We start from the raw sequence: 60,180 nt of genomic DNA, 5'->3' as shown, positions 1-60,180 counted from the left end.
TTAATGAAGGGATTAGAACAGACAGCCTGTGAAGTGTCTTCCTATCTTAAAAAACTTTTTCCTTTTCTACACTCTCTAATCTTTTGGCTCCCTTCTTATGACATGGCATCCCTAGCCACCATTTCCAAATTCTCTTCCTTCTTCCAGCCTCTCCCCTACCTATTGAGAAAGTAAGCAATAGGATGCTTTTAATTCATGTGGTCATGCAAAACACAGCTCCAACATCTTGTATCCTCCAACATCTAAAACTCAATGTCCTGTAGACATCTTAAATACATGTCCAAAACTGAACTTCTCTTTTCCCCTGAACCAGGAGTGGGGAACTTGCGGCCTCAAGTCCACTTATGGCCCTCTCGGTCCTCAGGTGCAACCCTTTGACTGAATCCAAACTTCACAGAACAAATCCTCTTATTAAAAAGATTTGTTCTGTAAACTTGGACTCAAGTTAAAAGGCCGCACCCACGTACCTAGAGGGCCAAAAACAAAATCCTCTGGCCTTGAAACCTTTCCTAGCTAACCATTCTTTTTACTTTAGTCATCTCCACAGTACATTCCTACTACACAAGCCTTTTTGCCGGTCTTCAGACATGACTCCCCACTCCTGCTTGGAATTCTGGCTTTCTTGGCTTCCTTCAAGTCTCAGCTACAATCCCACCTTCCTACTGGGGTCCTTTTTGGTCCCTTTTCCTCCTCTGCTAACTTTAGTGGCTTTCCTCTGAGATCACCTCCCATTTACACTGTTTATATCTTCTATGTACCTAGTTATTTAGAGGCTGTCTCCCCAGTTAAAACATGAGGTTTGGGGTTTTTTTGAGGACAGGAACCGTGTTTTTGCCTTTCTTGGTATCCCCCCAGGGTTGAGTGCTTAATAAATGCTTTTTCACTATTCCTCTAACTTTATATCTCTGAGCCTATTTATGACCTTCGGCAAATCACTTTGGCCTCATTTCCTCCTCTGTAAAATGAGAAGATTGGACTAAATGGCCTCAGTTTCCCTTCCAGCTCTAAATCTATTTCTCATGGATGGGAAGATACTACCGCATTGGAAAAAATACCGTTTGTATTTTTGTCCCCCATTTACCAGGGGGAAATTTTGCTTCATTGTCTGTCTGATTTTTGGATCTCCTAAGGGCTCAGGAGAATCAGAGGTGATTAAAAAGATTTTGGGACATCTCTAAAGATCCGGCGTATGACTGCGGACATTTTAAAAGGAAGGTGACTGTAATCTAATATGAGGGACTTCCGGAGGACTGGGAGTGGAAAGACTTCCGGTCGAGGGGGTGGGGGTGGGGGTAGGGAATGGAAGGGCTGGGAGGAAGGGGGTTGGACAGCAACCACTAGGAGCTAGAGGAGGAGAAACGGGCAGGCCAGGCCCTGCTGGAGGAGGAAGGAGGAGTTGTTGTGGGGAGGAGGAGGGGACTACCACAATCAGCAGCAGTAGGCCAGAGCTTCCTAGAAACAACTAGGAGCTCGGGTGAATACTGCCTAGTGATTGGCTAGTTTAGTGAGCCAAAGAGGCTTGGCTCCTCTGTCCTTCTTTGTCCTTGAGGAACACTGCCAGCATCCTCCCCACCCCCTCCTCAGCTAAGCTAGGCCTGCGTGGCAGTTCCCCAGCACAAAATGGCTGATTTTACAGACTCAGGAAATACCTCGTTTGAGTGGCAGGCTAGGGACCAAATTACCCAAGCTATATGTCTCAGAGCCCCTCTGTTCCCCAGCGAAGGGGCATGCCATCCCTGGCAGGACCCACTGAGAGCTGGGTACCCTGGCCAAGGTACACAGTTCCTCCAGACAGTCCACATTCCTTCTCCTGGCCAAGATCCGGAGCAGGGGGAAAAATCATAGCAACAGCTCAACTGAATGGGTTGCAAAAAATGAGCCCAGGGAATCTTGATTCCTTTCCCTTCTTCCTGGTCTTTGGAGCATTGCCCTTTGGGTCACCACAGGGGTCTTTAAAAGCTGCCTGACCACATACCAGTGATAGTCCAATGGCCAGATTGGACACATGCAGGCAACATGAGTGTAGGAGCCCATATGCTGTGGGAGGCCACAGGCATTGGAGCGAAAACATCCAGTCCCCATTAAAGGACAACTTTCTCCCTTTTCTATCACCTAGGTATTTGACCCCAAAAAGGCCCCTCTGCCCCAGTTTTATTCCCCCTGCCCATTTCTCACCATGGAAAATGAGATCTTTTATTCTCTTATGAGCTCAGGGAGCTTCTCAAAGAATTATATCAGATTAATCTGTGAGGGAAGGGCTCTCATTTAGGATTTTCTACAATGGCCCAAATACCTAACACAGTAAAAGCCCATGAGTGGCTGCTGTACTTCCCAGAGAATCTCTGTCCCGACTCCAGTGATAAAAGACCTTGTCACCTGAGGGGAGGGGAAAGCCACCAAGGCTTTTTGACAACTGATTTTGCTGGGCAATCTGGAAGAGGGGCATCTGAGATTAGAAGTGCCGTACCATGGAAGTCACATTAAGGAGTTCAGATAAAGGATATAGACAAACGGCAAAGGCTTCAGATCACCTATCTAGCCCTTGTTTTCAACCTGGTCTATCTGCTCCCTGGAATTTGGGTGGACCAGGCAATAACAATAATGATGATAACAACAACAACAACATTTATATAATACTTTGAGGATTGCAAAGTGCTTTATATAATATCTCATTTGATCCTCATAACCCAATGAAGTAAATGCTATTCTCATCCCTATTTTACAGTGAAGAAACTGAAGCAGACAGAGGTTGAGTGATTTGCCCAGGATTACAAAGCTACTAAGTATTTGAGACAGGATTTATTTTTTGGTCTTCCTGACTACATGTGCTTCATTTTATCCACTGTACCACCTACCTGCCTGAGGGATGGGCAGGAATGGTTCTAGGAGGAAGATCTAATTTCCAAGTGATATAAGCACAGCTGGGGGTTTGTGGGAAATGTTCTAGGCATCCTTTCAATCAAGCAACAAAACATGAATTAATCACCTCCTATCATCATGGTACTTATGCTAGGTGCTAGGGATACAAATGCAAAAAATGAAACAATCCCTGCTCTCCAGGAGAGCTAGAGGAGACAAATGTGTGTGTGTGTGTGTGTGTGTGTGTGTGTGTGTGTGTAGAATAAATACAAAGAAATCCCAGGTACTTTAAATACAAGGTAGTATGGGGGGGGTGAGGGACAGGGTTCAGGAAAGGCTTCAGGGAAAAAGTGCTTGAGCAGCTGCTTGAAAGAAGGGAGGGATTTTATGAAGTAGACATGAAAAGAGAGTAAATTCTAGGCGAAGGTTCAGAGATGGGAAAAAAGAGCTCTACTTGAGAAGAGGGAGAGGGCTAATTTAGCTGTATTGTGGAGCAGAAAGGCAAATAATGTAAAATGAGGTTGGAAATACGAGTTAGGAATAGATTATGAAAGGCTTTAAAAGATAAACAGGGAGGTCTCTATTTTAACCTAGGGTCAGTGGGGAACCACTAACGTTTATTGAATGGGAGAGGACAGGGTCCATCAGCAGGATGGGAGGCCCTGTTTATAGAGAGACAGAAAATCTCTCAGATTGGGCTAGTAAAGGCCTGATTGTGAAGGGAGGAAGCTAAGGAATGAGTAGCCATGATAGTGGCAGAGGAAATTCTAATAGATTAGGCTAAAGAGCTAACTCATCTGTGTGACCCTGGGCAAGTCACTTAACCCCAATTACCTAAAAAAAAAAAAAGAGCTAACTCACCAAGTGTCTTCCACAAGAAAATATAACTTGCAATGACAAATTACCTAGTTGTACCTCTTAGACTTTGCCTACAGACTCCACAATGCACTGCAAGCTCAAGACCACCATCCTCTAGGATTTCAGAGAGGCTTGGTACTGTGTGTGGTTTGAAGCATCCCACATGTTCACAGTCTGGATGCTGGACCTCTGAATACCTAAGGTGGGAAATGGTCCTCAATTAACCTGGTTAGATCTGGGAATAGTGCCCTAGTGTGTGTATCCATCACAGATCACCTGTGAATGATTAGGAACCAACCTCCTCAACAGCGGAAGAAGCTGAGCATTGTGGCCCAAGAGGCTACTAGGGGTGGGGAACCTACAGCCTCCGGGCCACACGTGGCCTTCTAGGTCCTTGGGTGTGGCCTTTTGACTGAGTCCAAGTTTTACAGAACAAATCTTTTTATTAAGGGAATTTGTTCTGTGAAGTTTGGATTCAGTCGGAGGGCTGCACCCGTGGACCTAGAGGGCCACATGTGGCCTCGACGCTACAGGTTCCCCACCCTTAGGCTACACAGTAATGATTAGACTGGAATATCATTATAACCTCTTTCCGGTTGGTAGTGAATCCTGGGTTGGCAGTTGATGAAGGGAGCAGTCAAGCTTCAAGGAGTACCTAGGTCAAGCTAAGTGACTCAGTGAACCACTTGCTTTCCCCAGTTACAGGGGCCTCATATAGGTTAACATTATAAGTTGGGAGGGGTAAAGAAGGACCTGGAAGATGGGGCTCACTGTAAGAGTGGGTTATTTGACTCCTTAGCAATCCTGAATTCTCTAGTGATCCTAAGTGCTTTCCCCAGTTGTGGGAACGTAATCAAAGGAGTATTCTAAGTTGGGAAGGCTATATAAGTACCCGGAAGGTGGGACTCACTGTCCCAGAAGGGACGAATTGCTTACCTCACCTTCTTAGCAGCTTTGAATTCTTTCCTTTTGATCATGAGAGTGTTATTCCCCAGCATAGTATTATGTGTCTGGAAAACTGTATAGGTCCCTGGGGAAATGGGGCTCACCAGAGAGGGAAGATGGATTGTCTTGACTGTTTCTGGACTTGGGTATGAGTAGATTGCATTTTTCTGATGGATTAAATAAAAGCTTTCCCATATGTGATGCCCTGTAACCCTAAGTGCTTCTAAGGGAACCAAGAGCCCTTTTCTTTTTGATAAAGAGATACAGGAAAGAGTCCAATTTTGACATTCCTAGTGCAAACCCAGGTCACAGGAACAAGCCAAATAGCATGATTAGTGAGAAGGCTCCCAAAATGAAACTAGTCCATGTTTACAGAGCTTCAGCTCTGGGTGTAGGTTACAGTTAGTGATACAACTGTGTAGATGCAGTGTTGGTGTTAGGCTGTGATTACTGGTAGGAGAGAAAAAGAGTGATTAGGAGTTGAGAACTCATTCAAAGAACTGGGAATGTAGACTGTGGAGAAGAGGTAGGAGGAAATAGGCCATCATCAAGTATTTTTAACATCTGTCAAGTGGAAAAGGAATTAAATTTGTTCACAGAAGGGAGAACTTGGAACAACAAGTAGCAGTTGTAAAAAGCAAATTTAGTTTTGAAGTCAAGAAAATCAGTTACTGGATTCTGATTCAATGATTCTGTGAGTTGCTGAACAGGAAGGCACCCTAGCAATATTCCTGATACATTCTCTGTGCTTTGTTTTGGATTGCACTAAAGGCCTTGGTATTCCTATTATTTTTCATTCACTGCTAGAAGGGGCAGGTAGCTTGTCCAAGAGGGAGTGGGATGTATCCGCACAGGTTCCAGTGGTTCTATCTATATATGTCACCAGTCACAGGGTAGAATGCTGATGGCAGGGCAGGCTCCTCCCCTCCCCTTCTTCTTCCCTCTTCCACGAGGTAAAGGTGGAGGGGGCAAGAAGGGGAGAAATGGGAAGTGTCAGCAGGAGCAGCCAACTGTGATTGGGGAAGTCACACAGTGCAGCCATATGGCACGGAGGATAACATGCCAGTCCTAATGTGCCTTTTCTCATGCCCTATAAGTATATGGGAAGGTTCATGTGCCTGCAGATGCCAGAATTTCTCCACCTGTGATTGGTACCTTTTGATAGCAGTACCATATTTTCTTCTTTTACTTATTAAGTATAAAATAATGGGAAGTTCTAGCAATCATGGTCCACTTGGTAGTTCTAGCAATCGTGGTCCACTTGGTAGTTCTAGCAATCGTGGTCCACTTGGTAGTTCTAGCAATCGTGGTCCACTTGAGTCCAGCCTGCAACTATCAGCAGTGTTGGTTGCTTCTAGAATGTATGCTTTTTCATTTGTTAGGAGCAGAAGAAGAGATCTGGGACCCAGCGTGAAAGTTAGCAGTTATGGAGGCATCTATGGGACAGCTATGTGGTGTAGCAGATAGAGCACTAGCCCTGAAGTAAGGAGGAGGACCTGAGTTCAAATTTGACCTCAGTCACTTAAGTTACAAATTTTCAAGTCACTTGACCCTTATTGCCTTCCCCCTTGCAAAAAAAAAAAAAGGAAAGTAATCAGCTAATCAATCAATTAACATTTACTAAGTGCTTACCCAGCCTATTGTCCAAATTATGACATGCAGTTCGATGGCTAGTTCATTGAGTTGGTAAATCAGTGTGTATACTCAAAACATGTGCTACAGATGTACAATGATTTAGGTACAGGGTTAAATAGGGAGAAGAGAGTAGATTAGGTTGTGTTTGAAAGTTGAAATGATCCCAAACTCCTGCCCAGAGCAAAAGGGCATCTTTTTGACAAAAAGATGGTTGCGAATTTTGGGAAACCATGATCTCCAAAGAATCAAAGTTCTGGGCAACCTAAAAGGTAATGGAGAGATCCATGATGGGCACAAGTAGCCTGAAATATATTTCAGGAAGTCACATAAGGCATATCACTGAGGAAACATGACTAGAAAGGAAAGCTGGCTAATCGTGCTTTGAAAACAAGGGACAACAGATGAATAGTCTGAGTGCTACACTAGTGCCAGTGAAATTTGGAGGGTTTATGGGACAGCAAGGAAGAAATTTGCAAAGGATGAAAAGTCATGGGTTGTGATCTGCTCTTCACTCAGATTCATTGAAGTATTACAGCATCCAGAATCAGGAAGGTGATGGTCTCACTGTCTTCCGCCCTGGTCAGACCACAACTGGAATCTTCTGTTCAATTCTGGAAACTACCGTTTAGGAAGGTCATTGTTAGAGATGAAGAGAATCAGCCAGAGTGGATAAGAGACTTGAGATCATCAGACAGCATTGATGGAAGGAAATTGGCATGTCTAGCCTGGGGTAGCTAGGTGGCACAGTGGATCAAGTGCCAGGCCTGGAGTCAGGAAGACTCATCTTTCTGAGTTCAAATCTGGCCTCAGACACTTACTAGCTGTGTGACCCTCAGCAAGTCACTTCACCCTGTTTACCTCAGTTTCCTCATCTGTAAAATGAACTGGAGAAGGAAATGGCAAACCATTCCAGTATCTTTGCCAAGAAAACCCTAAATGTAGTCACAAAGAGTCAGGCATGACTGAACAACAAGCCTGGAGAAGAGACAATTTGTCAAGGGGATGGGAGAGTGGGGCACACAAGATTGCTGCATTCAAATATTGAAGGGCTGTCAATTGACATATAGATTAGATGTTCTATGCTTGTCCCCATTAGAAACAATGGGTGAAAGTTATGGGGAGGCAGATTTAGGCTGGATATAAGGGAGAGCTTCCTAACTACTAAAGGTATCCAAAAATGGAATGGGCCCTCTGGAGATCAGGGATGCCCCTACCTTGTAGGTCTTCAATTGAAGGCTGGATGATCATTTGTTGAGGATGTTGTATAATCCTGGTCAATATGAATGACAGCTGATAGTTTCTGAGAATTGTGAAAACCCACATACATATTAACATCTATAAGCATATCTGTCTGTTGCCTATGTAGTCTATTCATTGACTACTGTAACCACCAAAAACAAACCACAGTCAATTTTCTCTTTCACTACACCATTTAATGGGTAGCACCTTACATCTGAAGAATTACAGTGATAATTGTCACCTTTTTTTTCCCTCTCATTTCTCTGCATTACTCATCACTATACTATCTAATGTACATTCCCTTATCTCTCTCCATCTGCTTCTTTCCTTTTTATTTTCTTAATTTTCATCTTATAACCTTAGGCCTCACTCACACGTGATCCCTGTAAAAGCTACCCCAGGTTGATGGCATTCCTTGGGTCAGCATCCACTGAAAAATACAGATCATGAGCCCCCATTGGTGTTTCTTTTGCCAGACCAACAAGAGAACAATTAGTTCAAAGCAAATGACATTTAATTAAATAGTATAGCAAAATGATGAGGAAAATTTTCCCCATAGACAAGGAGACATATTGTCCTACAGATTCCTACACTACTGGTGAATGCAAGAACATGTATATGGTTTACATGTGGCCTTGGAACATGTGTAGGAGACGGGCACACACATAAAGAATGCATATAGCTAGGGTATATGTATGGAACATATAAGTAACAGATACAGTCCAAGTAAGTCATATTCTCAGGGCTAATGTTCCAAATGGAACTTTCCTTCTGCCATTTCCTGCTCCTTGCAAAGTAGTTAGCATTAACTGCTGGTCAAGTGATGTCACTGAATTACTTGTTGCTGGACTGGATGGCTGGATTGCATTGTTAGGCTATTCTCTGCTCTCTGCTGCCATCTGATGGTATTCCAGGCCCAGGCTGCTCTCTCCTTCCAAAGCACCTGTGTGGCCTATTCCCCATAGGGATGAGGGAATGACCTATCAGTTTTGTTTGGCATTTAAAGCCATTCACAATCTATTGCGTCCTCCCTTTCCCTCCATATTATACATTACTCCCCTTCACACACTCAACAGTATAATCAAAATGGCCTTCTTACTGTTCTTTGTATATAAACACTTCATTTCCCATCTCAGTGACTTTGCATTGACTATTCCCTATGCCTGGAATTCACTCCCTCTTTACCTTAATCTCTTGGAATCACTGGTTCCTTTTAAGACTTAACTAAAGCACCACTCTCTTTCTATATGAAGCCTTTCTCAACTCCACCCTTCAGCTGCAAGTGGCATTCATCCTCTCCACCACCATCACCTTGTATCTATTTTGTATATATCTATATATGTACATGTTGTCTCCCCTTAAAGGGAGAGTCACAAAGCACTTTTGTCTTTGTATATCCAGTGTCTCAAATGGTGTCTGGCACATAGGAGCCTAAATGTTTACTGATTGTTGATTGACTGATAAACTCAGGAGTTATCTTAGCTCTTTGTGGTAGCTAGCCAGAGAAACCCTTAGGCATTACATCTATCTTTTTTAATTCCTTTGCCTTGATGCCACCCTAAGACTCCAATCTACTATCTGATTTGATCTCAGAAAATTCATTTCAAATCCTTTCCATTTCCATAATAAGAATAGTGGTGAATGCAACTTCAGGAGCAACTTCGGGAGCAACACTGAAAAAGACTAATAGAACCGGCAACCTTTGTTCTACTCCTCTGTATAGTATAGGGAACCAAGTCCCTAAACTCTTTGAACTTCCATTCCCTCTTTTCCCTTCCTTTCTTTTCGTTTTCTCCTTTTCTTGTCTATTAATCCTGTATCCTTTTCCCATTTTTCTTTCCCTCTCTTTTGAACAGCCTTATTATACATTACTCCTCTTCACGTACTCTATGATCCAGTCAAACTAGCCATCTTACTGTTCCTCCTATGTAGTTCCTCTTTCTTCCTCATTGGTTCAAACATTTTAATTGCTTAGTATGTTAAAAAAAAAAACTTTACAACACTGTACTGGGTGTCAAAAGATATACTTTGATACTTCAAAGGATCCATGGTCTCATCCACGTGAGTGTTCTCTTCATTGATGAAGATAGCAACAAATCTCATGTAATTCTCTGTTGTGTTCTCCCACAGATGGTTCATCGAAAATCTATTCCATTTGCTAGAGGCCTTGCTCTGGTTCACTTTACATTCTGTGGGTAACAATATAGGGTTCAATTCAAGTCAACATGCATTTATTTAAGTGCCTACTATGTGCTCAGCACTGGGCTAAGCCCTGGAGATACAAAGGCAGAAAGCAGTCTCTGCTCTGAAGGAATTTCTAGTCTAACAGGGAAAGAACATGCAAACAACAATGAACAAATAAGATACATACAAGATAAATTAAAGATAATCTCAGAATGAAAGTGCTAAAAATAATAAGGACTGAGAAAGGCTTCTTACAGAAGGTAGGATTTTAGCTGAGACTTGAAGAATCTCAGGAAGCAGAGATGAGAAGAGAGAGAGAGAAGTCCAGACATGAGAGAAAGCTAGAGAAAATGCATGGAGTCAGAAGATGTGTAAAGAACAGCAATGGAAAAAAAAAAAAGAACAGCAACGAGGCCAGTGTTACTGGATTGCAGAGTATGTGGAGAGGAGACAAGAAGACTGGAAAAGTAGGAAAAGGCCAGGTTATGAAGGGCTGTGAAGGCCAAACAGAAGATTTTATATTTGATGATGGAGGTAATAGGGAGCCACTGAAGTTTATTGAGGAGGGAGGTAACATGGTCAGACCTGCACTGTCAGAAGATCAAATTGACAACTGAGTTAGGGATGGACTACAGTATGGAAAGATTTGAAGCAGAGAGACCAATCAGCAGGCTATTTCAGTGAGACAGGTGTGAGATGATGAGGGCTTGCATCAAGGTGGTGGCAGTATCAGAGGGGAGAGGGGGTATATATATGAGAAATGTCACAAAGGTAGAAATGACAGACCTTGGCAACTGATTAGATATAGGAAGTGAGAGAGAGTTCAGGTTGTCCATCCCTTATTCTCACCATATGATTGTTCCATTTCCTTTTCTGATCTTATGTTGCTGTATTACCAAAGGCACAGTGAATAGAGAGCCAGCCTTGAAGCCAGGAAGATGTGGGTTCAAGTGTCATCTCTGACACACAGTGTCTCTGTGACCCTGGGTTAGTTGCTTAACTTTTCAGTGGTCTAGGCAACTCCCATAGACTAAAAGTTGCATCATGTGGGGTGGGATAACATTCTTTTTAAAAGAGAGACAGAGGAAGAGACAGAGATGAACAGACCTCCTCCTGTGCCAGATCTTCTCTGCAAGACACCCCAAGAGGGGATACCTCTCTAGCTTGGTGTCTTGGCCCTCTATCTGTCTTTTCTCTGTGTGTTGATCTCTATCTGCTTTTCCTGCCATGTTCTCCTAGTCTATACTACCCTCCCTAGTACCTAGGCTTGTCTCTATCTCACTTGATTAATTTCTGTATCTATATTTCAAAGCATCTGTTTCTGTTACTCTCTTTTTCTCTATTTCCCTTAGATCTTTTCCCCTACCCCCCTTTAACGATGTTGTTTCTGATCTTATCACTGCTTCTGTTGGTCTTTGCCATCACCAAAAGGAATGAGGACAAGATCATTGGTGGTGCCCTTGGTATATAATGGGGCCCTGGAGTGTCTTGGGGCATGGAATACTGTGCTCTGGTCAGGTATCCTGGCGTCTATACTAACCTGAGCCATTGCTGAACCTGGATCCAAAATGAAATGCAGAAGAAGCAGAAACACTGACATGCCCACCCACCCCCAGGAAGATTGCCCAGTCCAACTTGTCCCCAGTCCTGCCCCTTAGGTGGCCTGAAACTCCAGCCCCACACTCTACAAAAGAACCCAAGCATCCTGCTGATTCTTCAGCCTCTGATCCTTCTGATCAACCCAGGTGACCTGTTCTCCCTCCTCCAGGGATAGGACTCAGGCATCCTGACTTCTCAGCCATGGACCTCTCAGAGGACCCAGGTTTCCTAGGCCCCATCTCCAGTTTGGATTCTGATGCATGGGAAGGGAATCAAAAGGATTTAGAGATGGAAAGGACTTTAGAGCCCAAAACACCAGGTCTGGAAAGGACCTTTTAGAAAGACCATGTACTCTACTTTTTACAAATAGGGAAACTGAAGGTTATAGTAACTTCCTAATATTACATAGCTAAGATGAAGCAGAGCTCGATTCAAGGCTAGTGTTCTCTTCCTGATTTGGGGACTGAAGGCATAGATCTATGCCCCATCTCCCAGGTACCCCATCCTCTCCCATGAACCCACTGCTGTTACTGCTCAGGTATCCAGAGCCATCAATAACTGAGCTGGGCCCTCTGGGTCACCCCTCCCCCAACTTAACACAGTAGATAACAACCTTAGATTAATAAAACCTACAAAAGAGAGGGGGGGGAAGGAGGGACAGAGAGAGACAGAGAGAGATAGAGAGAGAGAGGTTAATAAAGAGGGTGGGAATTTGCTTCATAATAAGAATCCTGCTCATAATCTCCCTCAAAATGTATCTGACTGAGGGGAAAAAAACCTCTTAAGTTTCAGTAAAGGTGCTGACTTGCATTGTTCACTCATTATGGAGTTCATTCCTTAGACCAGTGAGTGAAATCACAGGTCAAGGCCCTACTCGATTTCTCTATGTACAATAGCAACCTTGTTCCTACTAGCATTGCCAATGTAGTATTCCTTCATTCTGGACCGATTTCAGGAAATCTTCTGAAGGCACAACCACTTCTTTTCTGAACATTGTAACACATATTAGAACAGTTTTTAAACACAGTAATTTTGTAAACATAGATAACAATTTTCTCACAATGTGAAATGTATGTCTGTTTCAGACTCTGGGAATATCACAGTAAACAGTTCTTTCTGTAAACAGTTCTAGATCTCAAACTATTAGACATTTCTACTTAGATGAACTATGTAAAACACAGTATATCTGGAACCAACTCTGTCATCTCTCCCTCTAACTATGTTGCCCCTGCTAATGTCCCCATTTCTATCAGTTTTGCCACAATTCTCTGACAGAGACAGAGGGGGAGAGGGAGAGAGACAGAGACAGAGACAGAGAGACAGGGAAGAGAGACAGAGATACAGAGACGGAGATGTTTGGGGGGGTAGGGAGGAGAGAGAGAGAGAGAGAGAGAGAGAGAGAGAGAGAAACTCTCTCCTTTCCCCAAGAGTGATTACCTCTCAGGGGACCTGGTTCCAACTCTTAATTCTTTTATTACTAAACTTGGAGTCCTACATAGCTAAACTGTTGAACCACTTCAGTCAGTCAATAAATATTTAATAAGCACGTATAATGTGTCAGGCTCTGTGCTAAGTGCTAGGGATACAAATATTTTTATGTATGGGCCCAGAGATGCTTCTACCTTTATTGAATGGCTAAAAAAATGCTGCAATCCTCTCAAATTAATTAATGGGGTTAATCAATGGGGATGGAATTGTTAATTCTTTAACACCTAATTTACTCTGTTGCTTGCTTGATGGATTCAATTCAAGCAGTCTCGGTCTTTTATGATTACATTAATTGAAGTGGGAGGAGAACCCCTCCCCTTACAAATGTATGGTTAGTCATGTATCCCACTTAAAGGCAAAGCATCACAGGCCAAGCTAATTCACTTTCCAGAGTTATCAGTTTTGAGCTTTTCATTTCCCAGATTTACAAGTATAAATCTCCAACAGAAGTACCTTCCAAAAATGTGAAATTTACAAATGAAGTAAAAAAAAATGAAATACTCTATTCAATACTTTTGCTACACATAGGAAAATACTGTCTTTTAGAAATGGAAAAAAATCCTAAGAGGAAGTGATTACATGAGTGGTACCTCAGTGTGCAGAATCAACTGTACTAAGCCTCATATTACAATAGTAGCTAAGTGGTGCAGTAGATAAAGTGCTGGGACTCAAATCTGGCCTCACACACTTACTAGGTGTGTGACCTTGGGCAAGTCACTTAATCTCAATTTCCTCAACTGTAAAACAGGAATAATAACAATATCTACCTCACAGGATTATTGTGAGGATCAAATGGGATAATATTTATAAAAATGCTTAGCACAGTGCCTGGCACATTAAGTACTATATAAATGTTTATTTCTTCCCCTTCCCTCTACCAAGAAAAGAAACCTTTTCCCGTGTTTTATACTGGAGATAGGGCCTTAGTAACTTCATTAAAAGGACCGAATCCATTTTCTGCTGATATCTTTACAAAAGGCATTTTAACTCCACAGAAAACTGAGTGATTTCATTCTCATGAATATTCTAGCCATGAAGACACTCAGCAGGACACTGATAAAGGAAATGAATAGAAGGAAAAAAGCCTACTGAGTTTTGTAATCTTTGGTGTATTGGATTGGTATAGGATTATGAAACCTAAATTTACCACTGGACATAAGCTGAATGAATATAAGTCCTTCCACAAACTATTGTCCATATGCTCTGTCTGCCAAGAAAGCCACTGGTCTCTGGTATCCAGGTTCTTCTGGCATAGATACAATACTGAGAGGTTCTTCAATGATGTCATCCATTATGAGGCAGCTAGGTGGTTCTCTGCATAAAGCACTGGCATTGGAGTCAGAAAGACATTTACTAGATGTATGCCTCGGCAAGTCACTTCACCTCTGTCTGCCTTAATTTCAACTGCAAAATGGGAATAATAATAACACCTATCTCCCCAGGTTGTTGTAAGGATCAAACGAGATCATATTTGTAACTTGGCATAGCGCCTGACATCGAGTAAGAAACTATGTCAGTTTAGGCATAGAAGCTAGAAATTCTCAGTTTTAGAATCATGTTAAATTAATAAAAATTGTTTCTGGTAGATTTCGGCCTAAAACAGGATTGAATATTAATATTTTTTCATCAACACTTAATGTCTTTTAGACTTGGGTTCTGATCACTAATAGAAAGCCAGCATGGGCCCAGGACTACCTCTCTTCTAAAGACTTCCATGGTTAACTAAATAGAAGTAGGAGACCTTTAAAACACTTATGGGCCATTTTTTGGAGCAGAGCTTCCCAGTCTTGCTGATTACTAATTAGGTTCCTGGAATCTGACCTTTTAAAAAGAAAGGCCAGATCTGGCAGCCACATAGAAGGAGGTATTTATGCATATTTCTATTCATGCCTGTATTTGTAGGAAAGAGGGAAAACAAGTATTTATTCTTTTCTGTAGGCAATGGGGTTAAGTGACTTGCCCAAGGTCACACAGCTAATACGTTTCAAGTGTCAAGTATCTGAGGTCGCATTTGAACTCAGGTGTTCCTGACTCCAGGGCCAGTGCTCTATCCACTGCACCACCTATGTGCCAGGCACTGTGCTAAGAGCTCTACAAATACTGTCTCATTTGAGCCTCTCTACAACCCTGGGAGGTAGGTCAACTCAGGTCTTCCTGATTTCAGGCCCAGAGTTCTGTAACACCTAGCTGCCTCTAGGTAGGAAGGACATAAGCATTCATCAGGTACCAATTATGTGCCAGGTCCTGTGCTTTACAATTATTATCTCATTTGGTCTTAACAACAACTCTGTGCTATTATTATCCCCATTTTACAGATGAGGAAACTGAAGCAGAAAGAGTCTAAGTAACTTGCTCAGGGTCATGTGGCCAGTGTCTCTAGGTGTTTGTAGCTACCTTGTGTGTTATATGTGGTAAGACTTCAACTATGCCAGTTTCTACCCTTCTTCTAACAGCTATAAGTCACCTACCTATTCTGAGACTAAATCAATTTAATTATATCAGACTGCTTGTGATGCCTTGAAGGGAATGCTTTTTTTTTTTGCCCTTTCATATTGTAGAGCAGATCTTGCCTAGGACAAGGACTAAGCACCTATTCCATGAACAGGAGTTTAATTGTTTCCAGGTCTTCAAAGAACTCCATGGCTCTCTGTCCAGGGATTCCCAACTAGATAAAAATGATACATTTGGTATTTTCTTCATTTGTTGTTCAGTTGTCTCCGGCTCTTTGTGACCCCTCTTTGGGGTTTTCTTGGCAAAGATACTGGAGTGATTTTGCCATTTCCTTCTCCAGCTCATTTTACAGATCAGGAAACTGAGGCAAACAGGGTAAAGTGATTTGCCCAGGATCACACAGCTAGTAAGTATCTGAGGCTGGATTTGAGCTCAGGTCTTCCTGACTCCAGGCCAGGCCCGCTATCCACTGGGCTACTTAACTGCCACGTTTTCTTCATTGTTTAATATTAAATTGTTTAGTATATATCAAGCCATTTTGTATTTAGAGGTATAAAGGCCTAGGAAGTGACATCTTCAAATGAATAGATCCTCCACAGTAAAGAATGTGTGACCACAAAAGCACATGGATTCCCCCCCCCACACACACACACCCAGAAATGCTTGCTCAAAATAGTTTTCTGGTCATTTTGTAGTCTTTGACCCAAACTGGTCAACAGATCTTCCTATTTGAGAGTAACTGACTTTAAAATCAGTCAGTCCTCAGGAATAGGAAACAAGGCTAACAATGCCTTTCTTCCAGAAAGAAAGAACAGGTTCCCTGTTATAAAGGACTGAAGCTGAAATCAGGTCAGTGAGCTTTGAGGACAGAGCCTCCACCATGCAGACCAGATCACCAAGTCAGTACTGAGTGCCCAGTTTAGGAAAAGTTGGGGCGGGGTGGGGGAAGCTCAGAATGGGGAAGAAAGCATATAAAAATGTCTCTGTCCCAGGAAATCAGCATTTATATCAACATGAAGAAATAAACAATAAATAAAATATAAATTAGAGAAATAAAACATGAAGTTTCTTGTACAAAATTGTCTACCATGTTTTCCAAAAAAGGATTATTTAATATAAATTAAGAATGCACATAGTGCTTGCCTTACCAGTTGGTGGGGGAGGGACCAGAGGGAGAGAATTTGGAATTCAAAATTTAAAAATCAATGTTAAAAAATGTAAAAATAAAAATAAAAAAGTGCGGTCGATGGATTTGGTTGTAATGAATGATTTTTTGCTAGCAACAGATTGTCATTTCTGAGAGTCTATGTGAAAATCTCTTTAGAAAAAAAGGTCAATGCTTAACACAGCTGAAGCCAGTTTAAGAGTTTTCTTTCCACTGACTACAAAAAAAGTGAAGGAAAAAAGGGCCTTTGTAACCACTTTACAATTTAAAATTTTGCTGTTTCTAGCAGTTTAAGAACCCTGCCTTGCTAGTATTGTCTTAACTTTCCTCTTCTCTCCACTTTGAAGAGGCTTCCTTTTAAATAGCCTTGAGAAAAGGAATTGCCTCAGAAAAAAGGGTAAGTAATTTTAAAAAAGGTAAAATTTCACATTAAGATTTGAGTTTAGCCAACCACATTGACCTTCTGAATGATTTGGCAGAATTTAATTGCCTGGTAAATTAGAAGCAAAATCACCTAAAAGGAATTAGAATAGACTGTGCATTTGCTAGTTCTTGGGGAAGAAACCAAATTGAAAATGTTTTTTGTTATTGTTGTTCTTGTCGTTTTTTTGGTGAGGAGAAGCTGTGAATACAACTGAAAGTTTCAAGTCTGATCGCCTAAAAGCAAACTTTTGCAGTGAATTTGAGATGAATAGGAATATTGTGCTAATTTGCAAAAGAGATTTATTGGGGGGAAAAAAGGAAACTTGATCTGAAACATAACACTGAAACATGATTTGAAGGCAGAGAGTATATGTTTAGAAATTAATAACAGTATTAAGAAAATGAAATTCTGAATCAGTATAAATAGAAATGCAATACTGTGATTTACAGCAGTCTGGGTTAAACAGAGTTAATAACTCAAAAAAAAGGCAAGGTAACAAGCATTTATGAAGAGTTCACTTATGTACCAGGCACTGTGCTTAGCCCTGGGGACACTAATACAAGCAAAAAACCAAAAACAAACCCAGTTCCTGAAGCATGGCAGGCTTAGGCCTGTCTTAAAATGAGGGCCCCAGAAGGGGGCTGAAGAGGTACAGGGACATACCAGGACCAGAAGGCCTCAGGCACTAAGAGAAATTCCAGGGTGAAAAGGCAGCTGAGGCATTGTGGTAAAGTCCTCAGAGTCAGAAGCAAAGGTGGAAGGGGAATAAAGTAGGGCTGATTTTGGACTGCCTCAAAATGGAAAATTGGTCAAGACAATTAAAAGAAATGAAATGTTGTTTACACTGATGAGATATACACCTGAAGCCCCGATTGTAAAAAACCAAGAAATGTATAGAGATGCTTTTGAAAGAAGAAAATTCTAAAAATACAACTTTGAATACAGTAGTATTACCTCATTTAAAGTCCAGATTAGTGTCTTCAATTTCTGATTCTCCAAAATCAGAAAGATAGAATGAGTGAGTTTTCACTTAAACAGGGACCATTAAGTAGAAAAACAAATGAAGTTTTTTTTAGACATCAGTGAGATAAGAGGAGAGTAGTGAAACAGAGATTGCTATGCTTGACAGAGGTATAAACTCCACTCAGAAACACTTGTTTACTCCCTGGAGAGCTAGTTTTCAGATTTCTAATGATTTCAAAGCCTAACTTCATGGATACTGGTATTCTTGTGAATTTGGAAAAGAAGTTGGAATCATGTAGCAACTTTTAAATTTAAGAAGTTTAAAATTTGAATTTATATTGGGTTTGAGTACATTTATGTTAGGTTTTCCATCAATATTGGGTTTGATTAATTGAGGACAGTTACTATTCATGGAATAGTTGATCTGTGCTTGGGATTGCTAGTGTTCCATCTTTGTAGGTGTGATATTAAAACCAGGAAAATCTTCTGTGCTAGTTTCTGAATGCAGTCAGCATAGACTGCTAAAATTGGTAGATGAATGGAATGAATTTTTTTGTTTCCCTGTAGGTGATTAGGAGATTCAATTCAACTGGATTAATATTATTAGACTGGCAATAAGCTTTATTTCATGTTTATGTCATAAGTCCATGATATTGTTTTATGTTGGTGCTATGTTTATAGGTTTTGGGCACTATAAGTATGGAAAGTATTATATAGAAGCACTGTTTATTTGGGGCATTTGTAACATTGTGTTAGATCCTCTTTCATTTGAATGCTGTGATTGATTTATAACAGGAGTCATTAAAGAGTAGAGATATTTATTTGGGAAACAGTGCTCCTCCTCAAGTTAATGTCATAAGCTTTCAAATGTGTGTACTCTGGTTTGTCAAGGAGTTAATTTGGTTTTGGTAAACAGTGCAACAGACTTATGGGAAATGCTGTCGGAAAGCACAGTTTGAAAGCATTGAAGTTCCTAAGGATTAGGAATATTTGGAAGTAAATCAAAACTGTAAAATATACTGTATTTGTGTGGGTGGGTGGCCTGCAATCCCTGCTTCTCAGGAGGCTAAGGCTGAGGGATTACGTGACCTTGGGAGTTGTGAGCTGCAATAGGCCATAAAACCAAATGAGTGTCCACAGTTAAGTTTGATGAGCCTCCAGAACTAAGGAGGGGTGAACTGGCCCAGGTCTGAAAAAACGAGCAGATCAAAGATTCCATGCTGATGGATGTCCATTGCACCTGGAGGAGATAGGGAGAGCCAGTCTCTTTTTTAAAAAGGTTAAAAAAAGAAAGAAAAATTTAAAACTATGTAAAGGATCAATTTGGTGAGTATATCTTAGAAATACAAACCCAATTGTTATAGCAATTCTCTTTGGGAGTGTATTGATTGATTAATTGTCCCTACTATAACCCCAGTCAATTGCCTCCATCTGTTAATGTGAGACATTCTAGTATGTGCATTTAATTCTGTAAAAATTTATACATGTTCATGTTGTATCCCACAACTCCTTGTCAGGATTGTTTCACTTTTTGTTTTTGTATTACCAGGGCTTGACACAATGCCTGGCATATAATGGCCATTTAATAAATGCTTATTGATTGATAATTACATTTCAGAAGGACTGAAGTTAGTTCATAGCTCCAAAAAGAGTCTTTTAGTGTTCCTGATCTCTCGAAGTCCCTCCAGCATGTACAACTTGTCTTTTGGCAGCTTTGCCACTTGGAAAGGCCTGAGGCACGTCTCTTCTGTTGTCTCTGCTCTTAAAAGAAAAACGTGCTATTTGGGGCGGGTATCTATTTGCAATTTATTTCGGTATGCTGGGTCAAACTGCTTTCCATTTTCTCCAGCGGCTCTCGTTAAAAGAAGGGGTCCTTTTCTCACAGGAAGCAACGCACTACTGCGTTCGCTGCCTTGCAGCTCTGTTTTGTGGGTTCGGTTCAGCTAGGCTCTGCCCCACCCTCTTTTTTTTAGAGCCTTCTCCATTTTTCTATCCTTCTCTTCCTTTCCTCTCCCTGCTCCTCCCCTCGGCCTCCTCCCTAACCAGCGAAAACCGGAAAAGCGTTGGCGTGGATAAAGCCGAGTGGGTCTTATTGGGCATGCGCCGACGGAGCCCAAACCGTTCTCACCAGGCTTTTGCCAAGGCTGACGTCATCGTACTCCTCCGACTTCGCCTGACTCCGCCTTTCACTTTCTCAGCTGACCGGAAGACGTTTTTTTTGGGCTGTGGTCTCCTCTGCGGGCAGTGTCGCAGTCTGCACATGCGCGGAAGCTGCCGTTCTTTCTGGTTGGGAAGGTAAGTGAGCGGATGGGCTGGATGAGAGGGAAGGCCCCAAAGGTAATGGCAGATATGGGTAAAAAATCCCCTACCCTTCCTAGAAGTGGGATCGCTGTTTAGTACGCAGTTTTCAGTCTCAGCCGCCTTACGGCAAGCCTGGAGCACTGTAGTTCTTGGTCCCATCCTCAGGCAGGTTGGTGTCAAGGTGGGGCTCGGAGCCAGCGCGGCCTACTGCGGGTTTGTTGCGCACTTTGCTTTTAAGCGGGCTTTCCTTTCTCTCGCTCCCTCTTTGTTCTTCCCCCTGGTCTTGATTGGGATCGGGATCACTAGCTGGAGGAGGAGACGGAGGAAGAGGGCGGCGGCGCTCGGAAAATGCCTTGGCTTGGCTTTTTCTCTATTGCGCAACGGGGGACAGGGACAGGCGCGGGGGTGGGCTGGTTTTTCCCCAAGTCTTATCGAAAGGAGGAGGAGGAAGGAAATGATATTGGTGATCTGATTCTCCCTTACTGGGCTGGGAAGTGCGTTTGGATGTTCTGTCTGGCTAAAATGTACATACGCATTGAAGGGGGTGGGGGAGGTGAAATGAGGGGAGAGAAAGGAAAAAAGATTTCAAAGGAAATGAGCCGATGATTAATCCCTCTGCTGCCAAAACCCCTTTCCGAGCCAATTTTGTGGAACAAAGACGAATTTGAACTTGGTAGAAAGCTTTTAAAAATAGCACAAAAAAACTGAAGCGAGCAAATCCTTCTTACTCCTCCTTCTCTCCCCTCCCCTTGGCAATAACGCAGCCATCTTTATTCACTCCCATCAGGTTTTAAGACTGTCTAACATGGCGTCCAAAGATATGTTACTTCGTAATTAGAAAATGCCAAAACAATGATGTATTTAGGAGCAGACTGGTGATTGTTATTCTACAGGATTTTTGTTTAATATTTGCTGTTGTTGGATCAAGGAAACGCTGACGATGGAACGTGACATAGAAATGACTTCCTTGTATTCAAACAGATGTCGAACTGTATTTAAATTTTAAAAAAAAATATCACTTCTACAGCACCTAGTTTGTGTGTGAAACTGGATATTTGGGGCTTTTTCCTATTAGGGAAAAATGAACAAGCATTTATTAAGCATATGCTTTGTTGCCAGGCGTGGTGCTATGTACTGAGGATACAAAACAATGCCTTCCCTCAAGAAATTCCCATTCTGTCTGAGGACATAGTATGTGTTCAAGTAGTATGTACAAAATTCACTGGCAGCTGGTTGTGGGGTTCAGGAAAGGCCACATGTAGGAGGAAATGATTGAGCTTTTTCTTTGAAGGAGACATTGGATTCTGAGAGGCTGAGGTGGGGAGGGAGTGTGTTGCAGGCAGAGAAGTATACAGCGTAGTATACAGAAAAACATGAAGAGAAGAGATGGTTTGTCTTGTGTGGGGAGGAGCAGCAAGAAGTTTCGGTTTGGTTAGATTAAAGAGTGCAAAGGAGAGTGATTTAGAATAAGGTTGGAAAGGTAAGGAATTTGTATTTGATCCAGGAGGTAACAGGGAGCCATGGGAGTTTATTTACCAGGACTCTAACAAGGCCAACCAGATCTATGCTTTAGGAATATCACTTCTATAGATTTATGGAGGATCATTTGAAGATAGGAGAGACTTGAGGTAGGAAGACCAATTAGAAAGTTATTGCATGATCCAGGCAGAGGTGATGAGAGTGATGTAAATGTGAATGGGGAGAAGGGAAAGGATTCTGTAGATGTGTGTGTGGGGGGTAGAGTGGGCAGTACTTAGGAGCTGATTAGATGACAAGTTATCAACTACTCCCCTGCCTTGTTTTTGAAACAAGTAGGGACACACCCTCCCTTTCAGCCTCCTTAGGTTGCTTTTTCCTCTAAAGGTTTTAAAAAATTATAATAGCTACAGAGAAACAGATTTAAAATAAAAAATTATAAGACATCTTAAAAGTTTATGGTAACCTATGGTGGTTAGGTATCTGTCTTCACTGAAATACAAAAAGCACGTCTTTCTTACCTCCTTTGGGTCCTCATTTTGGGCATCAATCTTGCTAAAAGCGTTTGGATTTCTTGCTTTTCTTTTTAATCAGAAAGCAGATATGAGTTCCATCTTTAGTCTTATATCCTTACAGTTAACCACTGGTAGACCCCAGGTAGAATAAAAGATATTCATTGGGTGCCCACTGGGCTCACAAGATTTGTTTGAAGGAATAGACAGTCTGTGTTGTGCTTCTGCTATGATGAAAATCAGCTGGCTATTTTTTTAAAAAAAATTCAGCTTTTTTATTTCATGTGATAAAGACTAGAATTTCAATTAGAAATAAATGTTTTAATAGTGTGATTATTTTATCGAAACAGCATCTGTTTAAAAGACCAGATCTTCTTTAGTCTATATATTAGAATAGAAGTAGTCAAGAACCTGTACTTGGTCCTTACTCACCTGTACTAGACCATCTGTCAAAATGACAGCTTTTACAAAGAACTACAGGTTTTATTTCATTATTAGATCTTACCATAAAATAATAGGCTTAAAATTGTCATAAAAAGGGCTTATACTATGATCAATTTAGGTTTATACCAAGATGCAGGATTGTTTCAGCCTAAGGAAAGCTATCAGTATAATATTTCTACATTAATAACAAGAATAATAAGAACTACATGGTGATGTTGATAGGTACCAAATTTTGTTGGACAAAATCCAACAGCTGTTTCTGTTAAAAAAAAAAAAAACTCCAGAAAACATAAGAATAAATGGACTTTTTCTTATCATGGTAAGTAATAGCTATCTAAAGCTAAGAGTGAACATTATTTATAATGGAGAAAGGTTAGATGCCTTTCCAGTAAGATGGGGCAGAGCAACCATGTCCATTATCACCAGTGTAATTTAACATAGTGTGAAAAATGCTTGCTATCACAAAATGACAAGAAGAAGAAATTGAAGGACTAAAGATTTAGGCTAAAAGGAAGCAAGTACCACTTTTTGCAGATCATATGATCATCTAGCTAAAGCACTCTAAAAAAGAGTTGACCAAAAATTAAATGAAAATACATTCAGCAAAGTTGCAGGACAAAAAAGTCCACATAAATCATCAGCATTTCAGAACATTACCAACAAAACCCAGCAGAAAGATAAAAAAAAAATTCAATTCAAAATATACTACAGAATACTTGGGAGTCTATCTAGTAAGTCATATATGGGGACTATATGATTGTAACTACAAAAACACTTTGCAGAAATAAAGACCTAAATAATTGAAGAAATGTTAATTACTATTGGGTAGACCAAGCCAATATAATTTTTTAAAAGATAATACTACCTAAGTTAATTTATTCATTCAGTTCCATTCCAATCACACTACCAAACAATTATTTTATAAAGCTAGAAAGAAAATGAAATTTATCTGGAGGGGAAAAAAAATTAAGAATCTCAAAAGGGAAATAATGAAAAAAAGTGAGAAGAAGGGAACCTAGCAGTACCAGATCTCAAACTATGCTACAAAGCAGTAATCGTGAAAGCTATTTAGCATTGTTAAAAAAATAAGAGGTGGATTGTTGTTATTTGTCTTTCGTGCTCGAAGAGGACCATGATAATCAGGAAGGTATATGACATACAAGTGAATTGGATTTAAGCACTAGCTTCACTTTCTCCTCTGGGGCCATCTGGGTCCATTGGCCAGGTATAGATCAGGACAAATGGAGATGGTCCAGGATGCAATGGGGGTCCTTGGCCATTTCAAGCTAAGGTCTTTAATAGGTCTTAGTTTTACTGAGGTAACACCCATTCAGTGATTAAAGCTTAACAAGAAAAGAGGCAGAGAATGGCCTCTGGTACCTGCTCAAAAAAAAAAAAATCAATCTGGGAGGGGAAGACCCTCAGGGTTTCTGGCCAAAACAGAAGCAATTGCTATTTACATTCATTCTGAGCCAATCAGGGCCCAAACAATGCCCAAGTGGAACTTGGCCTAAGGCTGGTCTTTAAGAAGGAAAAATAAAAGTTTCAGAGATTAAAATTTTACATTACTGAGAGGTGGCTAAGTGGAGCAGATTAGGTACACAACCGAAAGGAGGAAATAAACACAGCAAGTTTCTCTATTTAAATTTATTGACAAGAACCATTTCCTAATAGTTCCTAATCCCAATTTCAAAGGCTGCAAATAGGCAATATTCAAAGGAAAGGACCTGAAATGTGAATGAAAGTGAAAAGTACTCTGAATCATTAATTAAGGAAATGAAAATTTAGGCAACTCACATTCCACTTCCTACCCATCGGATTGACAAAGTGACAAAAAAAGGAAAATGACAGTTGTTGAAAGGGTTAAGGGAAGGCAGGTATGCTCATGTACCTATTGGTAGAGCTACAAATTGAACCAGCCATTGTGGACAGTGGTCTGAAATTATAACCCATAAATAAACTGGTATATGAATGTAATGGAATGTTATCGTGCAATAAGAAATGATGATCATAGGGGAAGCATGGAAAGATTTGCAGAGTAAAGCAGGCAGAACCAAAAAAAGCAGTATACATGATGACCACAACAACTTAAATGGAAAGAACCACAAAACAATCAAAAGTGAATGTTGCAAAATTACTGAGAACAAGCATGGTTCCAAAGAAGAGATATGAAAAAACGCCTCCAACCCACCACTTTGCAGAGATGGGAAGTCCATGAGTGTGGTACATTACATATGTTTCGTCTTCTTTTGATATATTTGTTGGTTTTTTTTTCTTTAAAAATATTATTTGTCATCTAGGGTGGCTTTTTTGGGAGGTGGGTGGGGAGGGATACTGTGGGAAATTTTGATGGTATAAAAAAGCAAGATACCAATAAAAAGACTTTAAAAAAATAATTACAAGGAAAAAATCATAACCTACAAGTCATTGAACTATTATATCTTTTTTCTTTTTTTCACTAGGCTAGGGGTAAATGACTTGCCCAGAGTCACACAGCTAGTAAGTGTTACAGGTCTGAGTTCCGCATTTGAACTCAGATCCTCCTGAATCCAGGGCAGGTACTCTATCCACTTCACCACCTCGCTGCCCCTTATCTATATCTTTTACTCAGCAATACCACTACTGTGTTTATTCTCCAAAGACTTCAAAAACAGTGGGAAAGCATTCGTGTGTGTGTGCGTGTGTGTGTGTGTGTGTGTGTGTGTGTGTATGTATTTGAATTGTAAACTAAGGGCTGCCCATCTTTTGGGCAATAGCTGAACAAATTGTGAAATATAAATGTTATGGAATACTGTTATGCTATAAGAAAAGATAAAATGGACCATTTCAGAAAAACCTGGGAAGGCCTGTATGAAATGATGAAGAGTGAAGGGAGTCATACCAGGAGAACAATTTATACAATCAGAGCAACATTATAAAGCAAACATCTTTGAAAGACTTGGAACTCTTAATGAGTGCAATAAGGAGGAACTGATTGAAGCTTGTTTTCTACTTCATGGTAGAGATATGACTCAAGATGCAGAATAAGACAAAAAGCTTTCTAACTCAGAGAATGTGGGAATTTATTTTGCTTGACTATGTTTCAAGCATTTTTTTTCTTTTCTCAATGGTGGGGGTAGAGCATGGAGGTGATAGGGATTAAGGTAGGAAAAAAAACTCATTGAGGCTTTTTTTTTTAATGCAGAAAAGAGAACATAAGGAAGGCCAGTAAGAAGCATAGACAAGCAGGATAGCTGTGGAAGTTATATGATGAATTTATTATATATACATGAAAGGAAAGGCAAGATATGCATAATAGATATATGTACAGTCCTTTTTCTGTGCTGATATGTAAATGCCCAATTTACTTGATGTTTCTTAAGTTCAGAATAAAAATAAAAATTTATAAAAATATTGTATTCAAATATAATTTCTCTTAAGTCTGGGCCTCCTAGTTCAAGGGCAAGTGACTAAGTCTCTGTCCAAGAGTTTCTTTCATGGCGCAGTAGATAAAGCGCCAGCCCTGGAGTCAGAAGGACCAGAGTGCAAATCTGGCCTAAGACACTTGACTCCTACTAGCTGTGTGACCCTGGGCAAGTCATTTAACCCCATTGCCTAGCTTCCCCCCCCAAAAAAAAATGATAATGGGAACAGGGACGCACTACTAAGAGGTATTTGAAAAGGGAGTATTGAAAGTATCTGAAAGGGACATTTGACAAGTGCCAGTCAGCATCCTTTAGGAATCAGTCCTGTATGAGAGGCAGAACTGACCAAAGATGGGAAGCTTAAAGAGGATCAGACTAGGAGTGTCGACCAGAGGACATAGACAAATTGGAATATATCCAAAACAGGGTGATCAAGGTGCAGGGACTGTGCCAGAGGATCATTTGAAGGAACTGGAGACATTTAACTTGGAGGAAAAAGACTTAGTGGAGATATGATAGTTGTCTTCCGGTATTTTAAGATCTGTCACGAAGAAGGGAAAGATTTGTTGTGCTTGACCCCAGAACGCAGAAATAAAGGCAGTAGGTGCCAATGGCATATTACTCTTCCCAATCTCCGAAGAAATGATGTTACAATTATCTAGGTCAGTACTCTCCAGTATCACAAATCAAAAGTTGATTGCCATTTGCTCAAAAGGACTCTGATTTCGACACTGTTACCCTTAACCCCATTTTACAGGGCAGAGATACTAAGACTAAATTCAGCAAATTGCTAGTGGGGCAGCCCTCATCTTTTCCCTACTTCACTCATTCAGCATTGGCTGACAAGAAGCTGTATTTCACTTCTCATGGTCAATAACCATTCATTAGATGGTATTGGCCTGTTGTTAGGCAGATACAGTTAGCAGCAAGAAGTCTGGATAAAGTAGTAACATGTAAGCTCCAGAAATTCAGTTCATCGAAAAGCAGGGGTAGCTCCCAATCTACTTGATTTGTTTGTGCAATGTATTTCGGGAAGCCAAATGCTGCAATTTGTTAAGTAATATACTTATGAAGGAATAATATGCTTTTAAGGAATGTCCAATAGACGGCTAGGTATGGAATTTGGGGACAATAGAATTTCCCTTTCTTAAAAATGGGATAGACTACACCTTGTGGGCCACCGCCCCCATCTGCCTCTCAGGGTAATTTGTTTAGGGTAAATAGGTTGATAAGGATTTGAAATTCTCATTTATGACTAAACTGTGAATGAATAAATTCTCAATGAAGTAGTCTGGTTTCACATGCAGCTGATGTTTCTCTCTTGGCTGCTTCCTAGTGTGTTTCCTGGTATTGACAGAACTCACTCTGGGATTTAAAGGCTGGCACATACTGTACTCAGAAGCATTACTAATAGTATTATAATTCATTGAGCCAATGGGCTCATTCAGCTATTCAAATGACCTTACTGACCTTAATGCTTGGTTTCAGGGAAAGAATTTTACTTTCTGAGTGGCCCGGGGTAGAGCTGATCTGCCTGAGAATTGGAAGGTGAGTACTTCAGTCATGCCTCATGCCTCTCCATACCCCAGATCCTGCCTTTCCCTTAACCATGAAGCAAGATTAGGAACTCCTCTTTCCCACCCTGACTTTCCATTTCTTACTTAGGAATAATAATCAAATAAACATTACTGTTGCTAAAATAGAAATTGTGACCACTGCATTATGGCCCAACTTGGAAACCCTTTGATTCTGAATTGTGGATTGCCAGGGCCAAAGCTCCTTCTTCCTACCATTCTTCCCTGCTTCCTGGCGCACATCATTATCAGCTGCAGCCTGCCTGTGCCTCTGTTATACTTTACTCTGCCATTCCAGTATGCCCTCTGTTGATAACAGAGTGTTCTTCATATTGGATCTGTATACCTCACCCCCTCAAAAATTATTTGGATATATCTAGTGTGTATTTTTTTTGGTATGTGTTCCCCCCCCAAAAAAAAAAAGAAAAGGAATGTAGGCTTTTTGAGGGTAAAGAATTTGATTTTGGTCTCTGTGTCCTCAGGACCTTGAACATTGTCCGGCACATAGCGGGCACTTAAATGCTAATTGATTAATTTATTTTAACCTATATCTTCTAAAGAGAAACTATATGTTTGTTTGAGGGGGGTGGATTAAGATGATCTATTAAGAATTTTTTAAGAAGCTTAAATAGTTCAGTTAAATGTTCTGAAGTTTTACGTTTTTGCATTAGTGATTTTTTACATTTTATTGTATCTCTTTTTATTCTAATGCTATCCACAGAGATCTTATTGGCTGTTGATTATTATTCCTCAATGTTATAATACAATTTATCTCCTGAACTAAAATGGCAGTCCTTTTTTTTTCTTTCTTTTTTTTTTAATTTTTAGGCAATTGGGGTTAAGTGACTTGCCTAGGGTCACACAGCTAGTTAAGGGTCAAGTGTTTGGTCTGAGGTCGGATTTGAACTCAGGTCCTCCTGACTTCAGGGCTGGTGCTCTATCCACTGCACCATCTAGCTGCCCCTAAAGGCATTCCTAAAGGGGAAAGTACCTGTGACTAATACTTTAAGATATTTAAAGGAGGGATTGACCTTTGTTGGGTCAGAGCCAGTGCCACCTGGTTAGAAAAAGTGTAAGTTCTTACTCCTTTTTAGCCCTGGGAAGAAATAGAGATTGGGTTTATAAAGAAACTTGTAGTTTTTCTGTAAGTAGTGTAAAGAAGATGTTAAAACTAAGGTTATTATTGTGTCTTCTTAAGTTAACACATTTTTAGTTTTTAATATGTAGCTCTGAAAGAGTTTGTGAATATTAATATTGAAACCTATGATTTCAGTGTGAGCTTTTATAACCATAGCATTATTATGGTATTAGCTTATTGTGCAGGGTTTTGTGTATTGTTTTTAGCTAGTGCTTTCTGGAAAAAATAGCTGATTTGGGAACTTTGGTCTTAAAGGTCTCGTATCCAAGGGAGTGGTTTCGGAAGTGGTAGCTTGATACGTGAGCCACTAGGAAATGTTTTCAGGATTCATCCAGTGTCTTCTAACATCCTTTTTAATGGATTTAGCACTAAGCACTAATATTATTTTAAAATAAAGCAGTTAGTGACATTCATGTTGATGGCCTTTAATTTTTACCTTTTGACCCTTTTAGCAGTATAATTTGGGCAAAGAATCACAGAATTTTAGAGTAAGAGTAGACTCTAGATACTCTGTCTGCCCCTTCTTTCTCTCATTTCCCCCTCCACAGTTGTATCTGTGCCTGCCCTTTGTTCAAGGCCCAATTCAGGTCCCACCTCCATGAAGTCTTCTCAATTTTTCTGTTACCCTCTGCCCCTTCCACAGTGACACCCTAGTAATTTCTCCCTCCAATTTCTCTTTATAGTTTGCCTGGACTTTATATCCTTGTATCAATAACAGTGCCTTTTACACAGCAAACATTTAGTTCAACCTCATTTTATAATTAAGGAAACTGAGACTTAGCAAGGTTAAATGACTTATTCAGGGTCGCACAACTAATTAGTAAGCAGAGCTGGGACTTTGGTCAGGATGGGTCTCTTAAGATTGTGGGACCTGTCCTTCCTACCCTGTTGTTTCTCCTTTTATTCTCTGCTGGAAGCTGGACTGCCACCACCACTTCCCTGCCCCCAGTCATTATTAATAAAAGAAAAGGTTCTCTTCACACCAGTCCCTATCCCTGCCTACACCACAGGAGCTTTATAGATTCATATCACATAGAATTGCTTGGCTTAAGACGGAATTCTTAACCTTTTTTGTATCATGGGCCCCCTCTCAGAATAATGTTTTTTAAATGTATAAAATAAAATTCATAGGATTCCAAAGAAAACCAGTTATTTTCTAATGCAGTTGTAAATGTTTAAAAACAAACAGGTTCATGGGCCCCAACTTAAGAATCCCTGACATTAATCAAAGGGTTTAATAATACTTTTCTAATCTACAGGCTTTTCAGTTGATATCATTAACAGGTCAGATTTTATAATGTCTGTCATTTCTTTAAAAAAAACGATGCCAGTGTTTAAATTTTCTGGAGAAGAATGTCAAACTAGACATTGCTATTTAATTGCACTTAAAATATAATCGGTTATATTTAAAATAATATATAGCAAAAGTATTTTAGAGAGGTAGCATGAATTGAAAAATTTGGAGTCATTAGGACCAAAGTTGGAATCTTGACTATGAATTTAACTGTGACTAAAAAAGTTGCCTGGCCTTTTTATCCTCAGTCTCCCTATCTGAAAAACTACCAGGACTTGTGCTGCCTACCCTCAAGCACTTCGCAAAATTTAAGTCAAGATATTTGTAATGATTATTAATACTAGCCTACTAGGTTTTGGTAATAGCCAAGTAGATAAAAAAGCTATCGGTTACTAGCTTCTTTTGGAACTTGGTTATAGTAGTGGAGTGAATAGTTACAGTATTAAAACATTTTAAGGTTTTTCCAATAACCAAAGTTCACTAAAATGCATTAATAAGTACCCACAGGCATGCCAAATAGAAGCAGCTAGGTGGCCCAGTGGATAGAATGCTGGGCCAGGAGTCAGGAAGATCTGAGTTCAAATGTGGCCTGTGACACTTAAAAGCTGTGAGACCCTGGGCAAGTTGCTTAACCTCGGTTTGCTTCAATCTACTAGAAGAGGAAATGACCAACCATTCCAATATCTTTGCCAAAAAAAAAAAAAAAGAACTCATACAGCGTCACAAAGAATCAGACAGGAATGAACCAACAATAACAAAAGCGGACCAAAGCTTGAAGTATTGCTTAGGTCCTCTAAGATATTAATGGCTAATCGGATGAAATATCAATATCGGTGCCAAATCCTTTTATACTACTTATGTTACTCTTAGGAGATCTCCTAAGATAAAGAGGGTCAAATTTGGTCAAATCCTGAATGGGAAAGAAACCCTTATGTCCAGTTCAAAATGGGAATGAATGGTCTTGGCCTTTGTGGTAGGTGGGAGGGGGGTGAAGAATGGTACTTGTATCTCAATACTAGACAGTACCTAGTTGGAGTGATAAACTGAACGTAGATGAGACAATTAGCAAGTAAATGTGGTAGTATATAATTAGGTATTAAGTGTTCTGATCAGGAATATAAATGAAATCAAGCTTAGCACTTAAAGGACTTGAGTGAAAATGAGGGAAATATTCCAGGTGGGAGTAGGAGAAACAAGAAGTGGGCCTACCTACCTTGGGGAGCATATGTACATGATTAAAATGATGTTTGGGGAAATTCTTTTTCGCCTTATTGTGCATGAAGAATTGAAGGTGGAAAAGAAGAGGAGGGCAAAGAGCGGGTTGTAATAACCTTGGCATGGGAGCAATTTCAAAAGTGTATGCATGGTATAAATCTGAGAGATTTCAAGGAATCAGCAGGCCTTAAGTTAAGGTCCTAAGTTTGGATTCAGTCAAAGGGCCACACTTGAGGACCTAGAGAGCCATATGTGGCTTCGAGGCTGAAGGTTCCCCATCCCTGTACTAGGTAAAGGGATGAAGGACAGGAAGGAGTCAAAACTGAAAGTTTCTTGTATGATAGTATCATTGATAAAATTTCTATTTAATTTAGGACTCTAAAGGTTCTTGGCTGTTGTTTGGGTTTTTTTTAGTCATGGGAGGGTTTTTTCACTTGGAGAAAATGTCCCTAACCTTACAAACTATAGATTTAATTAAAGGGACAATCCTATCATGATAGTGATATAGTAGTTTAGAAAGCAGATGGGGGGGGCAGCTAGGTGGTGTAGTGGATACAGCACTGGCCCTGAAGTCAGGTGAACCTGAGTTCAGATTCGGCCTCCGACCAAAACACTTAACACTTAGTAGCTGTGTGACCCTGGGCAAGTCACTTAGCCCCAATTGCCTCAAAAAAAAAAAAGGCAAATAGGGTCAAGAAAGATGGGAACCCCCCCAAAAAAATCCCACAGAATAAAACTCCCAAGTTCTAATAGTATATTAACAGATTTTCCCAATGAGGGAAAAAAATCTTTCAAGGAGGGCAGGTGGTATATCAGGAAAATCTTCATGAAAGTGAGGGTATTAAAGATCTGCTCCAAATAACAGGAGGGTTCTACAAAGAAAGATGTGTGTGAACCAGGAGAATGTAGAACAATAAACAAAGGCACGAGAGCATGTTCATTTAGGGCACCAGTACTTATAGGGGAGCAGTGGGAGAAGATGATGGAGAAAGGGAAGTTGGGTGGATTTGTGGAGGGCTTTGAATGCTAGCTTCATTTGGTGTGGGCACTGAGGAGAGATTGAAAGCTTTTTAAGTGCTGGAGGGAGTAACATAAAAATAACTGGCATGTATGTAGTGCTTTAAAGTTTGCAAAGCAAGCTGGCAGCAGTATGTATGATAGATTGGAAAGAGAAGAGATTCAGGAAGGAGAGGCCAGGGGGAGGGCCAGTTAGGTTATTACAAACGTCTGGGTGAGAGGTTATGATGGCCCATATTAGGGAGATGGAAGATGAGAGAACCATTTTGGAGGAGGCCAGACTCAATGGTGGCACTTGTCAACTGATGGAGTGAGGGGAGGATAGAGGAGAGGGGACAATGGATGAGTCAAAAGATGACTCATGAATAGAAATGGGGTTGTCAAGAGGAATTGGTGTGTGGGCCAAGATGATGAATTGGGATTTAGAGTTGGCTTGATTTTCCATTATCCTTGTAATTCAGCTCAACATTTGTTAGGCACCTCCTGGGTGCAAGGCACCTTCTGGGTGCAGGCCTTGATGGAATTTTGAGGAGCAGCCAGTCTCAGTGAGGTCCAAGAGAGGCAGTGCTGTGAAGATGAAAGGCCCTGGGGGGTAGGGGCAAGAGGTAAAAATCCCAGGGCCTGCCTTCTGGGTAGCCTTTACCCCAGAGCCTCTGATGCCTTGATTGCCTCCCTTGGAAAATATTTAGGTCAGTATGGTGTTAGTTTCTGAGTTCCTTTAACTCCTTCGATTGTGGTTTTATTTTCATTGCCATTTAATTTTCTTTGTACAGTGCCACGTGCAAATGGGCACTTAATAAATGTTAGGCTTATGTAAGCTCTCAATTTGCATAGATAACATTCATTAAACATTTACAACTCTTTAAATGAGCCAGTCCACATTGCTCAGATTTCACCCAGAGGCCTCCAGGCAGAAACATAATCAAACAAGGTAATCAGCAAGTTGGAGATTTATGAGCTCCGTGGAAACTATTTAAAGGTTTTAGTGTCATTTTTGTGGATTTAGAACCGTAGCTATTGCACACGTTGCTTTGGCCCTTTAAATAATCTGGGTATTTCTAAACAGCCCCTCCTTTCAAAGGTGCGTTTGTCAAAGATGTTAAGGATATTTTTCTGGTCAGCCATTTTAATCTATTCTGGCTGTAATCCCCAGAGTCCCCTGTTTTGTTTTCCAGTGGCTGATGCAGACAGAAATCAGTTGCTATTTTTGTTTTTGGCTCTGGCATTCAGTCCACAAACTCTGAGTCCTGGAGCTCCTGACTTCTTAGAGTAAATTATTTTTAAAATGTTGAACCCAGGAAAACTTGATTTAAAAAAAAAAGCCCGATTCAGTCTTATTTAAAATGGTACACACTTGAATGCTAATGAGCTTAATCCTTAATACTTTTCAGAGTAATGCTTTGTTCTTGGCATAGTATTTTTGTTACAAGTCAAATTTGATAGTTCTCAGAATGTCTAACTGTAGCACAAAAGATAGACTAAAAAGAGCTTTAGGGTTTGAGATTGTTAGAAATCTGGTCTCCCCTAACAACCTTAGCTTTTAGTAGCTGCTCTGGTCTAAAATAATTTATCTTTAGTGCAGTTACCAAATGGATATTGAGGGGGTATTTTCTTCCATTATAACTTGGCCAGAGACACTAGTAATCAATCCCTTTTTCCTATTTTTCTTCTTTCAAACTCTTCCTCTCATAAAAATAACCCATTTAGATAATAGCCCAAGCTTTCTAGGTATAATGTCAGTGGTATTAGTTGCTTGATGGGGTTTTTTTTTTGTGCCACCTTTGACTTTCTACTTTTCCAACTTTTATTTCACATGACTCATTTCAGACACTCTGTCCCCCAGGCCTAGAATCAACTCCCCTTTCCTTCAGTCGGACTCTCCAAATCCCTCTCCTCGTCAACAAGCCTTTAAGTGCCTGCAATATCCTCCATTCAAGGTGCTGTGCCTAGGATGCAAAAACAACATGAAAAATAGCCTCTACCTTCAAGGAGTTTTCATATTTTTCTAGATCATTTGGACTGGGTGTTGCCTTTGCCTTCTTACTTGTACCCTGTATTATACTTCTGTGTATCTCTCTGCTTCTCTTTGTGTCTCTGTTTTTCTTCTCTCTCTCCCTGTCCGGCTTCCCCTCCCCATTCCCCCTCCCCCCAGTAGATTATAAAGTTGAGAGGGGGAGTTGACTACTTTTTTCATCTTTGTACCCCAATGCCTGTCATATAATAGCATATCATAGACACTCACATGTTTGAATTCAATTCCTAAGTGTTATCTGTTACTAACTCCTTATTCAAATGTAAGGGTGGGACTGAAACTATCTCCCTCTCACTGGCTCTGGTGCCCTGACTAGGCCATAACACTATTTGATGGCATCTTTTGTTGTTGTTCAGTTGTTTCAGTCATGGCATTATCTTACACTCAACATGTCCAAAATTTAAGCCCTCTCCTTTTCCTTGTTGTTTTTCAATCATGCCCGACTCTCTGTGACCTCATTTTGGGTTTTCTTGGCAGAGATACTGGAGTGGTTTGCCATTTCCTTCTCCAGCACATTTTACAGAAACTGAGTCAAACAGGGTGAAGTGACTTGTCCAGGGTCACATAGCTAGTAAGTGTCTGAGACTGTATTTGAACTCAGGAAGATTCATCTTCCTGACTCCTGGGCTCTATCTGTTATGTCATCTAGCTAGCCTCTGATGGCATCACAATCAGAACTGTGAACAGGGCCATTGTTTGAGTGCTGGGGCACCTGGGCAGTTTGAATAAAAGAAAGAAGTCAGCTTGGAATTGAGGGAAAGAGATTCTGAGCCGCTGGATTGGAAGGTTGGAGCAGAGGATGGACTGAGCTTCAATGGAGAAGAGAAATAGCATAGCCAGGAGAGTCGTTGCCTCTAGAGGCCTCTGAAAGGGGAGAATTCCAACAAAAAGAAGTCTCAGGGAAAGGTCAGTTCTCTTCCCCACTCCCCTCCAATTTCTGTTCTGTGGAGCCTGTCTGTCCACAGACATTATAATATATTCCAGTGTTTTCTTGTCTAGATGTTTCCAGGAAACTGAACTTTGCCTCATTCCTAAAGAGATCAGAGGTTAACTAGAGATAGATGCAAATGTAAAGTAACTTTTAACACCTCCGCCTAGATTTTAGGAGTTTTCTTAACTGGGGGCATTGTGACTAAACTCTGAATTTTTAAAATCTAAAATAAACTTCCTAAAACCAGGGAGGAAACCAGTTGGACCTTAGAGGTGTAAAAGAAGCTAATCATTGTAACAGAATGTCACACGAGAATCCCCTGCTGTACCCTTGGCATCAAACTTCCACAAGCCATCCCCTCTGCCTTTGGACATTTTTGCTGATTTCAGGCACCCCCTCACCCCCCCAAAATCTGTTTTCTCTTATAAATAGCCTTAAATAAGACCCTTTTATAACCACTCCTAGAGCCCTCGAGATCCTCTTAACTGCCATCTCCCTTCACAGCAGTTTTTCCCATGTCACTCACAACTTATTTTTCTCCCATTCCTCTTCCTTGGTTTGTCTCATTGCCCTGCTCCTCAATAATCCACCTTTATTCTGGAGTATTTTCATATCCCTACTTAGCTTGAGTAGTCTACATTTTATGACCTTTCTCCAGAAGCTCTCCTTCCAAATTATACTGTGTGGGGGACAGACCTAATATTCAGTAGTGAAGAAACAAACAGCTTTCAAAACTATAAATGAATTCCCATCTTTTGTCCTTCAACCAAGGGAAGATATGGTTCCACCTTGGAAATTTCAAGTGGGGATGAGCATTTGTTGAAACATTATGAGGGCCTGACTTGTAACACACACCTGTAATTCCTGCTGCCAGGGAGGCAGAGTCTGGTCATGCTCATGTGCCAAGCAGTAGTACTGAGATCTGGCCCACGAGTGACTCCTTTACTTCCAGCCTGGGAAAGATAGGGAGACCCAGTCTCAAAAAACTGAAACAAAATAATACAGGGAAGGGATGGCTCCCTGAGGGGAAGATACAAAGGGAAATTTAGGCATCGTGAAAACAAGAAGAAAATTTTAAAAAATTTTATTTAAAAACCAACAATAATGGACTTTATTGTTCAACATTGAAATTGTGGTGATCAAATCAAAACACCCGTTTGAAATGAATGTACCTTAAGTCTTTAGATTTTCTTTTTCCTGCTTGAATTGGTAAATTAGAGCACTGACACCTCAAGCAAGGTGATTTTCTTGTGTCTTTTTATATACCCAAGAAAAGTAGTTCTTTGTGATAATGTTAGAAGTTGTTGATAGTTGCCTAGTGGCCCTCTGGGTTATATTGATTGTGTCAACATAGTGCCAAAACAACCTATCAATTTTGTTTGAAAAAAAAAAACAGTCAAAGGCAAACTTGTTCTAACAGGCATAATCATTGTGCTCTGACATCACCATTCTGGTTCCTGCCAGGATTTTTCTAGGTTAGAGACTGTATACTTACATGAGGCTGTGACTACTACTTGCCTTGCCTCTCCCTACCCCTGTTCATACAGTTTACTGCCCCTAGTTAATATGTTTAGTATACCTTCCACCTGTATATCTCACAGCCCTTCTGTGATTTGGTAGATAGCCTTGGAGGACAAGGATCTATGGTTTTTTCAATGTGGGAACTCCCTCCACCTACCTGTGACCAATTGTCTATATATAACTGAGTAGGCAGGTTTTGAGTTGCCTCAGATTGTCAAGAGGTTAAGTAATTTGCCCCATAATCATAATATCAAGGGGGAAATTTGAGCCCAGGTTGTCTTAATTCAGTCACCAATACCTCCATCCGCTACACCACACTGCCCCATCCTGGACAATTTCTGTGGCCAAAATAGTTACCTTGTGGCCAGCCTGATAATGAGCATGTCCAGTTTGGTAGGATCTGCCAGAACTTGTGTTCCACTGACGCAGCGTTTGAGAGTCCAGGTGCCATTTCAGTAGTGCTCACTATGTGCCAGGCACCGTGCTAAGTGCTTTAAGATTATTTTCTCATTGGAGCCTCACAACAACCCTGGGAGGTGAGTGCTGTTATTAGCCCCATTTTACAGATGAGGAAAGTGAGGCAAACAGCTATTTAAGTGATTTACCCAGAGTCACACAGCTGGTGAGTATCTGAGGACAAATTTGAATTCAGGCCTTCCTGCCCTCAGGCCCAGCCCTCTAACCACTTCTCCACCTAACTGGTTAGTCACCTGTGTACCATAATGAAACATCAGGTAGGGCTTTCAAGGAGGTATAAGTATTGGAGTGATAACTCACATTCATATAATAGTTTAAGATCAAAGAGTCTCCTCACAAATAGCCTTATGAACTAAGTAGTCCAAGTATTCCACCAATTTTACAAATGAGGAGACAGGCTCACAGAGGGATGGGACTTGATTGGGCTTACGTAGCTAATAAACATCAGAGCTGGAATAGTGGGAGAAAGTAATTTTGTTTGGGAATTGGGTTAGGATAATTCTTCCCCCCTTCCCCCCCCCCCAAATTAAAGCACTCTAAACCAAAAGAAAACTGGTAGGATTTTTTCCTGAGCCAGCCTCCAGAGGGCAATATGGTCCTGGATGTTTTAAGTGATCTGACTCCTGCCCAGACTTTAATAGCTAGAAGGAATGGGTAGGATTGCTTTGGGGAATTGGACAATGCCTTTAAATGAGTCCTGGGCTTCTCTCTGGGGGAAAAAGGGCCCATCATGGAAGGCCACCCAGTGCCTTGGGTGGTGGACTCCCTGTGGAAGAGTTCCAGGACAACATGTTTAACAGTTGTCATTAGCATTGTTGAAGGGGGTATGCATACATCACTGAGACTCATCAAAGTGTTATTAAAAGAAAACACTGATTAGAAAGAGTCATCATGGCTTCACCCAAAACCAGTCTAGTCATGTTAGACTAACCTCATTTCCCTTTTTTTGGTAGACTAGTAGAGTAGGTGAATGCTGTAGATAACAGTTTGCCCAGATTTTAGGCCAACATCTGACAACATCTCTCATGCTGGTCTTAAGGATAGATGGAGAAATCTGCATCTTTTGGAGGGACAACCCACCTCAGTGAGATTAAAGATCCATCAAAATATTTAAAAGGTCCCAGCCAATCGGGGACAGTGGTGTATGCCTGAAAATCTGCAGTTTGCTGAAGATAGCAGCTGATATTTACACAGCACTGAAGTTTGCCAGTTGCTCTATGTACAATATCGATTTTGGTCCTCACCCTGTGAGTTTAGTACTACAGGAATTATTGTCTCTGTTTTGCACATAAAGAAACTGAGGGGGCAGCTGGGTGATGCAGTGAATAGAGCAACAGCCCTGAAATCAGGAAGACCTGAGTTCAAATCCAGCCTCAGACCAAACATTTGACACTTACTAGCTATGTGACCCTGGGCAAGCCACTTAACCCCAATTGCCTAAAAAGAAAAAAGGGAAAAAAGAAGAAACTGAGGCTCAGAGAGGAGAAATGAGTTGCCCATTGGTCACAGAACTCCTGAGTGTTCAAGGTGGAGCTCAAACTCTGTTTCACCCCTCAAGTCAGCTGCTCTAGTTATGTTTGTTGTTGCAAACAAAATTGGTGACTATTTTTTGTTGGGCAAGAGAATAGACTGAGAAACCTTCAAAGACCTATTCTTTTAACTTTCTGGTCGCCGACTTGAAATGAGAACTAAATATGGATGCTTTGACTATACAGCGATCCATTTATTTGTGTATGAACTTGATAAATATCTGTATTCAACACCATGTTTTTCCCAGTCAGTGACTGTATTTAACAATTGTGATACACAGGCTTTGGTATTATAAATATTTTAAAATTAGTAGCAGGTTTGACCATCTCTTTCCTCCAAGGGCAGATAAAAATAGCATTTTTTCCTTGTAGTACATATACTAAGATTATTTTGATCCCATTAATTAATTTGCTCAGTTAGTGTGACAGCCACCAACCTAGTTCAGTCCTTTATCACCTCTTTCCTTGACTAGTCTAATAGCTTCCTAATTGGTCTCCCTGCTTCTGGTCTTTCTCCTGTCCGATCCATCCTCCACATAGCTGCCAGAATCATTTTCCTAATGCCCAGTCAGGTCTGTTCAGAAGAATTCAATGGCTTCCTATTTCCTCAAATAAAACCAGAACTCTTTAGCTCTCCACAATCGGGTGCCACTTCTTCAGTGAAGTCTTTCCTGATCTCCTTTGTTGTTAATCCTCTCCCTCCTAGAAGTTCCTCGTATTGACTTTTGTTAGGGATGTGGTTCCGTCCTGTAATTTCATTGGTGTAGGCAACTCCTGGATAAGGAATCTCCACATATCAATGCTAGCCAGTGCATCCTCTGAAACCGAGAGGCTAGAGAGTTACGTGGGGTCCTGAGGGGTTCAGGGTGGTCTGCCCACAGTCACACAGCCAATATATATTAGAGGCAAGACTTAAACCCACCTCTTCTCTGACTCAAAGAGCAGCCCTCTATCCACTATGACTATGCCATGCTGTCTCTCCGTTTGCTTTAGCATACATATTATTGCCCCTCTCCCCTAGCAGAATCTAAGCTCCTTGAGGACAGGGATTATTTTGGTTTTTGGCTTTGGCAACACCTAGCCAAGTACCTGTAGATAGTAGATGCTTAATAAATATTTGTGGAATCAAATTGATAGGGGCATCTGGTATTTTTCTGTTTCTCAATTCCTTAATGAAATGCTTTCTTTTTGCAACAGGTGGACAACCATCACTTTCCAGAGAAGATGTCTTTTAAGATTTTTGATGATCGTAAACTTGGTGTGCCTCCAGACATCAACATGAATGAAGATTTTTTAGAGGAAAAGAATAGATTGAGAACATATGTTAATTTTCCAAGTACTAGCCCTATTGCAGCAACAACACTAGCACGAGCAGGTTTCCTCTATACTGGTGAAGGAGATACTGTACAGTGCTTCAGCTGTCGTGCAGCTATAGATAGATGGCAGTTTGGAGATTCAGCAGTTGGAAGACATAGGAAAGCGTCCCCCAACTGCAGATTCATTAATGGCTTTTATCTGGAAAAGCATACTCCTCAGTTTCCAGGGCCCTTTATCCAAAACTGCCAGTTCAGAATTGAAACTGGTCAGAGGAATGTAAATCATTTTGCTTTGGAGAGTATCCCTGAGAATTATGGGGATTTTCTTTTGAGAAGAGGGCAGCTCATTGATATGACAGATACCATATACCCAAGGAACCCTTCCATGTGCAGTGAGGAAGCTAGGCTGAAATCTTTTCAGAATTGGCCACACTATGCTCACCTTACCCCACAGGAGTTAGCTAGTGCTGGCCTCTATTACTTGGGTGTTGAGGATCAAGTGCAGTGCTTCTGTTGTGGAGGCAAGCTAAAAAATTGGGAGCCTCGTGATCGGGCAATGACCGAACACAAGAGGCATTTCCCTAAGTGTCTCTTTGTTATGGGACGGGATGTTGGTAATGCTCCAATTGAAATGGATTTTAGTTGTGAAAGGAATTATCAAAACCATGCCCATTTCCCAAGGAATCCAGCCATGGCAGAATATGAAGCACGACTCATTACCTTTGCGACGTGGATTTACTCGGTTAACGAGCGGCAGCTTGCAAAAGCTGGGTTTTATGCTTTAGGTAAATTTTTTTTTTTTATTAAACTAGACTAGTAAATCCTTCCAGAGTTACTCAGTTTTTTAAGGAAAAAAAAGGAAAGGGATGCCCCCTGGGTCGGTAAATACTTAATAACCATGCCAGCTTAATACTCAAAGTTATTTCAGCTTAATTCTGTGGGCAGTTATATTGGCTTTGTAATGTTAACATTTATGTTTATGCAGGAAGAACTGCCACAGTAGAGTGGCATTTAATATATTTTAGGGGAGGGGTGACATTTGAAAAGCCTTTAATGTCCATGATATAAAATCACCTCTGGTGGAAGAGCTGGTTCCAGTTCTTTTAACCTTGCCATTTAAGTTGAGATTTTGAATGATCCTGTATCAAGATTGTCTGATTTTGACTACTCAAGGGAAAGCAGCACTATGTTATGCTATATTGTGGGGAATAGATTTCTTTAAAGAAAAATCCTGCTCCTTATATGGCCATGCACAAAACAACACTGGGTTGGTTGAGTGGCGGGGACTTGGGATCTTTCTCCAGCTTTGCTGCTAAATCATAGTGTCTTGGGGCAATTCACAATCCCTGTAGACCTCAGTTCCCTCTAAGTTAGGGGTTTGGATTGGATTCAATCAGTATCATAAGTATATTAACTTCTGGGAACACTTTTTAAATTACACTGGTTTTTTTTCTCTCTTAAATTAGTCTTTTTTTTTTTCTATGTCCTGTCTGTAAGTGTTGGGCTAAATAATTCCAAAACAAATCTGGTTGGTTTAGTTTAAAATAGGTTAATTGTTCTGATTTTTATTCACAAAACAATAAGTAAGTAGGTTAAAGTAGTGGGGTGGTTTTTTTTTTAGCCTAAATTGACTGAAAGTGTCATAGATATGATTTTAGAGTGAGTCTTGTGGAGAATTTGAATGGAATAAGCATTTAGTAATTACCCACTATGCTAGGCATTGTGCTTCACACATATTACCTTATGTCATTCTAACAACAACCCTATGAAGTAGGTGCCATTGTTAGCTCCATTTTATAGTTGAAGAAACTGAGACAGAGGTTAAATGACTTACCCAGGGTCACATAGCAAGTAAGTGTCTGAGGCTAGATTTGAACTCGAGTCTTCCTGATTCTAGGCCCAGCACTCTATTGCACTACTTGCCTGCCTTTGCATTTATCTGGATTTCATGAGTACTTGCAATATATGTTCTTTTGAATGCTAGCATGCTAATTTAATCATCAGCTTGCTCAAAGGCTGCATATTCCCAACTGAGAATTGATAAATATTAAAAACACAAATGTAACATGTAAGACAGCTTCTTGAATAAAAAGTTGAATTTGGCATCCTATTATTTGGCTCATTAAAATTACCTAAAAAGCAAGTTAGTCTAAATAATAAATGAGAATTTCTTCCCCAGGTTACATAAATGTGTCACTTATTCGAATCTTTTTTTTAAAGTAGACACTTCTGTATATGACTCAGCAGAAAGAAAGTCAGTTTTTCATTTTTGAAAGCTGACGTTTCTGTGTAAGTTTGCCACTTCATAAGCATGTCTATGTGTGCTTGTGTGTTTTCTCAGGTGACCGTGATAAAGTAGCATGCTTTCATTGTGGAGGTGGACTTAATGATTGGAAACCCAACGAAGACCCTTGGGAGCAACATGCTAAGTGGTATCCCGGGTAAATTGCTTAAATATTCATATGGTAACAGGAGGAGAGGTGGAGTATTTACACTTTGAAGGCTTAATCCTTGCCACTTCATTAAATATTCTTGCCATCAAAAAAGGCATGGATTTCATGCCTGAATGACAAACATCAGGTCACCTACTTTACAAGATACAGTCTGTGGTCATTAAAATGTTCATCCTTTGTATATGACTAGTTATGCATCTCCCATCCAGATGCACAAACTTCTCACTCTTTAAATGAGCAAATACTTCTTTGGAGTAGACTTTCTTAAAATATGATGAATGCCATAGTTACCAGAGAGACCCTTCAGAACCAAACTCATCTCTAGGAGAGATACAATGACTTGGCTGTCTTTGCCCCTTGAATATATTTTTCAGAAGGAAAACTCTTGTGCAGGTAGAAATATGATCCAATTAATATGAGGAGGCATCATGGGTTTGCATCTGGTGTTGGAGACATGTGAAATTTGTCAGGAATGCTATATCCTTTGGTGTACGTTAACCCAAAATAACCACAAAGTGGAAGGCTTCAGGAATTTTATTTTTCTTAATCTGCAAAAAAGAGAGAGAGGTTTGTTGGTAATGAGTGGGAGTTGTTTTTGCATAGGCGAATCACAGCCAATTGTCCCCTTGCAGTGAGACGTGTCAGACTTTTAAGGTTATGAATATGGGATTGGTTACTAGCTGGAATACATCATGAGTTGTAACATCTACCCTGAAAATGAAGAGGAAAGGTGAATAGTTGGTTATTCAGTACTATTAAGCCCCTTTTATACTATTGTTTTGAGTATTTCTAATAAACTATCTGCAAGTTCAGAGTGACCATTGAGAAATAAAATTTAACATTAAGAGGAAAAGCTGAAAAGCTTACAAAATTACTTTGAAATGTTTAATTGGACAGCCTTTTAGATAAAAGTCTGTTAATAGGAAATTCTTTAGGATATCCTTCTATGATGCTAATTTAATGACATTCTTGCTCACAAACGGAATATTCTTAAGTGAGAGCATTTATTGCTCTAATAATATATCCTAGCATGTATGTTGTAATAAATAGAATATATTTTTATTATAATGACTAATGGATTGCCAATACTTATTTGATTACTTAGTCATGTCTAAAAGCAAATTGATGGCATTAGATGGTATAGATTTTGAACTTAATTTTATAATTTGACAAGTTGTCCGTTGGTACTAAAGCTTAACCTTTAATTCTACAGATGTAAATATCTTTTGGAAGAGAAGGGCCAGGATTATGTCAACAACATTCACTTAGTGAATCCACTTGACGGTACTATGGTAAGTCTTGTAAAATGATCTGTTTTGTCAAATATATGGTGGTTTTACAGTTTTTTCTTCCTGTTAAATTCATAATATGGCATTTCCGAGGGAGGTGGGGAAGACTTTGAAAAATGCATTTTATTCTTTACCTAAAGCAAATGTGTAAATGTCAGGATAACGTGATTATTATGAGCCAGAATGTAAGCTTAGAGAATTAAAAATTTTGCTTTCTTCCTTCCTGACAAAATCAGGGGCTTTCCAGAAGTGGCCCACAGCCTTGATTGTGTCATATCCCGCCCCCACCCCACCCCCAAAAAGCAAAACTAACAGTAGCAAAGCTACTTGCTGAACAAGATTTAAAATCTAAATCATGAAACTCGATTCATGGAATGAATGCTGAGTAAAGCAAGTTTCTTCTAACAAAAAGATTCTAACCCAAGTTCATATCTCTATTTAGATGGAAACTACCAAGGATGCTTCATCAATAACTAAAGAAATTGGTGAGTAATTTCATCAAAATAAAACTGCCCTGAAGTATCTCTACCAGTTCATTATTTGATCCCTTTTTTACAGAGAAAATCATATAAATAGCTGCTCTGCTATATTTGTGGGATTACGAATTGGAGGAGATTCCCTGAATGTTCAGCTTGCCAATACTTACAGTGCCACGGCTTGCTTAGTGAGCATTTGTAAGGCACTTCTTTACCCTACCTCCACCCCCACCATACCCCACACATGGCACTCACTTATGCGGGAGTAAAGAAAGTATTGCAATCACTCTTGTCTAGAGCTATTCAAGCACTTTTCTCTTGGCAAGACTTGAAATTGTTTATTCTATTCATGCACCATAGTTATTGGCTTTAACAACTGAGCTCTCCTTTATCCAGTGCTATCTATGAGTTCACCCCTCTCCCCTTTTTGACAAGATCTTGACAAGACCAGATCTCCATCGCCACATGCAGAGGCTTTAGCGAGCAGCTGGTAGGGATTTTCATCACAGATTGTATGTCCGTTATGAATCCAGGCTTTAGAATCCGGGATTAGCAGTGGGGGGAATAAATAGTTTACGTTGTCAGGGGGGACAGACTGAAGTTAATGGAAGTTAACCCAGAAAGTATGCAAAGCTTCTCAGCATTTATTAAGTGCCCACTGTGTGCCAGGTGCCATGCCAGGAGCTAGAGATGAGACAAAAATAGAGACAAAAATGCCACAGTACTTTGTACTTAAAAGGCTTCTGTGCTCTTGGGGAAAGCATATACGGGGTGTTCCAAAGGTCTTAACACAGTTTTAAGCTATTAAAGTTTAAAACAGTGCTAAGATTTTTGAGGTTCTCTGTGTAAGTAGATACAAAATACATGCAAAGTAAATACCAGTTAATTTCATGGGTGGGGAGTCCCAAGCAACTTGGGGGATGGGCAGTGGGATAGGAATCAGAAAAGGCCTTATGTAGAAACTGGTTCTTGAGCTTTGAAGGAAGTTCCCCTCTTATACATGCCTACATATTATATTCTCTTTATGCATGCTTTTATTACTTGAACTTGAAAATTGACAAGATACTGATTCTGTGAGATTGAAAGAATTCTGGATTTTTATTCATCATCACAATATCTTTTTGTCCACTCTGTGGACGCTACAGCCACTTTATTTGATCCTCATAATAGCCCTGTGAGGTGGGCAGGCCAGGTTATTCATTTCCTTCTTCTATGGATGAGGAATCAAAGGCTCAGAGGTTGTGGTTTGCTCAAAGTAGCTGGTAAAGGCAGATCTAGAACCAGAATCTGGGTCTTCTGACCCTCCTGTATCTTTGTTAGCTTTCAGAAAAGTGACAAGTAGGAAGTTTATTTTAGGATTCAGCTATCTGACAATTCCCATTTCCTGTAGTTGCTGTGGCAGCATTTATTTCGTATCTTCATTGCAAAGGAGAATAGTTTTGATTCATAAATATGGTTGAGAAAGACAAGAGAGCTATTGTGTTGTTACTTAATATAAGAGTCGCAAAAGGCATGGACAGTATTCGGAATGTTATATGAAGCTGATGTGCCAAAAGCACATTACAGTAAAATACTCGTTATGGTTTGGCAGCCATGATGATATAGAAAAATATATTAATAAATGAGTTTAGGGTTGAGCCCTTTAAACAATTTTTGAGCATCTAAGGAGATAAAATAAGTACATTAGATGAATTCTTATTGTGTATGAAGTTCCAGTTATCCTTGAATGTATTAATAGACATATCATAAAACTAGAAGGACGTTTTAGAGGTCATCTAGTGCAGCCTATATTTTTAAGGCTCTCCAAATATGGAGAGTCCATGACCTGCCTTGGAAACCAGTTCTAATATTTGGTTCACTATACTGAGAACAAAGCATTCCTTGAACTCTTGCTGTAATTTAAGCTCCTTTTGCCATTGTCCTAGCCCTAACACTTGCTAGTATTTAAGGCAAGTCTCATAACTTCTTTCAGCCTCAGTTTCCTCATCCAAAGATGGAAATGTTCATACTTAACAGGCTATATAATACTAGTACCTTGAATATTTCCATATCCAGGCCTATTTAGCTTTCTTTTTTTTTCTTCCCTTCCAGACTTCAGTCAGTTTATTAAATCTTAAGACTAAAACTTAACACAATGTTGAGTTTTATTTATATATGTAACAAGAGCTTGAGCAAAACTAAAAAAACTGTCTTACATCCCAGTATCTTAGCTATTTGAGCACTGTGCCATTAATTCAGTTTTAATTTATGGAGAAGTTTAAGAAGATTTGGCATAAGCTTTCCCATACATATGTCCTGTACTTCCTAGAAATAGTTTCTTAAATCTTGCTGGCAGACTGCTTGTGGGTGATTTCAACTCCAGAGTTGATTGTTAATAGTTTGTGTTTCTTCTTTTGGAAATTATTTCTTTATATTCTTTGAGTGTTTATCTGTTGTGGACTAACTTGGCTCTTTGTGTATATTTGTGTCAATTCCCTATGTATCTTGGAAATCAGACTTTTATCAGAAGTGTTTGATCCAAAGACCTTCCACATCCCCACCACCTCACCCCCATAGCTTTTCTTATTCTAGCTGCCTTGATTTATTGGTGCAAAAGCTTTAAAGTCTCATATCATCGAAATTATCTTTGTGTGTGTGTGTGTGTGTGTGTGTGTGTGTGTGTGTGTGTGTGTGAGAGAGAGAGAGAGAGAGAGAGATCTCCTATTCCTTGTTTGGTTAAGAATTCTCCCCCTAAATATAGTTGTGAAGGGTACTTCCTTTGGTTCTTCTGTATTTTTTTAAATTATATTTTGTGTTTAGTTGCTTATCCATTTGGAGCCTACGTAGAGTGTGGTGTAAAATACTAGTCTGAATCTATTTTGCACTACATTTTTGGGGGGGTTACCTAGTAGTTCTTGTCAAATGGGAAGTCCTTCCCCTAGGTCTTACTTTTCTGATCTCTTCCACTGATTTGTTATTTAAACCAAATAATTTTCATGATTTCTGCTTTATGGTGTATTTTACAATCTAGTAAAACTATAACTTTCTTAGTGAATTTGAATTATAATTGTAATGAAATTGACTGATTATACTGTAGGTTATTGTTCGTCACTTCCAATTTTCATTTCAGATGATATTGTGTTACAAAATCCTTTGGTACAAGATGCAATCCGAATGGGTTTCAGTTTTCATGAGATTAAGAGAATTGTGGGAGAAAAGATCAAATCATCTGGAAACGACTACAAATCGCTTGAGGGTCTTGTAGCAGATCTAGTGATTGCTCAGAAAGAAAGTGCCCAAGAAGGAGCAGCAAGTGCAGTTGCAATGCAGAAAGGTAATAGTCTGCTTTATGATTTAAAAATCAAATGGAAAAAAAATTTTTTTTAATTTAAAAAATTTTTAAAAAATCAAATGGAACCTCACATCAGTGCTCGGGTCTCATTGCCTATTTGTGAGTTTTGGAGGCTTTTTGGTTGCTAACTCAGGTACCAATTTAAAAGTAAAATACAGTGGTGGAAGTTAACATTTGTTATATGTGGAACCTAGGAAAAAAGATAAGTATTGTAGCTGAAAATTATTTTTAGAGTATTCCATGTTTCATGTTCTTTGAAAAAAGCAGTTTACTGAAAGAAAATACCAAAGTAAATGAACTTCCTGTCTATTGCTTAGATGTGCCAAATCTGACATATAGGGTGATTCATTCCTGGAAGGTCAAAATAATTCAAGGGGTAAGAAGAAATAAGGTGATTTAAAGAGACATACAGATAGGAAGCTTCGGTGAAGGAAGTAGTGTCTCCTACATAATTGCTTCATATTCCCTGCTCACAGGTTCAAAAGAGATCTCTGCTGTCTCCTCTAGAAATTATACAGCATAATGTTGTAGTTATCAAGCTAACGGCATTTGTCAAGGTCAGACATGACAGCCAATCAAGAACGTAGGTGGAGTTCTGCAGTGGGCCTCTCTCCTTTATTTTGTTTTATTTTATACTAAATGAAGAAGAGAAATTGATGATAGCTGTCTTCATAATGCTACATTTACTGACTGCCTCTCTGCCTAGGAACCCTAGGAATAACTCAGTAGCAAGAATCTTTCATTTTGTCAGTCTGTTGCTCCTGCAAAACAGGAAGGTAGCAAAGGTAGTGGGAGCTTCAAGCTAAAGAACTACAGAGGAATCAGTACAGCTTACTAATTGCAGAGGGACAGCTAATGACTTGGAGCTGCCATCTTTCATCCTGGGTCTACCATTTGTTCTCTCCTCGTGGCTGGGGGTAGTCCCTGGCTAAGTTAGCTAACCAAGCTAGGAATCAGGACAGAATCTCCCTCTGGTTGCCCAGCCCTCCTTAATGTATGTGCCTCTTTTTGTTACTGACCATGAGGTAGAGCAGAAGGTGTGCAGATTTTGAGGAGGTTGACCTCTGAGCGCCCTTCCAGCTCTAGGTCTGTGAGCTTGAAAGTGATCTGCAAGCATATCAGTTCTCATCAGTAAAAGGAAGCACTGCGTAGTGGAGAGAGGGCCTGTCTTGAAGTCAGGAAGATTGGCATTCAGGTCCTACCTCTGATATATCCTTTGAACCCATGGACAAGTCACTTAACCTCTTGGTGCCCCCGGTAACTCTGTAAGGCTGTAAATTGTGGATAAGTCATTTTTGGACATCAGTGGAGGGAGCTGATGAAATCATAGTTGAACCACTTCCCCCCAAAAAACTCCCCCAACAACAAGTCACTAGCTTGGCTGGTCTTCAGATGACTGGTACAAAGTCTATTGCCAGATCTTTATTATATAGTGCCTGGCACTGAGCCTGTATTTAACTTAACTTTCTCTCTCTCTCTCTCTCTCTCTCTCTCTCTCTCTCTCTCTCTCTCTCTCTCTCTCTCTCTCTCTCTCTCTCTCTCTCTCTCTCTCTCTCTCTGTCTCTGTCTCTCTCTCTCTGTCTCTCTCTCTCTCTCTCTCTCTCTCCATTTATTCTTTTTGAGTTCCAAATTCTCTCCTCTCTCCAACCCCTCCCCCATCCATGAGAAGGCAAGCGATATGATACCCATTATACATGTGAAGTCATGTAAAACATATTTCCATGTTGATCATGTTGCCGAAAAAAAGCAAGAAAAACCAAGCAAGTGAAAAAAAATGAGCTTCAGTCTGCATTCAGATGGACGTATACTCTCAGTCCAACCTTAGTAGGAACTATGTGAGTTTGCACTTAGCTAGCATAGCTTTGGAGAACCCAGGATCATCTTCATGTCAGAATGAGGCATCAAAGGAGGACTTGATTAGATGATTCAATGAGATTAATTTTTTTTTTTAAACTCAGCTTGTTCCCGTAAATCTCTTACTAATCTCCCCCTTCTACCTGGGTACCTGTTGGTAGAAATAGTGAGTGACTCTGGCTAATTCTAGGGCTGATATAAAATAAAATAACTGGAATGGCAGTCAGGAGCATAAAAGTCTATCTGGCCTTTTCTTCTCTTTCTTCAGCCTCCATACCAGTGGTCTTGTGACTTGGCACAGAGGACTTAGGGAAGAAACAAAGAAGGGGGAGAGGTACAGTAGGGAGAAATAAGAAGACGTGCAGAAGCATTGTGGGGGCACCAAGCAGGAGTACCTGGGACACTGGACTGGGAGTCAGAAAAACCTAGCTTTGAATCCTACCTTAGGCACTTGTCAGCTGTGATCTCTAAGCAAGTCACTTAATTAACATCCCTGGGCCTCAGTTTCCTTATCTTATTAACAATAAAATGACTTAACTACATCCCTTTTTGGTAAAAATGCTCATTTTGTATTGATGTTTTTTCTGGAAAACTTTCCCCACAAGCATTTAGTTTCCAGTGGTGCTCTGTATTAAAGCAGACTGAACTGCCCCACTCACAGCAGTAATCATACATAGTTTGTTATCAGTGATTCAAGAAGTGTGCCTACAATATTGATGAATATGTCCTGGGCATTCTTCATTAAGAACTTTATTGAACTGATTCCAAACAGCGGGAGGGATTTAAGCAATTAATCTGAAGTCTGTTCATTTTGTTCCCACAGACGTTAGTACTGAAGAACAGCTCCGGTATTTGCAGGAGGAGAAGCTGTGTAAGATCTGCATGGATGAGAATATCGCTGTCGTTTTCATCCCTTGTGGACATCTGGTTACTTGTCAGATGTGTGCTGAAGCAATTAACAAATGTCCGATGTGTTGCGCTGTCATTAACTTGAAGCAGAAAATTTTCATGTCGTGATTGGAATTCTGTAGTTGCAGTAGTCTAGTTGTCGTATTTGCTTGACTATGTGATGTGGATGAAATGTGAAGGAAGAAATAATACTTGCTATGATACCTTTTCCTAAAAACCGAACAGGTTTATTCCTTGTAATGTCTTTGAAACCTTAGTGTAGTATCTTTCTTTGTTTTCTTATTTCACAGTAAGCAGTAGGGTAAGAAGCTATCCCCAGACTGACCAGAGTGTCTGCTTCTAGTTGTGCTACTTCCTATTGACTTGACTGTGTGACATGAAGCCATCTGAATGGCTTTTGATGATATCTGAAGGAAGAAATAATGCAGACAATGGTAACTTTTCCTAAAAACTGAACAGGTTCATCCCTTGAAATGTCTTTGAAACCTTAGTATAGCATCTTTCTCATTTTTTCCTATTTCACAGTAATCGGTAGAATAGGAAGCTATCCCCAGACTGACCAAAGTGTCTGCTTCTCTGGGTGTGCTGAATGAGTGTCAATGTAAGGGGCTTAATCAACTGGGAATTAGAAAAGACTTGGTAAACACCTCTGAGTCACTGTAGAGATAGTGATTAACTTGACCAGTCTGACTCTTTTTTTTTGGTTAATAAAAGGAAGAAACTATCCAGGCAGTCTTGAAATAAGGCTAATTTGTAGATATTCCATGTAGTTTTTCCTTTAAGTAATAATGAGGATTAAAACAGAAGTACCAAAAGACCAAACATATATGAGAATGGTGAAAGAAAAACAATTCCTTTTGCTATTTCAGTAATTATTTATGACTTAAAGGCTTAATTGTGTTCAAACACCTACAAATATTAGTTGTCATTCAGCATTGGTTTTCCTAATTCTCCCAAGAATGGAAAGCTTTTCCTTTTAGATTGGTATTGAAAAGCTTTAAGCATCTTTTATCACATAGTAGGAAAAAAAAAAGAAATTTTCCCCAGTGTCTTGTTTCCAAGTCAAATATTTCTGGTTTCCTAAAGCTGAGGATGGAAAAGATTCCTCATTCATAAGTAAAACACTGAACACTTTTCTCATTTAAGCCTGCCTGAGTTATTTTCCAGAACTTTCAGAAGACTTTTATTAACCTGGTGTAAATACTGGCAGCCAAGGCAAGGAAAAGTAGAATAATGTTTGTTCTCTGATTGCCTGCCAGCCCCAGTGGGAAATGGTCTCTTTCGCCTTTGAACTCCCAAGGCACCTCACTGTAAATTTTCATGCTCTACCCTCGTATTTATATTTATTTGTGAACTTGTCTTAGTTTCCCAGCTAGACTCTGTGTTCCATGAAGGCTGGGAAGACTTTGAATCTTATTCTTTATATCTCCTACAGAGCATAGCATGAGGCCCTGGACATACTAAGTGTTCAATAAATACTTGTTGTTCGGCAAATATGATTATATTATTGGCTTTTAGTGCAACTGTTTTAATGTTCCCTGCCCTCTCTTTCTTCCTGTTGTGATCTCCTGTTAAGTGCAGTTCCAGTGGTATTCAAAACTACCAGTGCCTCAGACCCTGGGGCATGTAACACTTGGTGGGGAGGGGAGTACTAGTTACAGAAATCAGAAGTACCGACAAGGACATAACAAAACAGATTTTTATGTATTGGCAAGATTGCATAAAGGCATTCCTGAATTAAGAATACTTAGCTATAATAATGGAGGTTGCCTAATGCTCTAAGGAGTACCTCAGGGGCTTGCATTAAGAGAGCCTCCTGGTGCAACACTTGACATTGAGGCATTTTACTGCACAGAAGAGGTTCAGAATACAACCATTAAGGCTGTTATTCAGAATATATTTTGCAAGGGAAAGATTAGTCATGCCCTCCTCCAAACTTCATCTGATGTTGCTTTAAGTTAGCTTTGCACAGTGTTAGGTGAGATTTTTCAGATAAATGGCTTTCTTCCCTGTTGTTCTTATTCCCTAAATCCTGTCTTCCCCAAGTCTGCATTGTCTTCGATTTAAGCTGAGTTATGTATTTTGTTTACATATTACATATATCTAAGTTTATTAATCCTTTTAAGGAGGAATAAGTGTTAAGGTTCATGTGTTTGTTTTTTTAAAGAAAAATTTTTTTTAAAGTCCTGGGGCCTAACACTTAGAGTTGAACTTAGTTATTAGTAAAGGGCTAGATTATTTGAAGAGGGGGGGAGGAAGGCTTTTCCTCTTGTAAGAGCCTGAGTTAAACTGTGGGTTCTTTAGAAACCTATATGTTTAGAAGAAAGTAGGGGTTGGTTGAATTTTTTTAGAAGCAGGCAAAGACTTATCATGAGTGATGACATTTAAAGCTAGCGTGGTGGCTAACGAGTTCTGTTTTATGAGTTGTTTAGAATATACTGTTGCTTTGGGTTCTTCAAGTCACTCCATCTTCCAATCCTATTATTTTAAGACTTTGGTGTATTTGGCCACTTGTGATAGGGGAGGTAGGGTGGTTTAGAGAAGAAAGTGATGGATTTGGAGCCAAGAGGCCTAGGTTTAAATCCTGGCTCCAATACTTTGTGACCCTGGGCTAATCACGTCAAGTCCTGAAGCCTCAGTGTCTACAACTGTAAAATGGAGATAATATTTTACTCTAAATACCTCACAGAGTTGTGGTAGGGAAGGCATTCTGTAAACCATAGGCTACTACAGCAAACTCGCCATATTTCAAAGATGTCATTTCATCAGTGAGAATACCTTATCTACCAATGCCAGTCATAAGCTCTCCAGAGCTTAGAGCTGCTTGAGCCCCAAATGAATCCCTCCGTGGCCAACCTAGTGTTAAGCTGCTCTGGACCTTGCTAGGCTAGTTGTTGGACAAGAGACCAAACATTCCACCATCAGACCCATCCTTGAAGCTTTCCCGGTTTGATGTAAATAACTGTTAACAGTTGTTTGATAAAACATTATCTATAGTTTATAAATTAGCAGTTCTTCATATTAGTATGCTAATCTTAAAATAGCAATGTGTGATTTCAATGCTGTATCTCAATTTTTTAGAAGTGGTTATTATGATAGGACAAACAAGGCCAGGTTTAGCATTCATCTGTAGTTTGGGTGGTCTTTGTTAACTTGTTTTCTTAAAAATGCATCTGTTTGTTAGAGAAAACGTTTATTTCCTTATTACCCTAGTACTTGAAGAGCAGAGTGGGGAATAGCATCCGTTATGTAGCATTTGTTTTGGAGAAATAAGTAAGTGGGATGGACTGTCAGCCAAACAACGACCCTCTTGGTCGAACCCACTAAAAAGATAGCAGGATATTGTCAGGCACTCCAGAACAGGAAGGAGAATATCATTCTCTTATCCAACCGAGTTTAAGTATTCCCTCAACTTTTGAGACTGAATTTCATAGATATGCCTTCCCAGATATGAAGGTCACGGGATTATAGATTTAGAGAGGGAAGGAACCCTAGCAAGCTATCAAGTCCAACCCTGTTACTTCACAGATGAGGTGATTGAAACAAAAGAAGTCATTTGGCTTGCCCAGGGTCATACTGCTACTAAATGAGAGGCAGGATTTTAAGTAGGGTCTTCCTAAATTCAACTCCCAGTACTCTATCCACTACGCCAGTGGTGTCAAACTCAGAGAGAAATAGGGGCCACATACATAAGATCCCAGCGAGCCATATACAGACTTAGAAAATCACATATTAACATTATCTGTTCTATTTTATTTTTATTTATTTCATTAAACATTTCCCAGTTATATATTAATTTGGTTCAGGCTGCACTCAGGAGTGTTGTGGGCTGCATTTCCACATGTTTGACACCCCTGCAGTATACCATGCTGCGTCTCTCATCGTCCCACATCCTGCCTATTATTTCTCCCTTTATTGGGTTTGCACCTGAAACGAAGAGGGACAGCCATAGCATGGTGAATAGAGTTCTGACCTCAGAATCAGTTAGACCTGGTTTCAAGTTGTGCTCCTGACAGACCCTGGCTGGGCAAGTCACTTTCTCTCTCCATGCCCCAGGCTACTCAAAGACTAGAAGTTGCCAGGTAAGTGCTGACCTGTGCTGGTGGACAAAGGGCAGTCCCTCCAAAATACTTAGAGCACCTATCCTAACTCCCTCCTTTTACATTTGGAGACACTGAGGCTCAGAGAGGTAAACCAACCTGGCCAAGACCACATAGATGGTAAACAGCATAGCCAGAATTATATCTCTGGTCCTTTAAATCCGAATCTACTAGTCCTCACTATACCAGTCCCCACCATCTTAGGTTGTTTTTATTCTTTGTGTCAGTGACTTTTTGCCTTAGATTTTAATATTACTTCTTTGTGTAGGACCTAAAATACAAGAATCAGATTCATTTTCTTTAAATTTCAGACCTTAATTTTTTTCATTCATCTTGGTTTTGAGTTTTCCTGATTGCTATAATTGTCTGTTCATCCATCAGTTTTTATAAAGCCAGTTTCATTTTGACCTCTGTGCACCTGGCCATACCCCTGGCTCTACACCAGTAAGGCTCATGTTTTGAAGTCTTTTTTTCAGTATGTGTAAAATAATTTGTTTTTTTATTGTGCTGTTCTTATTCTCTATTTGATAAATATCATCAAATATGAACATTTCCACATACCCAAGAACAGAAAGAATAGAACATGAAACCAATCAATAATCAACAAACATTAAGTGCCAACTATGTGCCAGGCATGTAGAGCTAGAGATACAAAAAGAGGTAAAAGACAATCCCTGCCCTCAGGGAGCTTACAGTTGAATGAGGGAGACAATGTGCAAATATATGCAAAGCAAGCTATATACGAGATAAGTTAGAAATAATTGTAAAGAATATAATACGTTAAGCACTGTTAGTTTCAAAACTGTCATATTTGTCTTTTAGAACTCCCTTCTAGGTCAGCTAGGTGGCGCAGAGGTTAGAGTGCCAGCCCTGAAGTCAGGAGCACCTGAGTTCGAATCTGACCTCAGATCAAACAGTTATTTTTAAAGCTGTTTTCTGTATCAAAGGAAAGATCTTACCAATTTGGAAAAGAGTTCTTCCTATGATATAGAAATGACATTTGTAGATCCAAGATAATACAATTTACTTTTAGGTTTATCAGGCATTCAATAATTAAAGTATTGTATTCTTTCAAAAAAGGTCTGTGGTTTTGTGGGTTTTACTTTTGAGGCAAAACCAGAGTAGACCTTTTAGTACTAGCTCCTCATACTTTACTGCTTATATACATGTTCCCTTTTCATCTTCAAAATGCCATAATGAGTCAGGTGCTGACAAATACTAATTCCATTTTACAAATGAGAAAAATGAGGTCCAAAGAAGTTGTGTAATTTCCCTAAGATCATAGAACTATTAAAGTGGCAGAGCCCTTCCCAGGTGTTCTGACTTCCCAAGTCCAGTGATTGTTTCTTGTACCATGCTGCATCTCTTTAAAACCTGAATTGTTACCTCCCCTATCATATGCTATATGCTGTACATGTGAGTTGATGCCTCCATTCCCAGATCCCATGGCTATAAAAAGAAAATGGTCATACTGCCAGTCACCCAGTTACCTGCCTTCCAAGGAAATCATGAAGAACAGCCAGAAACACAAGGAGAGAAGATTCCCCATATTTAATAGCTAGCCATGATGAGATAAGTGAGCAGTACAGGAAATTGGTTGTGTGGTTGTTTAGTTGTTTTTCAGTCTGACTTTGCCTGACTCCAGGCCCAGGCTCTATTAATTGTACCACCTACCTTTGTGTTATATCCACTCCCTAGTAGGTAAGTTCCTTGAGGGCAAGGACAGCTTTTCCTTTTTGTCTTTGATACCTCGCACCTGGCATGGTGTGTCATAAAAATTTCCGGAATTAAATCAATGAGGCTAGGGGTATCTGATGGGTATCTGATGTTTTGTGGTTTGGTATTCCCTTTTTATGCCTTACCTGAGATTAGTGACCAGAGAATCATCGGACAAGGTTTCTCTTATTTCTTTTTCAAGGAATCCTGAATGATTTTTATGTACGAATAGGAGATTCCTTGTTGGAAGGGAGCCTTTAAGGCAGCCCTTCACTCGACCAAATAAAATGCTTTTTTATAGTCAATAAACAATAAGCTCAGTGGGCTTCTCCATGTCAGATGTGTAATGATAAAGATGTAGTCTTCTGTGGAATTATGCTTATGAAAGCCTCCCTGTTCCCTACCAATACCCTCATTGAGGATACCCTGGATGGGTGTATGGATCATTTTCTTAAAAATTTTAAATAGATGGGAAAGTAGGCATATAGGGTCAGTGGTTGTTAATGTTCTTTTCAGTTGCCTTAAAAAAATTTTTTTTGCATTAGTAAGGTCTGAGATTTTTTTTTTCCTTTTAATATCTTTTAGGTATTTTTTTTTTGGTCAATCTCTCAATTGTCCTCTTAATTGTCATTGATTGTCACCTCCAGCACAAATTTCCTCTGTTTGGCTGAATCTAGCTGCTTGTCGTATCTTGTTCTTTTCAGTGCTATTTCTACTTTCTCGATAAACATATCTGTGACTGTGATGTTAGAATCCAAGGGTGACTGAACTATCCCTGATGTGAAAAGACTTCGAGTTGTCTTTGTTGTTTTTCCCTGTGCATTCTTGGGTGCCCTTGGAAGGATTTTGGTTGGGTCTCACCAAGCGTTCATTAAACAGATTTTACCTTCCACTGTTTCTCACTTGTATTGAAGTGATACTACTCATAATCTTCCACTATCTTTCTCCGTAAGATTTTACCTGCAAGTTTATATTGTGAATTTGTGTTTCCCTTAGCCAGCATCTCTCTTTGCTAGGCAATTAAGACCAGTGTTTGCTGTGTAACGTGCATTTAAGCTCTTTTGGTCTGTTACAACATTGTTTAATAAACTTATGTGTAAAGTGGTAGTTGGTGTTTGTCTCCCATTTTTTATCGTCACTTATTTACTCAGATCAAGTTAGAACTGGTTCGGTTGAATGCCCTATGTATTTTTTTCATTTCTATTCTTTAGTGTTGTACTAATTTTTATTTTTGCTCTCAGAAGTTGGTGGCCTGCTTGCACATATTGAGCTGACTCAGGAATGATTCCCACTTCAGTAAGGAGTCATTGTCTGTTAAAATATAGTTCCCCAAAATTGGCAAACAGGTAGATTAAAGTGAAAAGACAATCACCTCAAATTGCCAAAAATAAATTTTATCTCAGGGTTTATTTTTCTTGATAATTTAAGTTGATTGAGGGAGGGAAAGGAACTACCCAATTTGTCACATTTCTTCTGCCAAAATTTCCTTTTTTTTTCCATGAGGTTTTTTGGAAAGCAGATAAATATTTACAGTGTGGGAATTGGGGTGCTATCTCATGTTAATAAAAATAATGGGTTACAAAATCAAACATTATTATTTGAACCTCATATAGCACTTTACACCTCTTTGAAGAACTAACTCACCATGTAACGTATATTATCTGTGTTGGTATTTTTCCTCCTCTTAGACAATGAACTCCATTGAGAGAGAGCAGGGACTCTGTCTAAACATCTATCTCTCCCTCATTGCTGGGCAAAGTGCTCTACACACAAAATTAATGTTTGCTGAGGTACGTGTGCAAGGCACTATGGATAAGTCAGTGCAGACAGTCTATGCCTTTTTATCCAATCCATGTAACTCCATAACTCCTCTATACAGGATTCAACCATTGAGTTAGAGGCTTTCCTCTAGTTCTTATATCTTAAGGTTACCGATGGAGTACTCTGGTTGTCTCTCTGTTAGCTCTCACTGATTCTTACTACATAACTAGCAGTGGATTCAGAAATGACTGAATCCCAAAGAGTAGACACTAATTGGTTGATGTCATCTTGGAAGGAGGTCCCTAGAGTGCCCCAGGAATTTATCCTTGGCCCTGGGGGATCCTCTATAATTTTTTTTTACTGACTCAGATGAGAGCATTAGATGGTACATTTGTCAGATTTGCAGTTGGCATGAAACTTAGATGGATAGCTAACACCAAAATCACAGTTGGGATCCAGAAGATCTCAACAAATTAGAACAATGGGCCAAAGTCAGTGGGATGAAATTGAGTTCTACACTTAGGTTCCAAAAGTCAATTTCACGAATATAGGATACGGAAAATATCCAAATAATTCCTGTGAAAACATTTGAGGGTTTAGTGGACTACGAGATGAAGATGGTCAGGGCAGTGAGGTGGTGCTGCAGTGCATGGAGCACTGGGCCCAGAGTCAGGAAGACTCATCTTTATGGGTTCAAATCTAGCCTCAGATATTTACTAGCTGGGCAAGTCACTTAATCTTTGTTTGCCTCTGTTCTTCATCTATAAAATGAGCTGGGAAAGGAAATGGCAAACTACTCCAATATCTTTGCCAGGAAAACCCCAAATGGAGTCATGGAGAGTCAGACATGACTGAAACAAATGAACAAGAAGAATATGAGTCTAATTTCCAAAAGTCTCATGATGGAAAATGCTCTTCACATCCAGAAAAAGAACTATGGAGTTTGAATGCAGATCAAAGCATACTATTTGCTCTTTTTCCCTTCTGTTTTGCTTCTTTCTTGTGGTTCCCCCCATTGGTTCTAATTCTTCTTTACAACATGACTAATGTGAAAATACGTTTAATAGGAATGTATATGTTGAACCTATATCAGATTGCATGGTGTCTTGGGGAGGGGACAGAGGGGGAGAAAATTTAAAACTCAAAAGCTTATGCAAGTGAATGTTGAAAACTAAAAATAAATTAATAAAAACAATGTGAATCTATAATGCAATATGGCAGCCAAAAAAGCTAACCCTAGCCTAGGCTTTATTAAGAGGGAAATATTTGTGGGAGTCCAGAAAAACCTCAAGATTTTGGGGTCTAGCCCTTCTGGTGAGAGGCTGTTTGTGCTCTTGATATGTCCCACTCCCTTCTCCTGTCCGGTACTCTAGCCCTGCCCTTTCTCTAGAGTTTACCGTATCTGGCATCCTTGCTGTAAATGGCCAGTTTTGTAGCTAATGGGCACTTATTTGCCTGTGACAAAAACCATAGCTACCCCAGCCCGCTTTAAAACACCTAGATGTCCTCTGCATCATGGGACATCTCGTGTGGGTGTGAGACTGACCCAGATGTACCCTATCAGGTAGAAAAGCGATTAGCTTTGTTCTCCTTGGCCCCAGAGGACAGCTTGCACAGAGATAAATTTAGGCTTGATATCAGGAAAATTGTGCTACTAAATAGAGCTATCCAAAGTGAGAATGGGCTCCCTTGGGAGGGAAGGGGCTTTCCCCCTTACTGTAAGTGTTCTACCAGAGACTAAGCAACCACTTGCTGGGAACATTTTAGAAGGCATCCTTGATTATATATAGCCTGAACTTAGCTGGTTTCTGGTCCCTTCTAGCAGTCTGATCCTGAGACTTTTAGGGATAAAATGGAATTTGGGTTTAGGAGAAATTCAGTTTACACCTGACTCCCAAAGTATATTTGTTGGACAAAATGAGGTTTATTGTAAATGGATAATACTATACTCCATAATGCTCATGTCTTTCAAAAGCATTTTCATGCAAATTACTGCATTTGATCCCAATGACCCTGCATAGGAACTAGGGCAGGGAATATTATGCATATTTTACAGATGAGCAAACTGAGGCACAGAGGGGGGAAATAATTTGTTCAATGTCACACACCTCAGTTGTGGTATACTTAGGAGTAAAACCACATGTACCAGTTCTTAGTGCTCTGAGCAGTACACCACAGTGTTTCCCATTAGATCTTTGTCAGAGCATCTCTGTAATTTACAATAAGGAATTCCATGGCTCATTTCAATCATATGATTACCTCTTCTGCCCTAGCTTTTGTGAATACGAAGTCATCTCCAT

General features: G+C 40.0%; 1 protein-coding gene across 1 annotated transcript; it reads left to right on the top strand.

Annotated features, from left to right (window-relative positions):
- Window positions 1–20,022: 20,022 nt before the first annotated feature.
- XIAP (X-linked inhibitor of apoptosis) lies at window positions 20,023–57,226 on the top strand. The gene is made up of 8 exons (XM_020976368.2): window positions 20,023–20,105; window positions 27,436–27,495; window positions 39,873–40,776; window positions 42,333–42,432; window positions 43,658–43,736; window positions 44,176–44,218; window positions 47,319–47,522; window positions 50,218–57,226. The coding sequence occupies exons 3-8, from the start codon at window positions 39,900–39,902 to the stop codon at window positions 50,409–50,411; spliced, it is 1,497 nt and encodes a 498-aa protein (XP_020832027.1). The 5' UTR covers window positions 20,023–20,105; window positions 27,436–27,495; window positions 39,873–39,899; the 3' UTR covers window positions 50,412–57,226.
- Window positions 57,227–60,180: the final 2,954 nt, after the last annotated feature.

Source organism: Phascolarctos cinereus, unplaced genomic scaffold (assembly GCF_003287225.1).
Source record: "Phascolarctos cinereus isolate Bilbo 61053 unplaced genomic scaffold, phaCin_HiC Scaffold_8;HRSCAF=390, whole genome shotgun sequence".
In the NCBI taxonomy this organism is placed as follows: domain Eukaryota; kingdom Metazoa; phylum Chordata; class Mammalia; order Diprotodontia; family Phascolarctidae; genus Phascolarctos; species Phascolarctos cinereus.
The sequence above is the reverse complement of the archived record's forward strand: the minus strand, read 5'-3'. Positions and strand labels throughout refer to the sequence as shown.

What these genes read in the sequence shown, in the direction of transcription:
- XIAP (XM_020976368.2), top strand. Translation starts at nt 39,900, where the DNA reads ATGTCTTTTAAGATTTTTGATGATCGTAAACTTGGTGTGCCTCCAGAC. An exon ending in AGCTGGGTTTTATGCTTTAG is followed by an intron (nt 40,777 to 42,332) that starts GTAAATTTTTTT and finishes GTGTTTTCTCAG; the next exon opens with GTGACCGTGATAAAGTAGCA. An exon ending in TGCAGTTGCAATGCAGAAAG is followed by an intron (nt 47,523 to 50,217) that starts GTAATAGTCTGC and finishes TTGTTCCCACAG; the next exon opens with ACGTTAGTACTGAAGAACAG.